The sequence below is a fragment of the Pseudophryne corroboree genome, chromosome 3 (assembly GCF_028390025.1).
Source record: "Pseudophryne corroboree isolate aPseCor3 chromosome 3, aPseCor3.hap2, whole genome shotgun sequence".
NCBI classification, from domain to species: Eukaryota; Metazoa; Chordata; class Amphibia; order Anura; family Myobatrachidae; genus Pseudophryne; species Pseudophryne corroboree.
In genome coordinates, this window is record NC_086446.1 from 152,029,209 (window position 1) to 152,101,297 (window position 72,089).

A 72,089-nucleotide genomic window follows, 5' to 3' on the forward strand; every position below is an offset into this window, starting at 1 on the left:
ATGATAACATGGGATTCGAACCAATGACAGTCTTAACTTGATAGCGCAAGCACAACACCTTACGAACTGTGCTAACCATACTGTGCATACCAGGCACACAATTTATCAGAGATTTAAGTGAATAAGCTACAGTGTCCAAGGTACTAAACATAATATAATCTATTGGGTGTCATAAGCAAGTCATTAGAATACTTTCCTACTAAATTTACAAGACATAAGCATTCAATATTTGAGTAAACAAAGAGAAAATAAAGCTATCTATTGGGTTTCACTAAAAAGTCCATTGGGAGACTTGACTATTGTCGTTAAAAGACATAGGCATTCATATTATAGAGCCACAAACCACACTAGTAAAATAAAAACATAAGCATTCAATATTTGAGTAAACAAAGAGAAAATAAAGCTATCTATTGGGTTTCACTAAAAAGTCCATTGGGAGACTTGACTATTGTTGTTAAAATACATAGGCATTCATATTATAGAGCCACAAACCACACTAGTAAAATAAAAACATGATAACATAGGATTCGAACCAATAACAGTCTTAATTTGATAGCGCAAGCACAACACCTTACGAACTGTGCTAACCAGACTGTGCATACCAGACACCCAATTTATCAGAGATTTAAGTGAATAATCTACAGTGTCCAAGGTACTAAACATAATTTAATCTATGGGGTGTCATAAGCAAGTCAGAATACTTTCCTACTAAATTTACAAGACATAAGCATTCAATATTTGAGTAAACAAAGAGAAAATAAAGCTATCTATTGGGTTTCACTAAAAATTCCATTGGGAGACTTGACTATTGTTGTTAAAAGACATAGGCATTCATATTATAGAGCCACAAACCACACTTGTAAAATAAAAACATGATAACATGGGATTAGAACCAATGACAGTCTTAATTTGATAATGCAAACCCAACACCTTACTAACTGTGCTAACCAGACTGTGCATACCAGGCACACAATTTATCAGAGATTTAAGTGAATAAGCTACAGTGTCCAAGGTACTAAACATAATATAATCTATGGGGTGTCATAAGCACGTCATTAGAATACTTTTCTACAAAATTAACAAGACATAAGCATTCAATATTTGAGTAAACAAAGAGAAAATAAAGCTATCTATTGGGTTTCACTAAAAAGTCCATTGGAAGACTTGACTATTGTTGTTAAAAGACATAGGCATTCATATTATAGAGCCACAAACCACAATAGTAAAATAAAAACATGATAACATGGGTTTCGAACCAATGACAGTCTTAATTTGATAGTGCAAACCCAACACCTTACTAACTGTGCTAACCAGACTGTGCATACCAGACACACAATTTATCAGAGATTTAAGTGAATTAGCTACAGTGTCCAAGGTACTAAACATAATATAATCTATGGGGTGTCATAAGCACGTCATTAGAATACTTTCCTACTAAATTTACAAGACTTAAGCATTCATTATTTGAGAAAACAAAGAGAAAATAAAGCTATCTATTGGGTTTCACTAAAAAGTCCAATGGGAGACTTGACTGTTGTTGTTAAAAGACATAGGCATTCATATTATAGAGCCACAAACCACACTAGTAAAATAAAAACATTAGCATTCAATATTTGAGTAAACAAAGATAAAATAAAGCTATCTATTGGGTTTCACTAAAAAGTCCATTAGGAGACTTGATTATTGTTGTTAAAATACATAGGCATTCATATTATAGAGCCACAAACCACACTAGTAAAATAAAAACATGATAACATGGGATTCGAACCAATGACAGTCTTAATTTGATAGCGCAAGCCCAACACCTTACGAACTGTGCTAACCAGACTGTGCATACCAGACACACAATTTATCAGAGATTTAAGTGAATAAGCTACAGTGTCCAAGGTACTAAACATAATATAATCTGTGGGGTGTCATAAGCACGTCATTAGAATACTTTCCTACTAAATTTACAAGACATAAGCATTCAATATTTGAGTAAACAAAGAGAAAATAAAGCTATCTATTGGGTTTCACTAAAAAGTCCAATGGGAGACTTGACTATTGTTGTTAAAAGACATAGGCATTCATATTATAGAGCCACAAACCACACTAGTAAAATAAAAACATAAGCATTCAATATTTGAGTAAACAAAGAGAAAATAAAGCTATCTATTGGGTTTCACTAAAAAGTCCATTGGGAGACTTGACTATTGTTGATAAAATACATAGGCATTCATATTATAGAGCCACAAACCACACTAGTAAAATAAAAACATGATAACATGGGATTCGAACCAATGACAGTCTTAACTTGATAGCGCAAGCACAACACCTTACGAACTGTGCTAACCATACTGTGCATACCAGGCACACAATTTATCAGAGATTTAAGTGAATAAGCTACAGTGTCCAAGGTACTAAACATAATATAATCTATTGGGTGTCATAAGCAAGTCATTAGAATACTTTCCTACTAAATTTACAAGACATAAGCATTCAATATTTGAGTAAACAAAGAGAAAATAAAGCTATCTATTGGGTTTCACTAAAAAGTCCATTGGGAGACTTGACTATTGTCGTTAAAAGACATAGGCATTCATATTATAGAGCCACAAACCACACTAGTAAAATAAAAACATAAGCATTCAATATTTGAGTAAACAAAGAGAAAATAAAGCTATCTATTGGGTTTCACTAAAAAGTCCATTGGGAGACTTGACTATTGTTGTTAAAATACATAGGCATTCATATTATAGAGCCACAAACCACACTAGTAAAATAAAAACATGATAACATAGGATTCGAACCAATAACAGTCTTAATTTGATAGCGCAAGCACAACACCTTACGAACTGTGCTAACCAGACTGTGCATACCAGACACCCAATTTATCAGAGATTTAAGTGAATAATCTACAGTGTCCAAGGTACTAAACATAATTTAATCTATGGGGTGTCATAAGCAAGTCAGAATACTTTCCTACTAAATTTACAAGACATAAGCATTCAATATTTGAGTAAACAAAGAGAAAATAAAGCTATCTATTGGGTTTCACTAAAAATTCCATTGGGAGACTTGACTATTGTTGTTAAAAGACATAGGCATTCATATTATAGAGCCACAAACCACACTTGTAAAATAAAAACATGATAACATGGGATTAGAACCAATGACAGTCTTAATTTGATAATGCAAACCCAACACCTTACTAACTGTGCTAACCAGACTGTGCATACCAGGCACACAATTTATCAGAGATTTAAGTGAATAAGCTACAGTGTCCAAGGTACTAAACATAATATAATCTATGGGGTGTCATAAGCACGTCATTAGAATACTTTTCTACAAAATTAACAAGACATAAGCATTCAATATTTGAGTAAACAAAGAGAAAATAAAGCTATCTATTGGGTTTCACTAAAAAGTCCATTGGAAGACTTGACTATTGTTGTTAAAAGACATAGGCATTCATATTATAGAGCCACAAACCACAATAGTAAAATAAAAACATGATAACATGGGTTTCGAACCAATGACAGTCTTAATTTGATAGTGCAAACCCAACACCTTACTAACTGTGCTAACCAGACTGTGCATACCAGACACACAATTTATCAGAGATTTAAGTGAATTAGCTACAGTGTCCAAGGTACTAAACATAATATAATCTATGGGGTGTCATAAGCACGTCATTAGAATACTTTCCTACTAAATTTACAAGACTTAAGCATTCATTATTTGAGAAAACAAAGAGAAAATAAAGCTATCTATTGGGTTTCACTAAAAAGTCCATTGGAAGACTTGACTATTGTTGTTAAAAGACATAGGCATTCATATTATAGAGCCACAAACCACAATAGTAAAATAAAAACATGATACTCGAACCAATGACAGTCTTAATTTGATAGTGCAAACCCAACACCTTACTAACTGTGCAAACCAGACTGTGCATACCAGACACACAATTTATCAGAGATTTAAGTGAATAAGCTACAGTGTCCAAGGTACTAAACATAATATAATCTATGGGGTGTCATAAGCAAGTCATTAGAATACTTTCCTTTTAAATTTACAAGACATAAGCATTCAATATTTGAGTAAACAAAGAGAAAATAAAGCTATCTATTGGGTTTCACTAAAAAGTCCATTGGGAGACTTGACTATTGTTGTTAAAAGACATAGGCATTCATATTATAGAGCCACAAACCACAATAGTAAAATAAAAACATGATAACATGGAATTTGAACCAATGACATTCTTAATTTGATAGTGCAAACCCAAAACCTTACTAACTGTGCTAACCAGACTGTGCATACCAGACACCAAATTTATCAGAGATTTAAATGAATAAGCTACAGTGTCCAAGGTACTAAACATAATTTAATCTATGGGGTGTCATAAGCACGTCATTAGAATACTTTCCTACTAAATTTACAAGACATAAGCATTCAATATTTGAGTAAACAAAGAGAAAATAAAGCTATCTATTGGGTTTCACTAAAAAGTCCAATGGGAGACTTGACTGTTGTTGTTAAAAGACATAGGCATTCATATTATAGAGCCACAAACCACACTAGTAAAATAAAAACATTAGCATTCAATATTTGAGTAAACAAAGATAAAATAAAGCTATCTATTGGGTTTCACTAAAAAGTCCATTGGGAGACTTGATTATTGTTGTTAAAATACATAGGCATTCATATTATAGAGCCACAAACCACACTAGTAAAATAAAAACATGATAACATGGGATTCGAACCAATGACAGTCTTAATTTGATAGCGCAAGCCCAACACCTTACGAACTGTGCTAACCAGACTGTGCATACCAGACACACAATTTATCAGAGATTTAAGTGAATAAGCTACAGTGTCCAAGGTACTAAACATAATATAATCTGTGGGGTGTCATAAGCACGTCATTAGAATACTTTCCTACTAAATTTACAAGACATAAGCGTTCAATATTTGAGTAAACAAAGAGAAAATAAAGCTATCTATTGGGTTTCACTAAAAAGTCCAATGGGAGACTTGACTATTGTTGTTAAAAGACATAGGCATTCATATTATAGAGCCACAAACCACACTAGTAAAATAAAAACATAAGCATTCAATATTTGAGTAAACAAAGAGAAAATAAAGCTATCTATTGGGTTTCACTAAAAAGTCCATTGGGAGACTTGACTATTGTTGTTAAAAGACATAGGCATTCATATTATAGAGCCACAAACCACAATAGTAAAATAAAAACATGATAACATGGGATTCGAACCAATGACAGTCTTAATTTGATAGTGCAAACCCAACACCTTACTAACTGTGCTAACCAGACTGTGCATACCAAACACACAATTTATCAGAGATTTAAGTGAATAAGCTACAGTGTCCAAGGTACTTAACATAATATAATCTATGGGGTGTCATAAGCACGTCATTAGAATACTTTTCTACAAAATTTACAAGACATAAGCATTCAATATTTGAGTAAACAAAGAGAAAATAAAGCTATCTATTGGGTTTCACTAAAAAGTCCATTGGGAGACTTGACTATTGTTGTTAAAAGACATAGGCATTCATATTATAGAGCCACAAACCACAATAGTAAAATAAAAACATGATAACATGGGATTCGAACCAATGACAGTATTAATTTGATAGTGCAAACCCAACACCTTACTAACTGTGCTAACCAGACTGTTCATACCAGACACACAATTTATCAGAGATTTAAGTGAATAAGCTGCAGTGTCCAAGATACTAAACATAATATAATCTATGGGGTGTCATAAGCAAGTCATTAGAATACTTTCCTACTAAATTTACAAGACATAAGCATTCAATATTTGAGTAAACAAAGAGAAAATAAAGCTATCTATTGGGTTTCACTAAAAAGTCCAATGGGAGACTTGACTGTTGTTGTTAAAAGACATAGGCATTCATATTATAGAGCCACAAACCACACTAGTAAAATAAAAACATTAGCATTCAATATTTGAGTAAACAAAGATAAAATAAAGCTATCTATTGGGTTTCACTAAAAAGTCCATTAGGAGACTTGATTATTGTTGTTAAAATACATAGGCATTCATATTATAGAGCCACAAACCACACTAGTAAAATAAAAACATGATAACATGGGATTCGAACCAATGACAGTCTTAATTTGATAGCGCAAGCCCAACACCTTACGAACTGTGCTAACCAGACTGTGCATACCAGACACACAATTTATCAGAGATTTAAGTGAATAAGCTACAGTGTCCAAGGTACTAAACATAATATAATCTGTGGGGTGTCATAAGCACGTCATTAGAATACTTTCCTACTAAATTTACAAGACATAAGCATTCAATATTTGAGTAAACAAAGAGAAAATAAAGCTATCTATTGGGTTTCACTAAAAAGTCCAATGGGAGACTTGACTATTGTTGTTAAAAGACATAGGCATTCATATTATAGAGCCACAAACCACACTAGTAAAATAAAAACATAAGCATTCAATATTTGAGTAAACAAAGAGAAAATAAAGCTATCTATTGGGTTTCACTAAAAAGTCCATTGGGAGACTTGACTATTGTTGATAAAATACATAGGCATTCATATTATAGAGCCACAAACCACACTAGTAAAATAAAAACATGATAACATGGGATTCGAACCAATGACAGTCTTAACTTGATAGCGCAAGCACAACACCTTACGAACTGTGCTAACCATACTGTGCATACCAGGCACACAATTTATCAGAGATTTAAGTGAATAAGCTACAGTGTCCAAGGTACTAAACATAATATAATCTATTGGGTGTCATAAGCAAGTCATTAGAATACTTTCCTACTAAATTTACAAGACATAAGCATTCAATATTTGAGTAAACAAAGAGAAAATAAAGCTATCTATTGGGTTTCACTAAAAAGTCCATTGGGAGACTTGACTATTGTCGTTAAAAGACATAGGCATTCATATTATAGAGCCACAAACCACACTAGTAAAATAAAAACATAAGCATTCAATATTTGAGTAAACAAAGAGAAAATAAAGCTATCTATTGGGTTTCACTAAAAAGTCCATTGGGAGACTTGACTATTGTTGTTAAAATACATAGGCATTCATATTATAGAGCCACAAACCACACTAGTAAAATAAAAACATGATAACATAGGATTCGAACCAATAACAGTCTTAATTTGATAGCGCAAGCACAACACCTTACGAACTGTGCTAACCAGACTGTGCATACCAGACACCCAATTTATCAGAGATTTAAGTGAATAATCTACAGTGTCCAAGGTACTAAACATAATTTAATCTATGGGGTGTCATAAGCAAGTCAGAATACTTTCCTACTAAATTTACAAGACATAAGCATTCAATATTTGAGTAAACAAAGAGAAAATAAAGCTATCTATTGGGTTTCACTAAAAATTCCATTGGGAGACTTGACTATTGTTGTTAAAAGACATAGGCATTCATATTATAGAGCCACAAACCACACTTGTAAAATAAAAACATGATAACATGGGATTAGAACCAATGACAGTCTTAATTTGATAATGCAAACCCAACACCTTACTAACTGTGCTAACCAGACTGTGCATACCAGGCACACAATTTATCAGAGATTTAAGTGAATAAGCTACAGTGTCCAAGGTACTAAACATAATATAATCTATGGGGTGTCATAAGCACGTCATTAGAATACTTTTCTACAAAATTAACAAGACATAAGCATTCAATATTTGAGTAAACAAAGAGAAAATAAAGCTATCTATTGGGTTTCACTAAAAAGTCCATTGGAAGACTTGACTATTGTTGTTAAAAGACATAGGCATTCATATTATAGAGCCACAAACCACAATAGTAAAATAAAAACATGATAACATGGGTTTCGAACCAATGACAGTCTTAATTTGATAGTGCAAACCCAACACCTTACTAACTGTGCTAACCAGACTGTGCATACCAGACACACAATTTATCAGAGATTTAAGTGAATTAGCTACAGTGTCCAAGGTACTAAACATAATATAATCTATGGGGTGTCATAAGCACGTCATTAGAATACTTTCCTACTAAATTTACAAGACTTAAGCATTCATTATTTGAGAAAACAAAGAGAAAATAAAGCTATCTATTGGGTTTCACTAAAAAGTCCAATGGGAGACTTGACTGTTGTTGTTAAAAGACATAGGCATTCATATTATAGAGCCACAAACCACACTAGTAAAATAAAAACATTAGCATTCAATATTTGAGTAAACAAAGATAAAATAAAGCTATCTATTGGGTTTCACTAAAAAGTCCATTAGGAGACTTGATTATTGTTGTTAAAATACATAGGCATTCATATTATAGAGCCACAAACCACACTAGTAAAATAAAAACATGATAACATGGGATTCGAACCAATGACAGTCTTAATTTGATAGCGCAAGCCCAACACCTTACGAACTGTGCTAACCAGACTGTGCATACCAGACACACAATTTATCAGAGATTTAAGTGAATAAGCTACAGTGTCCAAGGTACTAAACATAATATAATCTGTGGGGTGTCATAAGCACGTCATTAGAATACTTTCCTACTAAATTTACAAGACATAAGCATTCAATATTTGAGTAAACAAAGAGAAAATAAAGCTATCTATTGGGTTTCACTAAAAAGTCCAATGGGAGACTTGACTATTGTTGTTAAAAGACATAGGCATTCATATTATAGAGCCACAAACCACACTAGTAAAATAAAAACATAAGCATTCAATATTTGAGTAAACAAAGAGAAAATAAAGCTATCTATTGGGTTTCACTAAAAAGTCCATTGGGAGACTTGACTATTGTTGATAAAATACATAGGCATTCATATTATAGAGCCACAAACCACACTAGTAAAATAAAAACATGATAACATGGGATTCGAACCAATGACAGTCTTAACTTGATAGCGCAAGCACAACACCTTACGAACTGTGCTAACCATACTGTGCATACCAGGCACACAATTTATCAGAGATTTAAGTGAATAAGCTACAGTGTCCAAGGTACTAAACATAATATAATCTATTGGGTGTCATAAGCAAGTCATTAGAATACTTTCCTACTAAATTTACAAGACATAAGCATTCAATATTTGAGTAAACAAAGAGAAAATAAAGCTATCTATTGGGTTTCACTAAAAAGTCCATTGGGAGACTTGACTATTGTCGTTAAAAGACATAGGCATTCATATTATAGAGCCACAAACCACACTAGTAAAATAAAAACATAAGCATTCAATATTTGAGTAAACAAAGAGAAAATAAAGCTATCTATTGGGTTTCACTAAAAAGTCCATTGGGAGACTTGACTATTGTTGTTAAAATACATAGGCATTCATATTATAGAGCCACAAACCACACTAGTAAAATAAAAACATGATAACATAGGATTCGAACCAATAACAGTCTTAATTTGATAGCGCAAGCACAACACCTTACGAACTGTGCTAACCAGACTGTGCATACCAGACACCCAATTTATCAGAGATTTAAGTGAATAATCTACAGTGTCCAAGGTACTAAACATAATTTAATCTATGGGGTGTCATAAGCAAGTCAGAATACTTTCCTACTAAATTTACAAGACATAAGCATTCAATATTTGAGTAAACAAAGAGAAAATAAAGCTATCTATTGGGTTTCACTAAAAATTCCATTGGGAGACTTGACTATTGTTGTTAAAAGACATAGGCATTCATATTATAGAGCCACAAACCACACTTGTAAAATAAAAACATGATAACATGGGATTAGAACCAATGACAGTCTTAATTTGATAATGCAAACCCAACACCTTACTAACTGTGCTAACCAGACTGTGCATACCAGGCACACAATTTATCAGAGATTTAAGTGAATAAGCTACAGTGTCCAAGGTACTAAACATAATATAATCTATGGGGTGTCATAAGCACGTCATTAGAATACTTTTCTACAAAATTAACAAGACATAAGCATTCAATATTTGAGTAAACAAAGAGAAAATAAAGCTATCTATTGGGTTTCACTAAAAAGTCCATTGGAAGACTTGACTATTGTTGTTAAAAGACATAGGCATTCATATTATAGAGCCACAAACCACAATAGTAAAATAAAAACATGATAACATGGGTTTCGAACCAATGACAGTCTTAATTTGATAGTGCAAACCCAACACCTTACTAACTGTGCTAACCAGACTGTGCATACCAGACACACAATTTATCAGAGATTTAAGTGAATTAGCTACAGTGTCCAAGGTACTAAACATAATATAATCTATGGGGTGTCATAAGCACGTCATTAGAATACTTTCCTACTAAATTTACAAGACTTAAGCATTCATTATTTGAGAAAACAAAGAGAAAATAAAGCTATCTATTGGGTTTCACTAAAAAGTCCATTGGAAGACTTGACTATTGTTGTTAAAAGACATAGGCATTCATATTATAGAGCCACAAACCACAATAGTAAAATAAAAACATGATACTCGAACCAATGACAGTCTTAATTTGATAGTGCAAACCCAACACCTTACTAACTGTGCAAACCAGACTGTGCATACCAGACACACAATTTATCAGAGATTTAAGTGAATAAGCTACAGTGTCCAAGGTACTAAACATAATATAATCTATGGGGTGTCATAAGCAAGTCATTAGAATACTTTCCTTTTAAATTTACAAGACATAAGCATTCAATATTTGAGTAAACAAAGAGAAAATAAAGCTATCTATTGGGTTTCACTAAAAAGTCCATTGGGAGACTTGACTATTGTTGTTAAAAGACATAGGCATTCATATTATAGAGCCACAAACCACAATAGTAAAATAAAAACATGATAACATGGAATTTGAACCAATGACATTCTTAATTTGATAGTGCAAACCCAAAACCTTACTAACTGTGCTAACCAGACTGTGCATACCAGACACCAAATTTATCAGAGATTTAAATGAATAAGCTACAGTGTCCAAGGTACTAAACATAATTTAATCTATGGGGTGTCATAAGCACGTCATTAGAATACTTTCCTACTAAATTTACAAGACATAAGCATTCAATATTTGAGTAAACAAAGAGAAAATAAAGCTATCTATTGGGTTTCACTAAAAAGTCCAATGGGAGACTTGATTATTGTTGTTAAAAGACATAGGCATTCATATTATAGAGCCACAAACCACACTAGTAAAATAAAAACATAAGCATTCAATATTTGAGTAAACAAAGAGAAAATAAAGCTATCTATTGGGTTTCACTAAAAATTCCATTGGGAGACTTGACTATTGTTGTTAAAATACATAGGCATTCATATTATAGAGCCACAAACCACACTAGTAAAATAAAAACATGATAACATGGGATTCGAACCAATGACAGTCTTAATTTAATAGCGCAAGCCCAACACCTTACGAACTGTGCTAACCAGACTGTGCATAGCAGACACACAATTTATCAGAGATTTAAGTGAATAAGCTACAGTGTCCAAGGTACTAAACATAATATAATCTATGGGGTGTCATAAGCAAGTCATTAGAATACTTTCCTACTAAATTTACAAGACATAAGCATTCAATATTTGAGTAAACAAAGAGAAAATAAAGCTATCTATTGGGTTTCACTAAAAATTCCATTGGGAGACTTGACTATTGTTGTTAAAAGACATAGGCATTCATATTATAGAGCCACAAACCACAATAGTAAAATAAAAACATGATAACATGGGATTCGAACCAATGACAGTCTTAATTTGATAGTGCAAACCCAACACCTTACTAACTGTGCTAACCAGACTGTGCATACCAGACACACAATTTATCAGAGATTTAAGTGAATAAGCTACAGTGTCCAAGGTACTAAACATAATATAATCTATGGGGTGTCATAAGCAAGTCATTAGAATACTTTCCTACTAAATTTACAAGACATAAGCATTCAATATTTGAGTAAACAAAGAGAAAATAAAGCTATCTATTGGGTTTCACTAAAAAGTCCAATGGGAGACTTGACTGTTGTTGTTAAAAGACATAGGCATTCATATTATAGAGCCACAAACCACACTAGTAAAATAAAAACATAAGCATTCAATATTTGAGTAAACAAAGAGAAAATAAAGCTATCTATTGGGTTTCACTAAAAAGTCCATTGGGAGACTTGACTATTGTTGTTAAAATACATAGGCATTCATATTATAGAGCCACAAACCACACTAGTAAAATAAAAACATGATAACATGGGATTCGAACCAATGACAGTATTAATTTGATAGTGCAAACCCAACACCTTACGAACTGTGCTAACCAGACTGTGCATACCAGACACACAATTTATCAGAGATTTAAGTGAATAAGCTACAGTGTCCAAGGTACTAAACATAATTTAATCTATGGGGTGTCATAAGCAAGTCATTAGAATACTTTCCTACTAAATTTACAAGACATAAGCATTCAATATTTGAGTAAACAAAGAGAAAACAAAGCTATCTATTGGGTTTCACTAAAAATTCATTTGGGAGACTTGACTATTGTTGTTAAAAGACATAGGCATTCATATTATAGAGCCACAAACCACACTAGTAAAATAAAAACATAAGCATTCAATATTTGAGTAAACAAAGAGAAAATAAAGCTATCTATTGGGTTTCACTAAAAAGTCCATTGGGAGACTTGACTATTGTTGTTAAAATACATAGGCATTCATATTATAGAGCCACAAACCACACTAGTAAAATAAAAACATGATAACATGGGATTCGAACCAATGACAGTCTTAATTTGATAGCGCAAGCCCAACACCTTACGAACTGTGCTAACCAGACTGTGCATACCAGACACACAATTTATCAGAGATTTAAGTGAATAAGCTACAGTGTCCAAGGTACTAAACATAATATAATCTATGGGGTGTCATAAGCAAGTCATTAGAATACTTTCCTACTAAATTTACAAGACATAAGCATTCAATATTTGAGTAAACAAAGAGAAAATAAAGCTATCTATTGGGTTTCACTAAAAAGTCCATTGGGAGACTTGACTATTGTTGTTAAAAGACATAGGCATTCATATTATAGAGCCACAAACCACAATAGTAAAATAAAAACATGATAACATGGGATTCGAACCAATGACAGTCTTAATTTGATAGTGCAAACCCAACACCTTACTAACTGTGCTAACCAGACTGTGCATACCAGACACACAATTTATCAGAGATTTAAGTGAATAAGCTACAGTGTCCAAGGTACTTAACATAATATAATCTATGGGGTGTCATAAGCACGTCATTAGAATACTTTTCTACAAAATTTACAAGACATAAGCATTCAATATTTGAGTAAACAAAGAGAAAATAAAGCTATCTATTGGGTTTCACTAAAAAGTCCATTGGGAGACTTGACTATTGTTGTTAAAAGACATAGGCATTCATATTATAGAGCCACAAACCACAATAGTAAAATAAAAACATAAGCATTCAATATTTGAGTAAACAAAGAGAAAATAAAGCTATCTATTGGGTTTCACTAAAAAGTCCATTGGGAGACTTGACTATTGTTGTTAAAATACATAGGCATTCATATTATAGAGCCACAAACCACACTAGTAAAATAAAAACATGATAACATGGGATTCGAACCAATGACAGTCTTAATTTGATAGCGCAAGCCCAACACCTTACGAACTGTGCTAACCAGACTGAGCATACCAGACACACAATTTATCAGAGATTTAAGTGAATAAGCTACAGTGTCCAAGGTACTAAACATAATATAATATATGGGGTGTCATAAGCAAGTCAGAATACTTTCCTACTAAATTTACAAGACATAAGCATTCAATATTTGAGTAAACAAAGAGAAAATAAAGCTATCTATTGGGTTTCACTAAAAAGTCCATTGGGAGACTTGACTATTGTTGTTAAAATACATAGGCATTCATATTATAGAGCCACATACCACACTTGTAAAATAAAAACATGATAACATGGGATTAGAACCAATGACAGTCTTAATTTGATAGTGCAAACCCAACACCTTACTAACTGTGCTAACCAGACTGTGCATACCAGACACACAATTTATCAGAGATTTAAGTGAATAAGCTACAGTGTCCAAGGTACTAAACATAATATAATCTATGGGGTGTCATAAGCAAGTCAGAATACTTTCCTACTAAATTTACAAGACATAAGCATTCAATATTTGAGTAAACAAAGAGAAAATAAAGCTATCTATTGGGTTTCACTAAAAATTCCATTGGGAGACTTGACTATTGTTGTTAAAAGACATAGGGGTATATGCAATTGCGGTTGAATTCCCGAAATTGTCGAATTTCGGGTCATTTTCGACCAAAAAAAAAATCGCCTATGCAATTCAGTGCTTTCCGACCAAAAAACGGACTTTCAAAATTCGACTTTTTGAAATTCGAATTTTTGCAAATTCGACTTTTCTGCAATGATACAAGTGCTGCAATTCGACCAAAGCATATTCAATTCAAGTTTGGAAATTCGACAGCAGTGCTTTTAGACAGCAAATTCGTCATTTTCAATCCGCCACACTTTGGAGGGTGAAAACAAATAAAAAAAATTTAAACATGTTTTTTTTTTGTGTTTTTTTTGGGGGAATAGCAGATCTATTTATATTAGAAGGGATTAGGTACTTTTTTTTTTTTTTTTGGAGGCACAAATATTATTTATATATTTTTTAAAATATTATTTATTTATTTTATTTTTTTTAATGCTGGAACGGTGAAATCATAAAAAAAAATGGCGTGGGGTCCCCCCTCCAAAGCATAACCAGCCTCGGGCTCTTCGAGCTGGTCCTGGTTCTAAAAATGCGGGGGAAAAATTGACAGGGGATCCCCCGTATTTTTAAAACCAGCACCGGGCTCTGCGCCTGGTGCTGGTGCCAAAAATACGGGGGACAAAAAGAGTAGGGGTCCCCCGTATTTTTAACACCAGCATCGGGCTCCACTAGCTGGACAGATAATGCCACAGCCGGGGGTCACTTTTATGCCGTGCCCTGCGGCCGTGGCATTAAATATCCAACTAGTCACCCTTGGCCGGGGTACCCTGGGGGAGTGGGGACCCCTTCAATCAAGGGGTCCCCCCCCCAGCCACCCAAGGGCCAGGGGTGAAGCCCGAGGCTGTCCCCCCCATCCAATGGGCTGCGGATGGGGGGGCTGATAGCCTTTTGTGATAATAAAAAGATATTGTTTTTTCCAGTAGTACTACAAGTCCCAGCAAGCCTCCCCCGCAAGCTGGTACTTGGAGAACCACAAGTACCAGCATGCGGGAGAAAATCGGGCCCGCTGGTACCTGTAGTACTACTGGGGAAAAAATACCCAAATAAAAACAGGACACACACACCGTCGACAGTAAAACTTTATTTCATACGTCGACACACACATACTTACCTATGTTCACACGCCGACATCGGTCCTCTTCTCCATGTAGAATCCACGGATACCTGAAAAGAAAAGATCAATATACTCACCCCAGCCATGGTCCAGAGATAAATCCACGTACTTGGCAAAAAAACAAACCGAACACCCGCTCCATGCCGGACTGAAAGGGGTCCCATGCTGACACATGGGACACCTTTCCACGAATGAGACCTGTCAGTGACAGCTGTCACAGAAAGGTCTCTAAGCCAATCAGGAAGCGCAACTTCGTTGCGCTCACCTGATTGGCTGTGCGCTGTCTGTACTGTGACAGCACATCGCAAAGCCGCTCCATCATTACTTTCAATGGTGGGAACTTAGCGGCTAGCGGTAAGGTCACCCGCCGGTCAGCGGCTGACCGGCGGGTGACCCCACCGCTACCCGCAAAGTTCCCACCATTGACAGTAATGGAGCGGCTTTGCGATGTGCTGTCACAGTACAGACAGCGCACAGCCAATCAGGTGAGCGCCACGGAAGTAGCGCTTCCTGATTGGCTGAAGGGACTTCAGTGACAGGAGTCACGTGATGTCCCGGCATTCGGAAGAAAGGGGTCTGATGTGAAAGCATTGGACCCCTTTCTAGTCCGGTATGGATCGGGTATTTGCGTGTTTTTTTTTTTTTACAAGTACGTGGATTTATCTCTCTGGACGTGGATTTATCTCTGGACGCAGGAAGGTGAGTATCATTTTTTCAAAGGTACCCTCGGATCGTCGGAGACCGTGGCAGTCGGCGTGTCAACATAGGTAAGTATGTGTGTGTCGGTAGTGTGTAATAAAGTTTTACTTGTCACGTTGTCTGTGTCCTGTTTTTATTTGGGTATTTTTTTCCCAGTAGTACTACAGGTACCAGCGGGCCCGTTTTTCTCCCGCATGCTGGTACTTGTGGTTCTCCAAGTACCAGCTTGCGGGGGAGGCTTGCTGGGACTTGTAGTACTACTGGAAAAAACAATATCTTTTTATTATCACAAAAGGCTATCAGCCCCCCCATCCGCAGCCCATTGGATGGGGGGGACAGCCTCGGGCTTCACCCCTGGCCCTTGGGTGGCTGGGGGGGGACCCCTTGATTGAAGGGGTCCCCACTCCCCCAGGGTACCCCGGCCAGGGGTGACTAGTTGGATATTTAATGCCACGGCCGCAGGGCACGGCATAAAAGTGACCCCCGGCTGTGGCATTATCTGTCCAGCTAGTGGAGCCCGATGCTGGTGTTAAAAATACGGGGGACCCCTACTCTTTTTGTCCCCCGTATTTTTGGCAGCAGCACCAGGCGCAGAGCCCGGTGCTGGTTTTAAAAATACGGGGGATCCCTGGCCAATTTTCCCCCGGATTTTTAGAACCAGGACCAGCTCGATGAGCCCGAGGCTGGTTATGCTTTGGAAGGGGGACCCCACGCCATTTTCTTTTCCGGGTTTTTCCCGTGTTTTACCGTTTTTTAAAATCACGGCAAAATCCGCCAAATCGGCCGATTTTCGCCCGCGACTCTGGCGAATCCGTTTTTCATTGAATATGGTGAATTCCGGAAGCCACCTTCCGGAATTCACCTGGCGAATTTAGTCGAATTAAAAAATGGCGAAAAATTGCCGCGATTCGCCGTGAATTGCATATACCCCATAGGGGTATATGCAATTGCGGTCGAATTCCCGAAATTGTCGAATTTCGGGTCATTTTCGACCAAAAAAAAAATCGCCTATGCAATTCAGTGCTTTCCGACCAAAAAACGGACTTTCAAAATTCGACTTTTTGAAATTCGACTTTTTGCAAATTCGACTTTTCTGCAATGATACAAGTGCTGCAATTCGACCAAAGCATATTCAATTCAAGTTTGGAAATTCGACAGCAGTGCTTTTAGACAGCAAATTCGTCATTTTCAATCCGCCACACTTTGCAGGGTGAAAACAAATAAAAAAAATTTAAACATGTTTTTTTTGTGTTTTTTTTGGGGGGAATAGCAGATCTATTTATATTAGAAGGGATTAGGTACTTTTTTTTTTTTTTTGGATGCACAAATATTATTTATATATTTTTTAAATTTTTTTTTTTTTTTTTTGCTGGAATGGTGAAATCATAAAAAAAAAATGTCGTGGGGTCCCCCCTCCAAAGCATAACCAGCCTCGGGCTCTTCGAGCTGGTCCTGGTTCTAAAAATGCGGGGGAAAAATTGACAGGGGATCCCCCGTATTTTTAAAACCAGCACCGGGCTCTGCGCCTGGTGCTGGTGCCAAAAATACGGGGGACAAAAAGAGTAGGGGTCCCCCGTATTTTTAACACCAGCATCGGGCTCCACTAGCTGGACAGATAATGCCACAGCCGGGGGTCACTTTTATGCCGTGCCCTGCGGCCGTGGCATTAAATATCCAACTAGTCACCCCTGGCCGGGGTACCCTGGGGGAGTGGGGACCCCTTCAATCAAGGGGTCCCCCCCCCAGCCACCCAAGGGCCAGGGGTGAAGCCCGAGGCTGTCCCCCCCATCCAATGGGCTGCGGATGGGGGGGCTGATAGCCTTTTGTGATAATAAAAAGATATTGTTTTTTCCAGTAGTACTACAAGTCCCAGCAAGCCTCCCCCGCAAGCTGGTACTTGGAGAACCACAAGTACCAGCATGCGGGAGAAAAATGGGCCCGCTGGTACCTGTAGTACTACTGGGAAAAAAATACCCAAATAAAAACAGGACACACACACCGTCGACAGTAAAACTTTATTTCATACGTCGACACACACATACTTACCTATGTTCACACGCCGACATCGGTCCTCTTCTCCATGTAGAATCCACGGATACCTGAAAAGAAAAGATCAATATACTCACCTCAGCCATGGTCCAGAGATAAATCCACGTACTTGGCAAAAAAACAAACCGAACACCCGCTCCATGCCGGACTGAAAGGGGTCCCATGCTGACACATGGGACACCTTTCCACGAATGAGACCTGTCAGTGACAGCTGTCACAGAAAGGTCTCTAAGCCAATCAGGAAGCGCAACTTCGTTGCGCTCACCTGATTGGCTGTGCGCTGTCTGTACTGTGACAGCACATCGCAAAGCCGCTCCATTACTTTCAATGGTGGGAACTTAGCGGCTAGCGGTAAGGTCACCCGCCGGTCAGCGGCTGACCGGCGGGTGACCCCACCGCTACCCACAAAGTTCCCACCATTGAAAGTAATGGAGCGGCTTTGCAATGTGCTGTCACAGTACAGACAGCGCACAGCCAATCAGGTGAGCGCCACGGAAGTAGCGCTTCCTGATTGGCTGAAGGGACTTCAGTGACAGGAGTCACGTGATGTCCCGGCATTCGGGAGAAAGGGGTCTGATGTGAAAGCATTGGACCCCTTTCTAGTCCGGTATGGAGCGGGTATTTGCGTTTTCTTTTTTTTTTACAAGTACGTGGATTTATCTCTCTGGACGTGGATTTATCTCTGGACGCTGGAAGGTGAGTATCATTTTTTCAAAGGTACCCTCGGATCGTCGGAGACCGTGGCAGTCGGCGTGTCAACATAGGTAAGTATGTGTGTGTCGGTAGTGTGTAATAAAGTTTTACTGTCACGGTGTGTGTGTCCTGTTTTATTTGGGGTATTTTTTCCCCAGTAGTACTACAGGTACCAGCGGGCCCGTTTTTCTCCCGCATGCTGGTACTTGTGGTTCTCCAAGTACCAGCTTGCAGGGGAGGCTTGCTGGGACTTGTAGTACTACTGGAAAAAACAATATATTTTTATTATCACAAAAGGCTATCAGCCCCCCCATCCGCAGCCCATTGGATAGGGGGGGGGGCAGCCTCGGGCTTCACCCCTGGCCCTTGGGTGGCTGGGGGGGGGGACCCCTTGATTGAAGGGGTCCCCACTCCCCCAGGGTACGCCGGCCAGGGGTGACTAGTTGGATATTTAATGCCACGGCCGCAGGGCACGGCATAAAAGTGACCCCCGGCTGTGGCATTATCTGTTTAGCTAGTGGAGCCCGATGCTGGTGTTAAAAATATGGGGGACCCCTACTCTTTTTGTCCCCCGTATTTTTGGCACCAGCACCAGGCGCAGAGCCCGGTGCTGGTTTTAAAAATACGGGGGATCCCTGGCCAATTTTTCCCCGGATTTTTAGAACCAGGACCAGCTCGATGAGCCCGAGGCTGGTTGTGCTTTGGAGGGGGGACCCCACGCCATTTTTTTTTTCGGGTTTTTCCCGTTTTTTACCGTTTTTTAAAATCGCGGCAAAATCCGCCAAATCGGCCGATTTTCGCCCGCGACTCTGGCGAATCCGTTTTTCATTGAATATGGTGAATTCCGGAAGCCACCTTCCGGAATTCACCTGGCGAATTTAGTCGAATTAAAAAACAGCGAAAAATTGCCGCGATTCGCCGTGAATTGCATATACCCCATAGGCATTCATATTATAGAGCCACAAACCACACTAGTAAAATAAAAACATAAGCATTCAATATTTGAGTAAACAAAGAGAAAATAAAGCTATCTATTGGGTTTCACTAAAAAGTCCATTGGGAGACTTGACTATTGTTGTTAAAAGACATAGGCATTCATATTATAGAGCCACAAACCACACTTGTAAAATAAAAACATGATAACATGGGATTAGAACCAATGACAGTCTTAATTTGATAGTGCAAACCCAACACCTTACTAACTGTGCTAACCAGACTGTGCATACGAGACACACAATTTATCAGAGATTTAAGTGAATAAGCTACAGTGTCCAAGGTACTAAACATAATATAATCTATGGGGTGTCATAAGCATGTCATTAGAATACTTTTCTACAAAATTTACAAGACATAAGCATTCAATATTTGAGTAAACAAAGAGAAAATAAAGCTATCTATTGGGTTTCACTAAAAAGTCCATTGGGAGACTTGACTATTGTTGTTAAAAGACATAGGCATTCATATTATAGAGCCACAAACCACAATAGTAAAATAAAAACATAAGCATTCAATATTTGAGTAAACAAAGAGAAAATAAAGCTATCTATTGGGTTTCACTAAAAAGTCCATTGGGAGACTTGACTATTGTTGTTAAAATACATAGGCATTCATATTATAGAGCCACAAACCACACTAGTAAAATAAAAACATGATAACATGGGATTCGAACCAATGACAGTCTTAATTTGATAGCGCAAGCCCAACACCTTACGAACTGTGCTAACCAGACTGAGCATACCAGACACACAATTTATCAGAGATTTAAGTGAATAAGCTACAGTGTCCAAGGTACTAAACATAATATAATCTATGGGGTGTTATAAGCAAGTCATTAGAATACTTTCCTACTAAATTTACAAGACATAAGCATTCAATATTTGAGTAAACAAAGAGAAAATAAAGCTATCTATTGGGTTTCACTAAAAATTCCATTGGGAGACTTGACTATTGTTGTTAAAAGACATAGGCATTCATATTATAGAGCCACAAACCACAATAGTAAAATAAAAATATGATAACATGGGATTCGAACCAATGACAGTCTTAATTTGATAGTGCAAACCCAACACCTTACGAACTGTGCTAACCAGACTGTGCATACCAGGCACACAATTTATCAGAGATTTAAGTGAATAAGCTACAGTGTCCAAGGTACTAAACATAATATAATCTATGGGGTGTCATAAGCAAGTCATTAGAATACTTTCCTACTACATTTACAAGACATAAGCATTCAATATTTGAGTAAACAAAGAGAAAATAAAGCTATCTATTGGGTTTCACTAAAAAGTCCATTGGGAGACTTGACTATTGTTGTTAAAAGACATAGGCATTCATATTATAGAGCCACAAACCACACTTGTAAAATAAAAACATGATAACATGGGATTAGAACCAATGACAGTCTTAATTTGATAGTGCAAACCCAACACCTTACTAACTGTGCTAACCAGACTGTGCATACCAGACACACAATTTATCAGAGATTTAAGTGAATAAGCTACAGTGTCCAAGGTACTAAACATAATATAATATATGGGGTGTCATAAGCACGTCATTAGAATACTTTTCTACAAAATTTACAAGACATAAGCATTCAATATTTGAGTAAACAAAGAGAAAATAAAGCTATCTATTGGGTTTCACTAAAAAGTCCATTGGGAGACTTGACTATTGTTGTTAAAAGACATAGGCATTCATATTATAGAGCCACAAACCACAATAGTAAAATAAAAACATAAGCATTCAATATTTGAGTAAACAAAGAAAAATTAAGCTATCTATTGGGTTTCACTAAAAAGTCCATTGGGAGACTTGACTATTGTTGTTAAAATACATAGGCATTCATATTATAGAGCCACAAACCACACTAGTAAAATAAAAACATGATAACATGGGATTCGAACCAATGACAGTCTTAATTTGATAGCGCAAGCCCAACACCTTACGAACTGTGCTAACCAGACTGAGCATACCAGACACACAATTTATCAGAGATTTAAGTGAATAAGCTACAGTGTCCAAGGTACTAAACATAATATAATCTATGGGGTGTTATAAGCAAGTCATTAGAATACTTTCCTACTAAATTTACAAGACATAAGCATTCAATATTTGAGTAAACAAAGAGAAAATAAAGCTATCTATTGGGTTTCACTAAAAATTCCATTGGGAGACTTGACTATTGTTGTTAAAAGACATAGGCATTCATATTATAGAGCCACAAACCACAATAGTAAAATAAAAATATGATAACATGGGATTCGAACCAATGACAGTCTTAATTTGATAGTGCAAACCCAACACCTTACGAACTGTGCTAACCAGACTGTGCATACCAGGCACACAATTTATCAGAGATTTAAGTGAATAAGCTACAGTGTCCAAGGTACTAAACATAATATAATCTATGGGGTGTCATAAGCAAGTCATTAGAATACTTTCCTACTACATTTACAAGACATAAGCATTCAATATTTGAGTAAACAAAGAGAAAATAAAGCTATCTATTGGGTTTCACTAAAAAGTCCATTGGGAGACTTGACTATTGTTGTTAAAAGACATAGGCATTCATATTATAGAGCCACAAACCACACTTGTAAAATAAAAACATGATAACATGGGATTAGAACCAATGACAGTCTTAATTTGATAGTGCAAACCCAACACCTTACTAACTGTGCTAACCAGACTGTGCATACCAGACACACAATTTATCAGAGATTTAAGTGAATAAGCTACAGTGTCCAAGGTACTAAACATAATATAATATATGGGGTGTCATAAGCACGTCATTAGAATACTTTTCTACAAAATTTACAAGACATAAGCATTCAATATTTGAGTAAACAAAGAGAAAATAAAGCTATCTATTGGGTTTCACTAAAAAGTCCATTGGGAGACTTGACTATTGTTGTTAAAAGACATAGGCATTCATATTATAGAGCCACAAACCACAATAGTAAAATAAAAACATAAGCATTCAATATTTGAGTAAACAAAGAAAAATTAAGCTATCTATTGGGTTTCACTAAAAAGTCCATTGGGAGACTTGACTATTGTTGTTAAAATACATAGGCATTCATATTATAGAGCCACAAACCACACTAGTAAAATAAAAACATGATAACATGGGATTCAAACCAATGACAGTCTTAATTTGATAGCGCAAGCCCAACACCTTACGAACTGTGCTAACCAGACTGAGCATACCAGACACACAATTTATCAGAGATTTAAGTGAATAAGCTACAGTGTCCAAGGTACTAAACATAATATAATCTATGGGGTGTCATAAGCAAGTCATTAGAATACTTTCCTACTAAATTTACAAGACATAAGCATTCAATATTTGAGTAAACAAAGAGAAAATAAAGCTATCTATTGGGTTTCACTAAAAATTCCATTGGGAGACTTGACTATTGTTGTTAAAAGACATAGGCATTCATATTATAGAGCCACAAACCACAATAGTAAAATAAAAATATGATAACATGGGATTCGAACCAATGACAGTCTTAATTTGATAGTGCAAACCCAATACCTTACGAACTGTGCTAACCAGACTGTACATACCAGACACACAATTTATCAGAGATTTAAGTGAATAAGCTACAGTGTCCAAGGTACTAAACATAATATAATCTATGCGGTGTCATAAGCAAGTCATTAGAATACTTTCCTACTAAATTTACAAGACATAAGCATTCAATATTTAAGTAAACAAAGAGAAAATAAAGCTATCTATTGGGTTTCACTAAAAAGTCCAATGGGAGACTTGACTATTGTTGTTAAAAGACATAGGCATTCATATTATAGAGCCACAAACCACACTAGTAAAATAAAAACATAAGCATTCAATATTTGAGTAAACAAAGAGAAAATAAAGCTATCTATTGGGTTTCACTAAAAAGTCCATTGGGAGACTTGACTATTGTTGTTAAAAGACATAGGCATTCATATTATAGAGCCACAAACCACACTAGTAAAATAAAAACATAAGCATTCAATATTTGAGTTAACAAAGAGAAAATAAAGCTATCTATTGGGTTTCATTAAAAAGTCCATTGGGAGACTTGACTATTGTTAAAATACATAGGCATTCATATTATAGAGCCACATATAACACTTGTAAAATAAAAACATGATAACATGGGATTAGATCCAATGACAGTCTTAATTTGATAGTGCAAATCCAACACCTTACTAACTGTGCTAACCAGACTGTGCATACCAGACACACAATTTATCAGAGATTTAAGTGAATAAGCTACAGTATCCAAGGTACTAATCATAATATAATCTATGGGGTGTCATAAGCAAGTCAGAATACGTTCCTACTAAATTTACAAGACATAAGCATTCAATATTTGAGTAAACAAAGAGAAAATAAAGCTATCTATTGGGTTTCACTAAAAATTCCATTGGGAGACTTGACTATTGTTGTTAAAAGACATAGGCATTCATATTATAGAGCCACAAACCACACTAGTAAAATAAAAACATAAGCATTCAATATTTGAGTAAACAAAGAGAAAATAAAGCTATCTATTGGGTTTCACTAAAAAGTCCATTGGGAGACTTGACTATTGTTGTTAAAAGATATAGGCATTCATAATATAGAGCCACAAACCACACTTGTAAAATAAAAACATGATAACATGGGATTAGAACCAATGACAGTCTTAATTTGATAGTGCAAACCCAACACCTCACTAACTGTACTAACCAGACTGTGCATACCAGACACACAATTTATCAGAGATTTAAGTGAATAAGCTACAGTGTCCAAGGTACTAAACATAATATAATCTATGGGGTGTCATAAGCACGTCATTAGAATACTTTTCTACAAAATTTATAAGACATAAGCATTCAATATTTGAGTAAACAAAGAGAAAATAAAGCTATCTATTGGGTTTCACTAAAAAGTCCATTGGGAGACTTGACTATTGTTGTTAAAAGACATAGGCATTCATATTATAGAGCCACAAACCACACTTGTAAAATAAAAACATGATAACATGGGATTAGAACCAATGACAGTCTTAATTTGATAGTGCAAATCCAACACCTTACTAACTGTGCTAACCAGACTGTGCATACCAGACACACAATTTATCAGAGATTTAAGTGAATAAGCTACAGTATCCAAGGTACTAAACATAATATAATCTATGGGGTGTCATAAGCAAGTCAGAATACTTTCCTACTAAATTTACAAGACATAAGCATTCAATATTTAAGTAAACAAAGAGAAAATAAAGCTATCTATTGGGTTTCACTAAAAATTCCATTGGGAGACTTGACTATTGTTGTTAAAAGACATAGGCATTCATATTATAGAGCCACAAACCACACTAGTAAAATAAAAACATAAGCATTCAATATTTGAGTAAACAAAGAGAAAATAAAGCTATCTATTGGGTTTCACTAAAAAGTCCATTGGGAGACTTGACTATTGTTGTTAAAAGACATAGGCATTCATATTATAGAGCCACAAACCACACTTGTAAAATAAAAACATGATAACATGGGATTAGAACCAATGACAGTCTTAATTTGATAGTGCAAACCCAACACCTTACTAACTGTGCTAACCAGACTGTGCATACCAGACACATAATTTATCAGAGATTTAAGTGAATAAGCTACAGTGTCCAAGGTACTAAACATAATATAATCTATGGGGTGTCATAAGCACGTCATTAGAATACTTTTCTACAAAATTTACAAGACATAAGCATTCAATATTTGAGTAAACAAAGAGAAAATAAAGCTATCTATTGGGTTTCACTAAAAAGTCCATTGGGAGACTTGACTATTGTTGTTAAAAGACATAGGCATTCATATTATAGAGCCACAAACCACAATAGTAAAATAAAAACATAAGCATTCAATATTTGAGTAAACAAAGAAAAATTAAGCTATCTATTGGGTTTCACTAAAAAGTCCATTGGGAGACTTGACTATTGTTGTTAAAATACATAGGCATTCATATTATAGAGCAACAAACCACACTAGTAAAATAAAAACATGATAACATGGGATTCGAACCAATGACAGTCTTAATTTGATAGCGCAAGCCCAACACCTTACGAACTGTGCTAACCAGACTGAGCATACCAGACACACAATTTATCAGAGATTTAAGTGAATAAGCTACAGTGTCCAAGGTACTAAACATAATATAATCTATGGGGTGTCATAAGCAAGTCATTAGAATACTTTCCTACTAAATTTACAAGACATAAGCATTCAATATTTGAGTAAACAAAGAGAAAATAAAGCTATCTATTGGGTTTCACTAAAAATTCCATTGGGAGACTTGACTATTGTTGTTAAAAGACATAGGCATTCATATTATAGAGCCACAAACCACAATAGTAAAATAAAAATATGATAACATGGGATTCGAACCAATGACAGTCTTAATTTGACAGTGCAAACCCAATACCTTACGAACTGTGCTAACCAGACTGTACATACCAGACACACAATTTATCAGAGATTTAAGTGAATAAGCTACAGTGTCCAAGGTACTAAACATAATATAATCTATGGGGTGTCATAAGCAAGTCATTAGAATACTTTCCTACTAAATTTACAAGACATAAGCATTCAATATTTGAGTAAACAAAGAGAAAATAAAGCTATCTATTGGGTTTCACTAAAAAGTCCAATGGGAGACTTGACTATTGTTGTTAAAAGACATAGGCATTCATATTATAGAGCCACAAACCACACTAGTAAAATAAAAACATAAGCATACAATATTTGAGTAAACAAAGAGAAAATAAAGCTATCTATTGGGTTTCACTAAAAAGTCCATTGGGAGACTTGACTATTGTTGTTAAAAGACATAGGCATTCATATTATAGAGCCACAAACCACACTAGTAAAATAAAAACATAAGCATTCAATATTTGAGTTAACAAAGAGAAAATAAAGCTATCTATTGGGTTTCATTAAAAAGTCCATTGGGAGACTTGACTATTGTTGTTAAAATACATAGGCATTCATATTATAGAGCCACATATAACACTTGTAAAATAAAAACATGATAACATGGGATTAGAACCAATGACAGTCTTAATTTGATAGTGCAAATCCAAAACCTTACTAACTGTGCTAACCAGACTGTGCATACCAAACACACAATTTATCAGAGATTTAAGTGAATAAGCTACAGTATCCAAGGTACTAATCATAATATAATCTATGGGGTGTCATAAGCAAGTCAGAATACGTTCCTACTAAATTTACAAGACATAAGCATTCAATATTTGAGTAAACAAAGAGAAAATAAAGCTATCTATTGGGTTTCACTAAAAATTCCATTGGGAGACTTGACTATTGTTGTTAAAAGACATAGGCATTCATATTATAGAGCCACAAACCACACTAGTAAAATAAAAACATAAGCATTCAATATTTGAGTAAACAAAGAGAAAATAAAGCTATCTATTGGGTTTCACTAAAAAGTCCATTGGGAGACTTGACTATTGTTGTTAAAAGACATAGGCATTCATAATATAGAGCCACAAACCACACTTGTAAAATAAAAACATGATAACATGGGATTAGAACCAATGACAGTCTTAATTTGATAGTGCAAACCCAACACCTCACTAACTGTGCTAACCAGACTGTGCATACCAGACACACAATTTATCAGAGATTTAAGTGAATAAGCTACAGTGTCCAAGGTACTAAACATAATATAATCTATGGGGTGTCATAAGCACGTCATTAGAATACTTTTCTACAAAATTTACAAGACATAAGCATTCAATATTTGAGTAAACAAAGAGAAAATAAAGCTATCTATTGGGTTTCACTAAAAAGTCCATTGGGAGACTTGACTATTGTTGTTAAAAGACATAGGCATTCATATTATAGAGCCACAAACCACACTTGTAAAATAAAAACATGATAACATGGGATTAGAACCAATGACAGTCTTAATTTGATAGTGCAAATCCAACACCTTACTAACTGTGCTAACCAGACTGTACATACCAGACACACAATTTATCAGAGATTTAAGTGAATAAGCTACAGTATCCAAGGTACTAAACATAATATAATCTATGGGGTGTCATAAGCAAGTCAGAATACTTTCCTACTAAATTTACAAGACATAAGCATTCAATATTTGAGTAAACAAAGAGAAAATAAAGCTATCTATTGGGTTTCACTAAAAATTCCATTGGGAGACTTGACTATTGTTGTTAAAAGACATAGGCATTCATATTATAGAGCCACAAACCACACTAGTAAAATAAAAACATAAGCATTCAATATTTGAGTAAACAAAGAGAAAATAAAGCTATCTATTGGGTTTCACTAAAAAGTCCATTGGGAGACTTGACTATTGTTGTTAAAAGACATAGGCATTCATATTATAGAGCCACAAACCACAATAGTAAAATAAAAACATGATAACATGGGATTCGAACCAATGACAGTCTTAATTTGATAGCGCAAACCCAACACCTTACGAACTGTGCTAACCAGACTGTGCATTCCGGACACACAATTTATCAGAGATTTAAGTGAATAAGCTACAGTGTCCAAGGTACTAAACATAATATAATCTATGGGGTGTCATAAGCAAGTCATTAGAATACTTTCCTACTAAATTTACAAGACATAAGCATTCAATATTTGAGTAAACAAAGAGAAAATAAAGCTATCTATTGGGTTTCACTAAAAAGTCCATTGGGAGACTTGACTATTGTTGTTAAAAGACATAGACATTCATATTATAGAGCCACAAATCACACTAGTAAAATAAAAACATAAGCATTCAATATTTGAGTAAACAAAGAGAAAATAAAGCTATCTATTGGGTTTCACTAAAAAGTCCATTGGGAGACTTGACTATTGTTGTTAAAAGACATAGGCATTCATATTATAGAGCCACAAACCACACTTGTAAAATAAAAACATGATAACATGGGATTAGAACCAATGACAGTCTTAATTTGATAGTGCAAACCCAACACCTTACTAACTGTGCTAACCAGACTGTGCATACCAGACACACAATTTATCAGAGATTTAAGTGAATAAGCTACAGTGTCCAAGGTACTAAACATAATATAATCTATGGGGTGTCATAAGCACGTCATTAGAATACTTTTCTACAAAATTTACAAGACATAAGCATTCAATATTTGAGTAAACAAAGAGAAAATAAAGCTATCTATTGGGTTTCACTAAAAAGTCCATTGGGAGACTTGACTATTGTTGTTAAAAGACATAGGCATTCATATTATAGAGCCACAAACCACAATAGTAAAATAAAAACATAAGCATTCAATATTTGAGTAAACAAAGAAAAATTAAGCTATCTATTGGGTTTCACTAAAAAGTCCATTGGGAGACTTGACTATTGTTGTTAAAATACATAGGCATTCATATTATAGAGCCACAAACCACACTAGTAAAATAAAAACATGATAACATGGGATTCGAACCAATGACAGTCTTAATTTGATAGCGCAAGCCCAACACCTTACGAACTGTGCTAACCAGACTGAGCATACCAGACACACAATTTATCAGAGATTTAAGTGAATAAGCTACAGTGTCCAAGGTACTAAACATAATATAATCTATGGGGTGTCATAAGCAAGTCATTAGAATACTTTCCTACTAAATTTACAAGACATAAGCATTCAATATTTGAGTAAACAAAGAGAAAATAAAGCTATCTATTGGGTTTCACTAAAAATTCCATTGGGAGACTTGACTATTGTTGTTAAAAGACATAGGCATTCATATTATAGAGCCACAAACCACACTAGTAAAATAAAAACATGATAACATGGGATTCGAACCAATGACAGTCTTAATTTGATAGTGCAAACCCAACACCTTACGAACTGTGCTAACCAGACTGTGCATACCAGGCACACAATTTATCAGAGATTTAAGTGAATAAGCTACAGTGTCCAAGGTACTAAACATAATATAATCTATAGGGTGTCATAAGCAAGTCATTAGAATACTTTCCTACTAAATTTACAAGACATAAGCATTCAATATTTGAGTAAACAAAGAGAAAATAAAGCTATCTATTGGGTTTCACTAAAAAGTCCATTGGGAGACTTGACTATTGTTGTTAAAAGACATAGGCATTCATATTATAGAGCCACAAACCACACTTGTAAAATAAAAACATGATAACATGGGATTAGAACCAATGACAGTCTTAATTTGATAGTGCAAACCCAACACCTTACTAACTGTGCTAACCAGACTGTGCATACCAGACACACAATTTATCAGAGATTTAAGTGAATAAGCTACAGTGTCCAAGGTACTAAACATAATATAATCTATGGGGTGTCATAAGCACGTCATTAGAATACTTTTCTACAAAATTTACAAGACATAAGCATTCAATATTTGAGTAAACAAAGAGAAAATAAAGCTATCTATTGGGTTTCACTAAAAAGTCCATTGGGAGACTTGACTATTGTTGTTAAAAGACATAGGCATTCATATTATAGAGCCACAAACCACAATAGTAAAATAAAAACATAAGCATTCAATATTTGAGTAAACAAAGAAAAATTAAGCTATCTATTGGGTTTCACTAAAAATTCCATTGGGAGACTTGACTATTGTTGTTAAAAGACATAGGCATTCATATTATAGAGCCACAAACCACAATAGTAAAATAAAAATATGATAACATGGGATTCGAACCAATGACAGTCTTAATTTGATAGTGCAAACCCAATACCTTACGAACTGTGCTAACCAGACTGTACATACCAGACACACAATTTATCAGAGATTTAAGTGAATAAGCTACAGTGTCCAAGGTACTAAACATAATATAATCTATGGGGTGTCATAAGCAAGTCATTAGAATACTTTCCTACTAAATTTACAAGACATAAGCATTCAATATTTGAGTAAACAAAGAGAAAATAAAGCTATCTATTGGGTTTCACTAAAAAGTCCAATGGGAGACTTGACTATTGTTGTTAAAAGACATAGGCATTCATATTATAGAGCCACAAACCACACTAGTAAAATAAAAACATAAGCATTCAATATTTGAGTTAACAAAGAGAAAATAAAGCTATCTATTGGGTTTCATTAAAAAGTCCATTGGGAGACTTGACTATTGTTGTTAAAATACATAGGCATTCATATTATAGAGCCACATATAACACTTGTAAAATAAAAACATGATAACATGGGATTAGAACCAATGACAGTCTTAATTTGATAGTGCAAATCCAAAACCTTACTAACTGTGCTAACCAGACTGTGCATACCAAACACACAATTTATCAGAGATTTAAGTGAATAAGCTACAGTATCCAAGGTACTAATCATAATATAATCTATGGGGTGTCATAAGCAAGTCAGAATACGTTCCTACTAAATCAACAAGACATAAGCATTCAATATTTGAGTAAACAAAGAGAAAATAAAGCTATCTATTGGGTTTCACTAAAAATTCCATTGGGAGACTTGACTATTGTTGTTAAAAGACATAGGCATTCATATTATAGAGCCACAAACCACACTAGTAAAATAAAAACATAAACATTCAATATTTGAGTAAACAAAGAGAAAATAAAGCTATCTATTGGGTTTCACTAAAAAGTCCATTGGGAGACTTGACTATTGTTGTTAAAAGACATAGGCATTCATAATATAGAGCCACAAACCACACTTGTAAAATAAAAACATGGGATTAGAACCAATGACAGTCTTAATTTGATAGTGCAAACCCAACACCTCACTAACTGTGCTAACCAGACTGTGCATACCAGACACACAATTTATCAGAGATTTAAGTGAATAAGCTACAGTGTCCAAGGTACTAAACATAATATAATCTATGGGGTGTCATAAGCACGTCATTAGAATACTTTTCTACAAAATTTACAAGACATAAGCATTCAATATTTGAGTAAACAAAGAGAAAATAAAGCTATCTATTGGGTTTCACTAAAAAGTCCATTGGGAGACTTGACTATTGTTGTTAAAAGACATAGGCATTCATATTATAGAGCCACAAACCACACTTGTAAAATAAAAACATGATAACATGGGATTAGAACCAATGACAGTCTTAATTTGATAGTGCAAATCCAACACCTTACTAACTGTGCTAACCAGACTGTACATACCAGACACACAATTTATCAGAGATTTAAGTGAATAAGCTACAGTATCCAAGGTACTAAACATAATATAATCTATGGGGTGTCATAAGCAAGTCAGAATACTTTCCTACTAAATTTACAAGACATAAGCATTCAATATTTGAGTAAACAAAGAGAAAATAAAGCTATCTATTGGGTTTCACTAAAAATTCCATTGGGAGACTTGACTATTGTTGTTAAAAGACATAGGCTTTCATATTATAGAGCCACAAACCACACTAGTAAAATAAAAACATAAGCATTCAATATTTGAGTAAACAAAGAGAAAATAAAGCTATCTATTGGGTTTCACTAAAAAGTCCATTGGGAGACTTGACTATTGTTGTTAAAAGACATAGGCATTCATATTATAGAGCCACAAACCACAATAGTAAAATAAAAACATGATAACATGGGATTCGAACCAATGACAGTCTTAATTTGATAGCGCAAACCCAACACCTTACGAACTGTGCTAACCAGACTGTGCATTCCGGACACACAATTTATCAGAGATTTAAGTGAATAAGCTACAGTGTCCAAGGTACTAAACATAATATAATCTATGGGGTGTCATAAGCAAGTCATTAGAATACTTTCCTACTAAATTTACAAGACATAAGCATTCAATATTTGAGTAAACAAAGAGAAAATAAAGCTATCTATTGGGTTTCACTAAAAAGTCCATTGGGAGACTTGACTATTGTTGTTAAAAGACATAGACATTCATATTATAGAGCCACAAATCACACTAGTAAAATAAAAACATAAGCATTCAATATTTGAGTAAACAAAGAGAAAATAAAGCTATCTATTGGGTTTCACTAAAAAGTCCATTGGGAGACTTGACTATTGTTGTTAAAAGACATAGGCATTCATATTATAGAGCCACAAACCACACTTGTAAAATAAAAACATGATAACATGGGATTAGAACCAATGACAGTCTTAATTTGATAGTGCAAACCCAACACCTTACTAACTGTGCTAACCAGACTGTGCATACCAGACACACAATTTATCAGAGATTTAAGTGAATAAGCTACAGTGTCCAAGGTACTAAACATAATATAATCTATGGGGTGTCATAAGCACGTCATTAGAATACTTTTCTACAAAATTTACAAGACATAAGCATTCAATATTTGAGTAAACAAAGAGAAAATAAAGCTATCTATTGGGTTTCACTAAAAAGTCCATTGGGAGACTTGACTATTGTTGTTTAAAGACACAGGCATTCATATTATAGAGCCACAAACCACAATAGTAAAATAAAAACATAAGCATTCAATATTTGAGTAAACAAAGAAAAATTAAGCTATCTATTGGGTTTCACTAAAAAGTCCATTGGGAGACTTGACTATTGTTGTTAAAATACATAGGCATTCATATTATAGAGCCACAAACCACACTAGTAAAATAAAAACATGATAACATGGGATTCGAACCAATGACAGTCTTAATTTGATAGCGCAAGCCCAACACCTTACGAACTGTGCTAACCAGACTGAGCATACCAGACACACAATTTATCAGAGATTTAAGTGAATAAGCTACAGTGTCCAAGGTACTAAACATAATATAATCTATGGGGTGTCATAAGCAAGTCATTAGAATACTTTCCTACTAAATTTACAAGACATAAGCATTCAATATTTGAGTAAACAAAGAGAAAATAAAGCTATCTATTGGGTTTCACTAAAAATTCCATTGGGAGACTTGACTATTGTTGTTAAAAGACATAGGCATTCATATTATAGAGCCACAAACCACACTAGTAAAATAAAAACATGATAACATGGGATTCGAACCAATGACAGTCTTAATTTGATAGTGCAAACCCAACACCTTACGAACTGTGCTAACCAGACTGTGCATACCAGGCACACAATTTATCAGAGATTTAAGTGAATAAGCTACAGTGTCCAAGGTACTAAACATAATATAATCTATAGGGTGTCATAAGCAAGTCATTAGAATACTTTCCTACTAAATTTACAAGACATAAGCATTCAATATTTGAGTAAACAAAGAGAAAATAAAGCTATCTATTGGGTTTCACTAAAAAGTCCATTGGGAGACTTGACTATTGTTGTTAAAAGACATAGGCATTCATATTATAGAGCCACAAACCACACTTGTAAAATAAAAACATGATAACATGGGATTAGAACCAATGACAGTCTTAATTTGATAGTGCAAACCCAACACCTTACTAACTGTGCTAACCAGACTGTGCATACCAGACACACAATTTATCAGAGATTTAAGTGAATAAGCTACAGTGTCCAAGGTACTAAACATAATATAATCTATGGGGTGTCATAAGCACGTCATTAGAATACTTTTCTACAAAATTTACAAGACATAAGCATTCAATATTTGAGTAAACAAAGAGAAAATAAAGCTATCTATTGGGTTTCACTAAAAAGTCCATTGGGAGACTTGACTATTGTTGTTAAAAGACATAGGCATTCATATTATAGAGCCACAAACCACAATAGTAAAATAAAAACATAAGCATTCAATATTTGAGTAAACAAAGAAAAATTAAGCTATCTATTGGGTTTCACTAAAAATTCCATTGGGAGACTTGACTATTGTTGTTAAAAGACATAGGCATTCATATTATAGAGCCACAAACCACAATAGTAAAATAAAAATATGATAACATGTGATTCGAACCAATGACAGTCTTAATTTGATAGTGCAAACCCAATACCTTACGAACTGTGCTAACCAGACTGTACATACCAGACACACAATTTATCAGAGATTTAAGTGAATAAGCTACAGTGTCCAAGGTACTAAACATAATATAATCTATGGGGTGTCATAAGCAAGTCATTAGAATACTTTCCTACTAAATTTACAAGACATAAGTATTCAATATTTGAGTAAACAAAGAGAAAATAAAGCTATCTATTGGGTTTCACTAAAAAGTCCAATGGGAGACTTGACTATTGTTGTTAAAAGACATAGGCATTCATATTATAGAGCCACAAACCACACTAGTAAAATAAAAACATAAGCATTCAATATTTGAGTAAACAAAGAGAAAATAAAGCTATCTATTGGGTTTCACTAAAAAGTCCATTGGGAGACTTGACTATTGTTGTTAAAAGACATAGGCATTCATATTATAGAGCCACAAACCACACTAGTAAAATAAAAACATAAGCATTCAATATTTGAGTTAACAAAGAGAAAATAAAGCTATCTATTGGGTTTCATTAAAAAGTCCATTGGGAGACTTGACTATTGTTGTTAAAATACATAGGCATTCATATTATAGAGCCACATATAACACTTGTAAAATAAAAACATGATAACATGGGATTAGAACCAATGACAGTCTTAATTTGATAGTGCAAATCCAACACCTTACTAACTGTGCTAACCAGACTGTGCATACCAAACACACAATTTATCAGAGATTTAAGTGAATAAGCTACAGTATCCAAGGTACTAATCATAATATAATCTATGGGGTGTCATAAGCAAGTCAGAATACGTTCCTACTAAATTTACAAGACATAAGCATTCAATATTTGAGTAAACAAAGAGAAAATAAAGCTATCTATTGGGTTTCACTAAAAATTCCATTGGGAGACTTGACTATTGTTGTTAAAAGACATAGGCATTCATATTATAGAGCCACAAACCACACTAGTAAAATAAAAACATAAGCATTCAATATTTGAGTAAACAAAGAGAAAATAAAGCTATCTATTGGGTTTCACTAAAAAGTCCATTGGGAGACTTGACTATTGTTGTTAAAAGACATAGGCATTCATAATATAGAGCCACAAACCACACTTGTAAAATAAAAACATGATAACATGGGATTAGAACCAATGACAGTCTTAATTTGATAGTGCAAACCCAACACCTCACTAACTGTGCTAACCAGACTGTGCATACCAGACACACAATTTATCAGAGATTTAAGTGAATAAGCTACAGTGTCCAAGGTACTAAACATAATATAATCTATGGGGTGTCATAAGCACGTCATTAGAATACTTTTCTACAAAATTTACAAGACATAAGCATTCAATATTTGAGTAAACAAAGAGAAAATAAAGCTATCTATTGGGTTTCACTAAAAAGTCCATTGGGAGACTTGACTATTGTTGTTAAAAGACATAGACATTCATATTATAGAGCCACAAATCACACTAGTAAAATAAAAACATAAGCATTCAATATTTGAGTAAACAAAGAGAAAATAAAGCTATCTATTGGGTTTCACTAAAAAGTCCATTGGGAGACTTGACTATTGTTGTTAAAAGACATAGGCATTCATATTATAGAGCCACAAACCACACTTGTAAAATAAAAACATGATAACATGGGATTAGAACCAATGACAGTCTTAATTTGATAGTGCAAACCCAACACCTTACTAACTGTGCTAACCAGACTGTGCATACCAGACACACAATTTATCAGAGATTTAAGTGAATAAGCTACAGTGTCCAAGGTACTAAACATAATATAATCTATGGGGTGTCATAAGCACGTCATTAGAATACTTTTCTACAAAATTTACAAGACATAAGCATTCAATATTTGAGTAAACAAAGAGAAAATAAAGCTATCTATTGGGTTTCACTAAAAAGTCCATTGGGAGACTTGACTATTGTTGTTTAAAGACACAGGCATTCATATTATAGAGCCACAAACCACAATAGTAAAATAAAAACATAAGCATTCAATATTTGAGTAAACAAAGAAAAATTAAGCTATCTATTGGGTTTCACTAAAAAGTCCATTGGGAGACTTGACTATTGTTGTTAAAATACATAGGCATTCATATTATAGAGCCACAAACCACACTAGTAAAATAAAAACATGATAACATGGGATTCGAACCAATGACAGTCTTAATTTGATAGCGCAAGCCCAACACCTTACGAACTGTGCTAACCAGACTGAGCATACCAGACACACAATTTATCAGAGATTTAAGTGAATAAGCTACAGTGTCCAAGGTACTAAACATAATATAATCTATGGGGTGTCATAAGCAAGTCATTAGAATACTTTCCTACTAAATTTACAAGACATAAGCATTCAATATTTGAGTAAACAAAGAGAAAATAAAGCTATCTATTGGGTTTCACTAAAAATTCCATTGGGAGACTTGACTATTGTTGTTAAAAGACATAGGCATTCATATTATAGAGCCACAAACCACACTAGTAAAATAAAAACATGATAACATGGGATTCGAACCAATGACAGTCTTAATTTGATAGTGCAAACCCAACACCTTACGAACTGTGCTAACCAGACTGTGCATACCAGGCACACAATTTATCAGAGATTTAAGTGAATAAGCTACAGTGTCCAAGGTACTAAACATAATATAATCTATAGGGTGTCATAAGCAAGTCATTAGAATACTTTCCTACTAAATTTACAAGACATAAGCATTCAATATTTGAGTAAACAAAGAGAAAATAAAGCTATCTATTGGGTTTCACTAAAAAGTCCATTGGGAGACTTGACTATTGTTGTTAAAAGACATAGGCATTCATATTATAGAGCCACAAACCACACTTGTAAAATAAAAACATGATAACATGGGATTAGAACCAATGACAGTCTTAATTTGATAGTGCAAACCCAACACCTTACTAACTGTGCTAACCAGACTGTGCATACCAGACACACAATTTATCAGAGATTTAAGTGAATAAGCTACAGTGTCCAAGGTACTAAACATAATATAATCTATGGGGTGTCATAAGCACGTCATTAGAATACTTTTCTACAAAATTTACAAGACATAAGCATTCAATATTTGAGTAAACAAAGAGAAAATAAAGCTATCTATTGGGTTTCACTAAAAAGTCCATTGGGAGACTTGACTATTGTTGTTAAAAGACATAGGCATTCATATTATAGAGCCACAAACCACAATAGTAAAATAAAAACATAAGCATTCAATATTTGAGTAAACAAAGAAAAATTAAGCTATCTATTGGGTTTCACTAAAAATTCCATTGGGAGACTTGACTATTGTTGTTAAAAGACATAGGCATTCATATTATAGAGCCACAAACCACAATAGTAAAATAAAAATATGATAACATGTGATTCGAACCAATGACAGTCTTAATTTGATAGTGCAAACCCAATACCTTACGAACTGTGCTAACCAGACTGTACATACCAGACACACAATTTATCAGAGATTTAAGTGAATAAGCTACAGTGTCCAAGGTACTAAACATAATATAATCTATGGGGTGTCATAAGCAAGTCATTAGAATACTTTCCTACTAAATTTACAAGACATAAGTATTCAATATTTGAGTAAACAAAGAGAAAATAAAGCTATCTATTGGGTTTCACTAAAAAGTCCAATGGGAGACTTGACTATTGTTGTTAAAAGACATAGGCATTCATATTATAGAGCCACAAACCACACTAGTAAAATAAAAACATAAGCATTCAATATTTGAGTAAACAAAGAGAAAATAAAGCTATCTATTGGGTTTCACTAAAAAGTCCATTGGGAGACTTGACTATTGTTGTTAAAAGACATAGGCATTCATATTATAGAGCCACAAACCACACTAGTAAAATAAAAACATAAGCATTCAATATTTGAGTTAACAAAGAGAAAATAAAGCTATCTATTGGGTTTCATTAAAAAGTCCATTGGGAGACTTGACTATTGTTGTTAAAATACATAGGCATTCATATTATAGAGCCACATATAACACTTGTAAAATAAAAACATGATAACATGGGATTAGAACCAATGACAGTCTTAATTTGATAGTGCAAATCCAACACCTTACTAACTGTGCTAACCAGACTGTGCATACCAAACACACAATTTATCAGAGATTTAAGTGAATAAGCTACAGTATCCAAGGTACTAATCATAATATAATCTATGGGGTGTCATAAGCAAGTCAGAATACGTTCCTACTAAATTTACAAGACATAAGCATTCAATATTTGAGTAAACAAAGAGAAAATAAAGCTATCTATTGGGTTTCACTAAAAATTCCATTGGGAGACTTGACTATTGTTGTTAAAAGACATAGGCATTCATATTATAGAGCCACAAACCACACTAGTAAAATAAAAACATAAGCATTCAATATTTGAGTAAACAAAGAGAAAATAAAGCTATCTATTGGGTTTCACTAAAACGTCCATTGGGAGACTTGACTATTGTTGTTAAAAGACATAGGCATTCATAATATAGAGCCACAAACCACACTTGTAAAATAAAAACATGATAACATGGGATTAGAACCAATGACAGTCTTAATTTGATAGTGCAAACCCAACACCTCACTAACTGTGCTAACCAGACTGTGCATACCAGACACACAATTTATCAGAGATTTAAGTGAATAAGCTACAGTGTCCAAGGTACTAAACATAATATAATCTATGGGGTGTCATAAGCACGTCATTAGAATACTTTTCTACAAAATTTACAAGACATAAGCATTCAATATTTGAGTAAACAAAGAGAAAATAAAGCTATCTATTGGGTTTCACTAAAAAGTCCATTGGGAGACTTGACTATTGTTGTTAAAAGACATAGGCATTCATATTATAGAGCCACAAACCACACTTGTAAAATAAAAACATGATAACATGGGATTAGAACCAATGACAGTCTTAATTTGATAGTGCAAATCCAACACCTTACTAACTGTGCTAACCAGACTGTGCATACCAGACACACAATTTATCAGAGATTTAAGTGAATAAGCTACAGTATCCAAGGTACTAAACATAATATAATCTATGGGGTGTCATAAGCAAGTCAGAATACTTTCCTACTAAATTTACAAGACATAAGCATTCAATTTTTGAGTAAACAAAGAGAAAATAAAGCTATCTATTGGGTTTCACTAAAAATTCCATTGGGAGACTTGACTATTGTTGTTAAAAGACATAGGCATTCATATTATAGAGCCACAAACCACACTAGTAAAATAAAAACATAAGCATTCAATATTTGAGTAAACAAAGAGAAAATAAAGCTATCTATTGGGTTTCACTAAAAAGTCCATTGGGAGACTTGACTATTGTTGTTAAAAGACATAGGCATTCATATTATAGAGCCACAAACCACAATAGTAAAATAAAAACATGATAACATGGGATTCGAACCAATGACAGTCTTAATTTGATAGCGCAAACCCAACACATTACGAACTGTGCTAACCAGACTGTGCATACCAGACACACAATTTATCAGAGATTTAAGTGAATAAGCTACAGTGTCCAAGGTACTAAACATAATATAATCTATGGGGTGTCATAAGCAAGTCATTAGAATACTTTCCTACTAAATTTACAAGACATAAGCATTCAATATTTGAGTAAACAAAGAGAAAATAAAGCTATCTATTGGGTTTCACTAAAAAGTCCAATGGGAGACTTGACTATTGTTGTTAAAAGACATAGACATTCATATTATAGAGCCACAAATCACACTAGTAAAATAAAAACATAAGCATTCAATATTTGAGTAAACAAAGATAAAATAAAGCTATCTATTGGGTTTCACTAAAAAGTCCATTGGGAGACTTGACTATTGTTGTTAAAATACATAGGCATTCATATTATAGAGCCACAAACCACACTAGTAAAATAAAAACATGATAACATGGGATTCGAACCAATGACAGTCTTAATTTGATAGTGCAAACCCAACACCTTACGAACTGTGCTAACCAGTCTGTGCATACCAGACACACAATTTATCAGAGATTTAAGTGAATAAGCTACAGTGTCCAAGGTACTAAACATAATATAATCTATGGGGTGTCATAAGCAAGTCATTAGAATACTTTCCTACTAAATTTAATAGACATAAGCATTCAATAGTTGAGTAAACAAAGAGAAAATAAAGCTATCTATTGGGTTTCACTAAAAAGTCCAATGGGAGACTTGACTATTGTTGTTAAAAGACATAGGCAATCATATTATAGAGCCACAAACCACACTAGTAAAATAAAAACATAAGCATTCAATATTTGAGTAAACAAAGAGAAAATAAAGCTATCTATTGGGTTTCACTAAAAAGTCCATTGGGAGACTTGACTATTGTTGTTAAAAGACATAGGCATTCATATTATAGAGCCACAAACCACACTAGTAAAATAAAAACATGATAACATGGGACTCGAACCAATGACAGTCTTAATTTGATAGTGCAAACCCAACACCTTACTAACTGTGCTAACCAGACTGTGCTTACCAGACACACAATTTATCAGAGATTTAAGTGAATAAGCTACAGTGTCCAAGGTACTAAACATAATATAATCTATGGGGTGTCATAAGCAAGTCATTATAATACTTTCCTACTAAATTTACAAGACATAAGCATTCAATATTTGAGTAAACAAAGAGAAAATAAAGCTATCTATTGGGTTTCACTAAAAAGTCCAATGGGAGACTTGACTATTGTTGTTAAAAGACATAGGCATTCATATTATAGAGCCACAAACCACACTAGTAAAATAAAAACATAAGCATTCAATATTTGAGTAAACAAAGAGAAAATAAAGCTATCTATTGGGTTTCACTAAAAATTCCATTGGGAGACTTGACTATTGTTGTTAAAAGACATAGGCATTCATATTATAGAGCCACAAACCACACTTGTAAAATAAAAACATGATAACATGGGATTAGAACCAATGACAGTCTTAATTTGATAGTGCAAACCCAACACCTTACTAACTGTGCTAACCAGACTGTGCATACCAGACACACAATTTATTAGAGATTTAAGTGAATAAGCTACAGTGTCCAAGGTACTAAACATAATATAATCTATGGGGTGTCATAAGCAAGTCATTAGAATACTTTCCTACTAAATTTACAAGACATAAGCATTCAATATTTGAGTAAACAAAGAGAAAATAAAGCTATCTATTGGGTTTCACTAAAAAGTCCAATGGGAGACTTGACTATTGTTGTTAAAAGACATAGGCATTCATATTATAGAGCCACAAACCACACTAGTAAAATAAAAACATAAGCATTCAATATTTGAGTAAACAAAGAGAAAATAAAGCTATCTATTGGGTTTCACTAAAAAGTCCATTGGGAGACTTGACTATTGTTGTTAAAAGACATAGGCATTCATATTATAGAGCCACAAACCACACTAGTAAAATAAAAACATAAGCATTCAATATTTGAGTAAACAAAGAGAAAATAAAGCTATCTATTGGGTTTCACTAAAAAGTCCATTGGGAGACTTGACTATTGTTGTTAAAATACATAGGCATTCATATTATAGAGCCACATACCACACTTGTAAAATAAAAACATGATAACATGGGATGAGAACCAATGACAGTCTTAATTTGATAGTGCAAACCCAACACCTCACTAACTGTGCTAACCAGACTGTGCATACCAGACACACAATTTATCAGAGATTTAAGTGAATAAGCTACAGTGTCCAAGGTACTAAACATAATATAATCTATGGGGTGTCATAAGCACGTCATTAGAATACTTTTCTACAAAATTTACAAGACATAAGCATTCAATATTTGAGTAAACAAAGAGAAAATAAAGCTATCTATTGGGTTTCACTAAAAAGTCCATTGGGAGACTTGACTATTGTTGTTAAAAGACATAGGCATTCATATTATAGAGCCACAAACCACACTTGTAAAATAAAAACATGATAACATGGGATTAGAACCAATGACAGTCTTAATTTGATAGTGCAAATCCAACACCTTACTAACTGTGCTAACCAGACTGTGCATACCAGACACACAATTTATCAGAGATTTAAGTGAATAAGCTACAGTATCCAAGGTACTAAACATAATATAATCTATGGGGTGTCATAAGCAAGTCAGAATACTTTCCTACTAAATTTACAAGACATAAGCATTCAATATTTGAGTAAACAAAGAGAAAATAAAGCTATCTATTGGGTTTCACTAAAAATTCCATTGGGAGACTTGACTATTGTTGTTAAAAGACATAGGCATTCATATTATAGAGCCACAAACCACACTAGTAAAATAAAAACATAAGCATTCAATATTTGAGTAAACAAAGAGAAAATAAAGCTATCTATTGGGTTTCACTAAAAAGTCCATTGGGAGACTTGACTATTGTTGTTAAAAGACATAGGCATTCATATTATAGAGCCACAAACCACAATAGTAAAATAAAAACATGATAACATGGGATTCGAACCAATGACAGTCTTAATTTGATAGCGCAAACCCAACACTTTACGAACTGTGCTAACCAGACTGTGCATACCAGACACACAATTTATCAGAGATTTAAGTGAATAAGCTACAGTGTCCAAGGTACTAAACATAATATAATCTATGGGGTGTCATAAGCAAGTCATTATAATACTTTCCTACTAAATTTACAAGACATAAGCATTCAATATTTGAGTAAACAAAGAGAAAATAAAGCTATCTATTGGGTTTCACTAAAAAGTCCAATGGGAGACTTGACTATTGTTGTTAAAAGACATAGGCATTCATATTATAGAGCCACAAACCACACTAGTAAAATAAAAACATAAGCATTCAATATTTGAGTAAACAAAGAGAAAATAAAGCTATCTATTGGGTTTCACTAAAAATTCCATTGGGAGACTTGACTATTGTTGTTAAAAGACATAGGCATTCATATTATAGAGCCACAAACCACACTTGTAAAATAAAAACACGATAACATGGGATTAGAACCAATGACAGTCTTAATTTGATAGTGCAAACCCAACACCTTACTAACTGTGCTAACCAGACTGTGCATACCAGACACACAATTTATTAGAGATTTAAGTGAATAAGCTACAGTGTCCAAGGTACTAAACATAATATAATCTATGGGGTGTCATAAGCAAGTCATTAGAATACTTTCCTACTAAATTTACAAGACATAAGCATTCAATATTTGAGTAAACAAAGAGAAAATAAAGCTATCTATTGGGTTTCACTAAAAAGTCCAATGGGAGACTTGACTATTGTTGTTAAAAGACATAGGCATTCATATTATAGAGCCACAAACCACACTAGTAAAATAAAAACATAAGCATTCAATATTTGAGTAAACAAAGAGAAAATAAAGCTATCTATTGGGTTTCACTAAAAAGTCCATTGGGAGACTTGACTATTGTTGTTAAAAGACATAGGCATTCATATTATAGAGCCACAAACCACACTAGTAAAATAAAAACATAAGCATTCAATATTTGAGTAAACAAAGAGAAAATAAAGCTATCTATTGGGTTTCACTAAAAAGTCCATTGGGAGACTTGACTATTGTTGTTAAAATACATAGGCATTCATATTATAGAGCCACATACCACACTTGTAAAATAAAAACATGATAACATGGGATTAGAACCAATGACAGTCTTAACTTGATAGTGCAAACCCAACACCTCACTAACTGTGCTAACCAGACTGTGCATACCAGACACACAATTTATCAGAGATTTAAGTGAATAAGCTACAGTGTCCAAGGTACTAAACATAATATAATCTATGGGGTGTCATAAGCACGTCATTAGAATACTTTTCTACAAAATTTACAAGACATAAGCATTCAATATTTGAGTAAACAAAGAGAAAATAAAGCTATCTATTGGGTTTCACTAAAAAGTCCATTGGGAGACTTGACTATTGTTGTTAAAAGACATAGGCATTCATATTATAGAGCCACAAACCACACTTGTAAAATAAAAACATGATAACATGGGATTAGAACCAATGACAGTCTTAATTTGATAGTGCAAATCCAACACCTTACTAACTGTGCTAACCAGACTGTGCATACCAGACACACAATTTATCAGAGATTTAAGTGAATAAGCTACAGTATCCAAGGTACTAAACATAATATAATCTATGGGGTGTCATAAGCAAGTCAGAATACTTTCCTACTAAATTTACAAGACATAAGCATTCAATATTTGAGTAAACAAAGAGAAAATAAAGCTATCTATTGGGTTTCACTAAAAATTCCATTGGGAGACTTGACTATTGTTGTTAAAAGACATAGGCATTCATATTATAGAGCCACAAACCACACTAGTAAAATAAAAACATAAGCATTCAATATTTGAGTAAACAAAGAGAAAATAAAGCTATCTATTGGTTTTCACTAAAAAGTCCATTGGGAGACTTGACTATTGTTGTTAAAAGACATAGGCATTCATATTATAGAGCCACAAACAACAATAGTAAAATAAAAACATGATAACATGGGATTCGAACCAATGACAGTCTTAATTTGATAGCGCAAACCCAACACCTTACGAACTGTGCTAACCAGACTGTGCATACCAGACACACAATTTATCAGAGATTTAAGTGAATAAGCTACAGTGTCCAAGGTACTAAACATAATATAATCTATGGGGTGTCATAAGCAAGTCATTAGAATACTTTCCTACTAAATTTACAAGACATAAGCATTCAATATTTGAGTAAACAAAGAGAAAATAAAGCTATCTATTGGGTTTCACTAAAAAGTCCAATGGGAGACTTGACTATTGTTGTTAAAAGACATAGACATTCATATTATAGAGCCACAAATCACACTAGTAAAATAAAAACATAAGCATTCAATATTTGAGTAAACAAAGAGAAAATAAAGCTATCTATTGGGTTTCACTAAAAAGTCCATTGGGAGACTTGACTATTGTTGTTAAAATACATAGGCATTCATATTATAGAGCCACAAACCACACTAGTAAAATAAAAACATGATAACATGGGATTCGAACCAATGACAGTCTTAATTTGATAGCGCAAGCCCAACACCTTACGAACTGTGCTAACCAGACTGTGCATACCAAACACACAATTTATCAGAGATTTAAGTGAATAAGCTACAGTATCCAAGGTACTAATCATAATATAATCTATGGGGTGTCATAAGCAAGTCAGAATACGTTCCTACTAAATTTACAAGACATAAGCATTCAATATTTGAGTAAACAAAGAGAAAATAAAGCTATCTATTGGGTTTCACTAAAAATTCCATTGGGAGACTTGACTATTGTTGTTAAAAGACATAGGCATTCATATTATAGAGCCACAAACCACACTAGTAAAATAAAAACATAAGCATTCAATATTTGAGTAAACAAAGAGAAAATAAAGCTATCTATTGGGTTTCACTAAAAAGTCCATTGGGAGACTTGACTATTGTTGTTAAAAGACATAGGCATTCATAATATAGAGCCACAAACCACACTTGTAAAATAAAAACATGATAACATGGGATTAGAACCAATGACAGTCTTAATTTGATAGTGCAAACCCAACACCTCACTAACTGTGCTAACCAGACTGTGCATACCAGACACACAATTTATCAGAGATTTAAGTGAATAAGCTACAGTGTCCAAGGTACTAAACATAATATAATCTATGGGGTGTCATAAGCACGTCATTAGAATACTTTTCTACAAAATTTACAAGACATAAGCATTCAATATTTGAGTAAACAAAGAGAAAATAAAGCTATCTATTGGGTTTCACTAAAAAGTCCATTGGGAGACTTGACTATTGTTGTTAAAAGACATAGGCATTCATATTATAGAGCCACAAACCACACTAGTAAAATAAAAACATGATAACATGGGATTCGAACCAATGACAGTCTTAATTTGATAGTGCAAACCCAACACCTTACGAACTGTGCTAACCAGTCTGTGCATACCAGACACACAATTTATCAGAGATTTAAGTGAATAAGCTACAGTGTCCAAGGTACTAAACATAATATAATCTATGGGGTGTCATAAGCAAGTCATTAGAATACTTTCCTACTAAATTTAATAGACATAAGCATTCAATAGTTGAGTAAACAAAGAGAAAATAAAGCTATCTATTGGGTTTCACTAAAAAGTCCAATGGGAGACTTGACTATTGTTGTTAAAAGACATAGGCAATCATATTATAGAGCCACAAACCACACTAGTAAAATAAAAACATAAGCATTCAATATTTGAGTAAACAAAGAGAAAATAAAGCTATCTATTGGGTTTCACTAAAAAGTCCATTGGGAGACTTGACTATTGTTGTTAAAAGACATAGGCATTCATATTATAGAGCCACAAACCACACTAGTAAAATAAAAACATGATAACATGGGACTCGAACCAATGACAGTCTTAATTTGATAGTGCAAACCCAACACCTTACTAACTGTGCTAACCAGACTGTGCTTACCAGACACACAATTTATCAGAGATTTAAGTGAATAAGCTACAGTGTCCAAGGTACTAAACATAATATAATCTATGGGGTGTCATAAGCAAGTCATTATAATACTTTCCTACTAAATTTACAAGACATAAGCATTCAATATTTGAGTAAACAAAGAGAAAATAAAGCTATCTATTGGGTTTCACTAAAAAGTCCAATGGGAGACTTGACTATTGTTGTTAAAAGACATAGGCATTCATATTATAGAGCCACAAACCACACTAGTAAAATAAAAACATAAGCATTCAATATTTGAGTAAACAAAGAGAAAATAAAGCTATCTATTGGGTTTCACTAAAAATTCCATTGGGAGACTTGACTATTGTTGTTAAAAGACATAGGCATTCATATTATAGAGCCACAAACCACACTTGTAAAATAAAAACATGATAACATGGGATTAGAACCAATGACAGTCTTAATTTGATAGTGCAAACCCAACACCTTACTAACTGTGCTAACCAGACTGTGCATACCAGACACACAATTTATTAGAGATTTAAGTGAATAAGCTACAGTGTCCAAGGTACTAAACATAATATAATCTATGGGGTGTCATAAGCAAGTCATTAGAATACTTTCCTACTAAATTTACAAGACATAAGCATTCAATATTTGAGTAAACAAAGAGAAAATAAAGCTATCTATTGGGTTTCACTAAAAAGTCCAATGGGAGACTTGACTATTGTTGTTAAAAGACATAGGCATTCATATTATAGAGCCACAAACCACACTAGTAAAATAAAAACATAAGCATTCAATATTTGAGTAAACAAAGAGAAAATAAAGCTATCTATTGGGTTTCACTAAAAAGTCCATTGGGAGACTTGACTATTGTTGTTAAAAGACATAGGCATTCATATTATAGAGCCACAAACCACACTAGTAAAATAAAAACATAAGCATTCAATATTTGAGTAAACAAAGAGAAAATAAAGCTATCTATTGGGTTTCACTAAAAAGTCCATTGGGAGACTTGACTATTGTTGTTAAAATACATAGGCATTCATATTATAGAGCCACATACCACACTTGTAAAATAAAAACATGATAACATGGGATGAGAACCAATGACAGTCTTAATTTGATAGTGCAAACCCAACACCTCACTAACTGTGCTAACCAGACTGTGCATACCAGACACACAATTTATCAGAGATTTAAGTGAATAAGCTACAGTGTCCAAGGTACTAAACATAATATAATCTATGGGGTGTCATAAGCACGTCATTAGAATACTTTTCTACAAAATTTACAAGACATAAGCATTCAATATTTGAGTAAACAAAGAGAAAATAAAGCTATCTATTGGGTTTCACTAAAAAGTCCATTGGGAGACTTGACTATTGTTGTTAAAAGACATAGGCATTCATATTATAGAGCCACAAACCACACTTGTAAAATAAAAACATGATAACATGGGATTAGAACCAATGACAGTCTTAATTTGATAGTGCAAATCCAACACCTTACTAACTGTGCTAACCAGACTGTGCATACCAGACACACAATTTATCAGAGATTTAAGTGAATAAGCTACAGTATCCAAGGTACTAAACATAATATAATCTATGGGGTGTCATAAGCAAGTCAGAATACTTTCCTACTAAATTTACAAGACATAAGCATTCAATATTTGAGTAAACAAAGAGAAAATAAAGCTATCTATTGGGTTTCACTAAAAATTCCATTGGGAGACTTGACTATTGTTGTTAAAAGACATAGGCATTCATATTATAGAGCCACAAACCACACTAGTAAAATAAAAACATAAGCATTCAATATTTGAGTAAACAAAGAGAAAATAAAGCTATCTATTGGGTTTCACTAAAAAGTCCATTGGGAGACTTGACTATTGTTGTTAAAAGACATAGGCATTCATATTATAGAGCCACAAACCACAATAGTAAAATAAAAACATGATAACATGGGATTCGAACCAATGACAGTCTTAATTTGATAGCGCAAACCCAACACCTTACGAACTGTGCTAACCAGACTGTGCATACCAGACACACAATTTATCAGAGATTTAAGTGAATAAGCTACAGTGTCCAAGGTACTAAACATAATATAATCTATGGGGTGTCATAAGCAAGTCATTATAATACTTTCCTACTAAATTTACAAGACATAAGCATTCAATATTTGAGTAAACAAAGAGAAAATAAAGCTATCTATTGGGTTTCACTAAAAAGTCCAATGGGAGACTTGACTATTGTTGTTAAAAGACATAGGCATTCATATTATAGAGCCACAAACCACACTAGTAAAATAAAAACATAAGCATTCAATATTTGAGTAAACAAAGAGAAAATAAAGCTATCTATTGGGTTTCACTAAAAATTCCATTGGGAGACTTGACTATTGTTGTTAAAAGACATAGGCATTCATATTATAGAGCCACAAACCACACTTGTAAAATAAAAACATGATAACATGGGATTAGAACCAATGACAGTCTTAATTTGATAGTGCAAACCCAACACCTTACGAACTGTGCTAACCAGACTGTGCATACCAGACACACAATTTATTAGAGATTTAAGTGAATAAGCTACAGTGTCCAAGGTACTAAACATAATATAATCTATGGGGTGTCATAAGCAAGTCATTAGAATACTTTCCTACTAAATTTACAAGACATAAGCATTCAATATTTGAGTAAACAAAGAGAAAATAAAGCTATCTATTGGGTTTCACTAAAAAGTCCAATGGGAGACTTGACTATTGTTGTTAAAAGACATAGGCATTCATATTATAGAGCCACAAACCACACTAGTAAAATAAAAACATAAGCATTCAATATTTGAGTAAACAAAGAGAAAATAAAGCTATCTATTGGGTTTCACTAAAAAGTCCATTGGGAGACTTGACTATTGTTGTTAAAAGACATAGGCATTCATATTATAGAGCCACAAACCACACTAGTAAAATAAAAACATAAGCATTCAATATTTGAGTAAACAAAGAGAAAATAAAGCTATCTATTGGGTTTCACTAAAAAGTCCATTGGGAGACTTGACTATTGTTGTTAAAATACATAGGCATTCATATTATAGAGCCACATACCACACTTGTAAAATAAAAACATGATAACATGGGATTAGAACCAATGACAGTCTTAACTTGATAGTGCAAACCCAACACCTCACTAACTGTGCTAACCAGACTGTGCATACCAGACACACAATTTATCAGAGATTTAAGTGAATAAGCTACAGTGTCCAAGGTACTAAACATAATATAATCTATGGGGTGTCATAAGCACGTCATTAGAATACTTTTCTACAAAATTTACAAGACATAAGCATTCAATATTTGAGTAAACAAAGAGAAAATAAAGCTATCTATTGGGTTTCACTAAAAAGTCCATTGGGAGACTTGACTATTGTTGTTAAAAGACATAGGCATTCATATTATAGAGCCACAAACCACACTAGTAAAATAAAAACATATGCATTCAATATTTGAGTAAACAAAGAGAAAATAAAGCTATCTATTGGGTTTCACTAAAAAGTCCATTGGGAGACTTGACTATTGTTGTTAAAAGACATAGGCATTCATATTATAGAGCCACAAACAACAATAGTAAAATAAAAACATGATAACATGGGATTCGAACCAATGACAGTCTTAATTTGATAGCGCAAACCCAACACCTTACGAACTGTGCTAACCAGACTGTGCATACCAGACACACAATTTATCAGAGATTTAAGTGAATAAGCTACAGTGTCCAAGGTACTAAACATAATATAATCTATGGGGTGTCATAAGCAAGTCATTAGAATACTTTCCTACTAAATTTACAAGACATAAGCATTCAATATTTGAGTAAACAAAGAGAAAATAAAGCTATCTATTGGGTTTCACTAAAAAGTCCAATGGGAGACTTGACTATTGTTGTTAAAAGACATAGACATTCATATTATAGAGCCACAAATCACACTAGTAAAATAAAAACATAAGCATTCAATATTTGAGTAAACAAAGAGAAAATAAAGCTATCTATTGGGTTTCACTAAAAAGTCCATTGGGAGACTTGACTATTGTTGTTAAAATACATAGGCATTCATATTATAGAGCCACAAACCACACTAGTAAAATAAAAACATGATAACATGGGATTCGAACCAATGACAGTCTTAATTTGATAGCGCAAGCCCAACACCTTACGAACTGTGCTAACCAGACTGTGCATACCAAACACACAATTTATCAGAGATTTAAGTGAATAAGCTACAGTATCCAAGGTACTAATCATAATATAATCTATGGGGTGTCATAAGCAAGTCAGAATACGTTCCTACTAAATTTACAAGACATAAGCATTCAATATTTGAGTAAACAAAGAGAAAATAAAGCTATCTATTGGGTTTCACTAAAAATTCCATTGGGAGACTTGACTATTGTTGTTAAAAGACATAGGCATTCATATTATAGAGCCACAAACCACACTAGTAAAATAAAAACATAAGCATTCAATATTTGAGTAAACAAAGAGAAAATAAAGCTATCTATTGGGTTTCACTAAAAAGTCCATTGGGAGACTTGACTATTGTTGTTAAAAGACATAGGCATTCATAATATAGAGCCACAAACCACACTTGTAAAATAAAAACATGATAACATGGGATTAGAACCAATGACAGTCTTAATTTGATAGTGCAAACCCAACACCTCACTAACTGTGCTAACCAGACTGTGCATACCAGACACACAATTTATCAGAGATTTAAGTGAATAAGCTACAGTGTCCAAGGTACTAAACATAATATAATCTATGGGGTGTCATAAGCACGTCATTAGAATACTTTTCTACAAAATTTACAAGACATAAGCATTCAATATTTGAGTAAACAAAGAGAAAATAAAGCTATCTATTGGGTTTCACTAAAAAGTCCATTGGGAGACTTGACTATTGTTGTTAAAAGACATAGGCATTCATATTATAGAGCCACAAACCACACTTGTAAAATAAAAACATGATAACATGGGATTAGAACCAATGACAGTCTTAATTTGATAGTGCAAATCCAACACCTTACTAACTGTGCTAACCAGACTGTGCATACCAGACACACAATTTATCAGAGATTTAAGTGAATAAGCTACAGTGTCCAAGGTACTAAACATAATATAATCTATGGGGTGTCATAAGCACGTCATTAGAATACTTTTCTACAAAATTTACAAGACATAAGCATTCAATATTTGAGTAAACAAAGAGAAAATAAAGCTATCTATTGGGTTTCACTAAAAAGTCCATTGGGAGACTTGACTATTGTTGTTAAAAGACATAGGCATTCATATTATAGAGCCACAAACCACAATAGTAAAATAAAAACATAAGCATTCAATATTTGAGTAAACAAAGAAAAATTAAGCTATCTATTGGGTTTCACTAAAAATTCCATTGGGAGACTTGACTATTGTTGTTAAAAGACATAGGCATTCATATTATAGAGCCACAAACCACAATAGTAAAATAAAAATATGATAACATGGGATTCGAACCAATGACAGTCTTAATTTGATAGTGCAAACCCAATACCTTACGAACTGTGCTAACCAGACTGTACATACCAGACACACAATTTATCAGAGATTTAAGTGAATAAGCTACAGTGTCCAAGGTACTAAACATAATATAATCTATGGGGTGTCATAAGCAAGTCATTAGAATACTTTCCTACTAAATTTACAAGACATAAGCATTCAATATTTGAGTAAACAAAGAGAAAATAAAGCTATCTATTGGGTTTCACTAAAAAGTCCAATGGGAGACTTGACTATTGTTGTTAAAAGACATAGGCATTCATATTATAGAGCCACAAACCACACTAGTAAAATAAAAACATAAGCATTCAATATTTGAGTAAACAAAGAGAAAATAAAGCTATCTATTGGGTTTCACTAAAAAGTCCATTGGGAGACTTGACTATTGTTGTTAAAAGACATAGGCATTCATATTATAGAGCCACAAACCACACTAGTAAAATAAAAACATAAGCATTCAATATTTGAGTTAACAAAGAGAAAATAAAGCTATCTATTGGGTTTCATTAAAAAGTCCATTGGGAGACTTGACTATTGTTGTTAAAATACATAGGCATTCATATTATAGAGCCACATATAACACTTGTAAAATAAAAACATGATAACATGGGATTAGAACCAATGACAGTCTTAATTTGATAGTGCAAACCCAACACCTTACGAACTGTGCTAACCAGTCTGTGCATACCAGACACACAATTTATCAGAGATTTAAGTGAATAAGCTACAGTGTCCAAGGTACTAAACATAATATAATCTATGGGGTGTCATAAGCAAGTCATTAGAATACTTTCCTACTAAATTTAATAGACATAAGCATTCAATATTTGAGTAAACAAAGAGAAAATAAAGCTATCTATTGGGTTTCACTAAAAAGTCCAATGGGAGACTTGACTATTGTTGTTAAAAGACATAGGCATTCATTATATAGAGCCACAAACCACACTAGTAAAATAAAAACATAAGCATTCAATATTTGAGTAAACAAAGAGAAAATAAAGCTATCTATTGGGTTTCACTAAAAAGTCCATTGGGAGACTTGACTATTGTTTTTAAAAGACATAGGCATTCATATTATAGAGCCACAAACCACACTAGTAAAATAAAAACATGATAACATGGGATTCGAACCAATGACAGTCTTAATTTGATAGCGCAAGCCCAACACCTTACGAACTGTGCTAACCAGACTGTGCATACCAGACACACAATTTATCAGAGATTTAAGTGAATAAGCTACAGTGTCCAAGGTACTAAACATAATTTAATCTATGTGGTGTCATAAGCACGTCATTAGAATACTTTCCTACTAAATTTACAAGACATAAGCATTCAATATTTGAGTAAACAAAGAGAAAATAAAGCTATCTATTGGGTTTCACTAAAAAGTCCATTGGGAGACTTGACTATTGTTTTTAAAAGACATAGGCATTCATATTATAGAGCCACAAACCACACTTGTAAAATAAAAACATGATAACATGGGATTAGAACCAATGACAGTCTTAATTTGATAGTGCAAATCCAACACCTTACGAACTGTGCTAACCAGACTATGCATACCAGACACACAATTTATCAGAGATTTAAGTGAATAAGCTACAGTGTCCAAGGTACTAAACATAATATAATCTATGGGGTGTCATAAGCACGTCATTAGAATACTTTTCTACAAAATTTACAAGACATAAGCATTCAATATTTGAGTAAACAAAGAGAAAATAAAGCTATCTATTGGGTTTCACTAAAAAGTCCATTGGGAGACTTGACTATTGTTGTTAAAAGACATAGGCATTCATATTATAGAGCCACAAACCACACTTGTAAAATAAAAACATGATAACATGGGATTAGAACCAATGACAGTCTTAATTTGATAGTGCAAATCCAACACCTTACTAACTGTGCTAACCAGACTGTGCATACCAGACACACAATTTATCAGAGATTTAAGTGAATAAGCTACAGTGTCCAAGGTACTAAACATAATATAATCTATGGGGTGTCATAAGCACGTCATTAGAATACTTTTCTACAAAATTTACAAGACATAAGCATTCAATATTTGAGTAAACAAAGAGAAAATAAAGCTATCTATTGGGTTTCACTAAAAAGTCCATTGGGAGACTTGACTATTGTTGTTAAAAGACATAGGCATTCATATTATAGAGCCACAAACCACAATAGTAAAATAAAAACATAAGCATTCAATATTTGAGTAAACAAAGAAAAATTAAGCTATCTATTGGGTTTCACTAAAAATTCCATTGGGAGACTTGACTATTGTTGTTAAAAGACATAGGCATTCATATTATAGAGCCACAAACCACAATAGTAAAATAAAAATATGATAACATGGGATTCGAACCAATGACAGTCTTAATTTGATAGTGCAAACCCAATAACTTACGAACTGTGCTAACCAGACTGTACATACCAGACACACAATTTATCAGAGATTTAAGTGAATAAGCTACAGTGTCCAAGGTACTAAACATAATATAATCTATGGGGTGTCATAAGCAAGTCATTAGAATACTTTCCTACTAAATTTACAAGACATAAGCATTCAATATTTGAGTAAACAAAGAGAAAATAAAGCTATCTATTGGGTTTCACTAAAAAGTCCAATGGGAGACTTGACTATTGTTGTTAAAAGACATAGGCATTCATATTATAGAGCCACAAACCACACTAGTAAAATAAAAACATAAGCATTCAATATTTGAGTAAACAAAGAGAAAATAAAGCTATCTATTGGGTTTCACTAAAAAGTCCATTGGGAGACTTGACTATTGTTGTTAAAAGACATAGGCATTCATATTATAGAGCCACAAACCACACTAGTAAAATAAAAACATAAGCATTCAATATTTGAGTTAACAAAGAGAAAATAAAGCTATCTATTGGGTTTCATTAAAAAGTCCATTGGGAGACTTGACTATTGTTGTTAAAATACATAGGCATTCATATTATAGAGCCACATATAACACTTGTAAAATAAAAACATGATAACATGGGATTAGAACCAATGACAGTCTTAATTTGATAGTGCAAACCCAACACCTTACGAACTGTGCTAACCAGTCTGTGCATACCAGACACACAATTTATCAGAGATTTAAGTGAATAAGCTACAGTGTCCAAGGTACTAAACATAATATAATCTATGGGGTGTCATAAGCAAGTCATTAGAATACTTTCCTACTAAATTTAATAGACATAAGCATTCAATATTTGAGTAAACAAAGAGAAAATAAAGCTATCTATTGGGTTTCACTAAAAAGTCCAATGGGAGACTTGACTATTGTTGTTAAAAGACATAGGCATTCATTATATAGAGCCACAAACCACACTAGTAAAATAAAAACATAAGCATTCAATATTTGAGTAAACAAAGAGAAAATAAAGCTATCTATTGGGTTTCACTAAAAAGTCCATTGGGAGACTTGACTATTGTTTTTAAAAGACATAGGCATTCATATTATAGAGCCACAAACCACACTAGTAAAATAAAAACATGATAACATGGGATTCGAACCAATGACAGTCTTAATTTGATAGCGCAAGCCCAACACCTTACGAACTGTGCTAACCAGACTGTGCATACCAGACACACAATTTATCAGAGATTTAAGTGAATAAGCTACAGTGTCCAAGGTACTAAACATAATTTAATCTATGTGGTGTCATAAGCACGTCATTAGAATACTTTCCTACTAAATTTACAAGACATAAGCATTCAATATTTGAGTAAACAAAGAGAAAATAAAGCTATCTATTGGGTTTCACTAAAAAGTCCATTGGGAGACTTGACTATTGTTTTTAAAAGACATAGGCATTCATATTATAGAGCCACAAACCACACTTGTAAAATACAAACATGATAACATGGGATTAGAACCAATGACAGTCTTAATTTGATAGTGCAAATCCAACACCTTACGAACTGTGCTAACCAGACTATGCATACCAGACACACAATTTATCAGAGATTTAAGTGAATAAGCTACAGTGTCCAAGGTACTAAACATAATATAATCTATGGGGTGTCATAAGCACGTCATTAGAATACTTTTCTACAAAATTTACAAGACATAAGCATTCAATATTTGAGTAAACAAAGAGAAAATAAAGCTATCTATTGGGTTTCACTAAAAAGTCCATTGGGAGACTTGACTATTGTTGTTAAAAGACATAGGCATTCATATTATAGAGCCACAAACCACACTAGTAAAATAAAAACATAAGCATTCAATATTTGAGTAAACAAAGAGAAAATAAAGCTATCTATTGGGTTTCACTAAAAAGTCCATTGGGAGACTTGACTATTGTTGTTAAAAGACATAGGCATTCATATTATAGAGCCACAAACCACACTAGTAAAATAAAAACATAAGCATTCAATATTTGAGTAAACAAAGAGAAAATAAAGCTATCTATTGGGTTTCACTAAAAAGTCCATTGGGAGACTTGACTATTGTTGTTAAAATACATAGGCATTCATATTATAGAGCCACATACCACACTTGTAAAATAAAAACATGATAACATGGGATTAGAACCAATGACAGTCTTAACTTGATAGTGCAAACCCAACACCTCACTAACTGTGCTAACCAGACTGTGCATACCAGACACACAATTTATCAGAGATTTAAGTGAATAAGCTACAGTGTCCAAGGTACTAAACATAATATAATCTATGGGGTGTCATAAGCACGTCATTAGAATACTTTTCTACAAAATTTACAAGACATAAGCATTCAATATTTGAGTAAACAAAGAGAAAATAAAGCTATCTATTGGGTTTCACTAAAAAGTCCATTGGGAGACTTGACTATTGTTGTTAAAAGACATAGGCATTCATATTATAGAGCCACAAACCACACTTGTAAAATAAAAACATGATAACATGGGATTAGAACCAATGACAGTCTTAATTTGATAGTGCAAATCCAACACCTTACTAACTGTGCTAACCAGACTGTGCATACCAGACACACAATTTATCAGAGATTTAAGTGAATAAGCTACAGTATCCAAGGTACTAAACATAATATAATCTATGGGGTGTCATAAGCAAGTCAGAATACTTTCCTACTAAATTTACAAGACATAAGCATTCAATATTTGAGTAAACAAAGAGAAAATAAAGCTATCTATTGGGTTTCACTAAAAAGTCCAATGGGAGACTTGACTATTGTTGTTAAAAGACATAGACATTCATATTATAGAGCCACAAATCACACTAGTAAAATAAAAACATAAGCATTCAATATTTGAGTAAACAAAGAGAAAATAAAGCTATCTATTGGGTTTCACTAAAAAGTCCATTGGGAGACTTGACTATTGTTGTTAAAATACATAGGCATTCATATTATAGAGCCACAAACCACACTAGTAAAATAAAAACATGATAACATGGGATTCGAACCAATGACAGTCTTAATTTGATAGCGCAAGCCCAACACCTTACGAACTGTGCTAACCAGACTGTGCATACCAAACACACAATTTATCAGAGATGTAAGTGAATAAGCTACAGTATCCAAGGTACTAATCATAATATAATCTATGGGGTGTCATAAGCAAGTCAGAATACGTTCCTACTAAATTTACAAGACATAAGCATTCAATATTTGAGTAAACAAAGAGAAAATAAAGCTATCTATTGGGTTTCACTAAAAATTCCATTGGGAGACTTGACTATTGTTGTTAAAAGACATAGGCATTCATATTATAGAGCCACAAACCACACTAGTAAAATAAAAACATAAGCATTCAATATTTGAGTAAACAAAGAGAAAATAAAGCTATCTATTGGGTTTCACTAAAAAGTCCATTGGGAGACTTGACTATTGTTGTTAAAAGACATAGGCATTCATAATATAGAGCCACAAACCACACTTGTAAAATAAAAACATGATAACATGGGATTAGAACCAATGACAGTCTTAATTTGATAGTGCAAACCCAACACCTCACTAACTGTGCTAACCAGACTGTGCATACCAGACACACAATTTATCAGAGATTTAAGTGAATAAGCTACAGTGTCCAAGGTACTAAACATAATATAATCTATGGGGTGTCATAAGCACGTCATTAGAATACTTTTCTACAAAATTTACAAGACATAAGCATTCAATATTTGAGTAAACAAAGAGAAAATAAAGCTATCTATTGGGTTTCACTAAAAAGTCCATTGGGAGACTTGACTATTGTTGTTAAAAGACATAGGCATTCATATTATAGAGCCACAAACCACACTTGTAAAATAAAAACATGATAACATGGGATTAGAACCAATGACAGTCTTAATTTGATAGTGCAAATCCAACACCTTACTAACTGTGCTAACCAGACTGTGCATACCAGACACACAATTTATCAGAGATTTAAGTGAATAAGCTACAGTGTCCAAGGTACTAAACATAATATAATCTATGGGGTGTCATAAGCACGTCATTAGAATACTTTTCTACAAAATTTACAAGACATAAGCATTCAATATTTGAGTAAACAAAGAGAAAATAAAGCTATCTATTGGGTTTCACTAAAAAGTCCATTGGGAGACTTGACTATTGTTGTTAAAAGACATAGGCATTCATATTATAGAGCCACAAACCACAATAGTAAAATAAAAACATAAGCATTCAATATTTGAGTAAACAAAGAAAAATTAAGCTATCTATTGGGTTTCACTAAAAATTCCATTGGGAGACTTGACTATTGTTGTTAAAAGACATAGGCATTCATATTATAGAGCCACAAACCACAATAGTAAAATAAAAATATGATAACATGGGATTCGAACCAATGACAGTCTTAATTTGATAGTGCAAACCCAATACCTTACGAACTGTGCTAACCAGACTGTACATACCAGACACACAATTTATCAGAGATTTAAGTGAATAAGCTACAGTGTCCAAGGTACTAAACATAATATAATCTATGGGGTGTCATAAGCAAGTCATTAGAATACTTTCCTACTAAATTTACAAGACATAAGCATTCAATATTTGAGTAAACAAAGAGAAAATAAAGCTATCTATTGGGTTTCACTAAAAAGTCCAATGGGAGACTTGACTATTGTTGTTAAAAGACATAGGCATTCATATTATAGAGCCACAAACCACACTAGTAAAATAAAAACATAAGCATTCAATATTTGAGTAAACAAAGAGAAAATAAAGCTATCTATTGGGTTTCACTAAAAAGTCCATTGGGAGACTTGACTATTGTTGTTAAAAGACATAGGCATTCATATTATAGAGCCACAAACCACACTAGTAAAATAAAAACATAAGCATTCAATATTTGAGTTAACAAAGAGAAAATAAAGCTATCTATTGGGTTTCATTAAAAAGTCCATTGGGAGACTTGACTATTGTTGTTAAAATACATAGGCATTCATATTATAGAGCCACATATAACACTTGTAAAATAAAAACATGATAACATGGGATTAGAACCAATGACAGTCTTAATTTGATAGTGCAAACCCAACACCTTACGAACTGTGCTAACCAGTCTGTGCATACCAGACACACAATTTATCAGAGATTTAAGTGAATAAGCTACAGTGTCCAAGGTACTAAACATAATATAATCTATGGGGTGTCATAAGCAAGTCATTAGAATACTTTCCTACTAAATTTAATAGACATAAGCATTCAATATTTGAGTAAACAAAGAGAAAATAAAGCTATCTATTGGGTTTCACTAAAAAGTCCAATGGGAGACTTGACTATTGTTGTTAAAAGACATAGGCATTCATTATATAGAGCCACAAACCACACTAGTAAAATAAAAACATAAGCATTCAATATTTGAGTAAACAAAGAGAAAATAAAGCTATCTATTGGGTTTCACTAAAAAGTCCATTGGGAGACTTGACTATTGTTTTTAAAAGACATAGGCATTCATATTATAGAGCCACAAACCACACTAGTAAAATAAAAACATGATAACATGGGATTCGAACCAATGACAGTCTTAATTTGATAGCGCAAGCCCAACACCTTACGAACTGTGCTAACCAGACTGTGCATACCAGACACACAATTTATCAGAGATTTAAGTGAATAAGCTACAGTGTCCAAGGTACTAAACATAATTTAATCTATGTGGTGTCATAAGCACGTCATTAGAATACTTTCCTACTAAATTTACAAGACATAAGCATTCAATATTTGAGTAAACAAAGAGAAAATAAAGCTATCTATTGGGTTTCACTAAAAAGTCCATTGGGAGACTTGACTATTGTTTTTAAAAGACATAGGCATTCATATTATAGAGCCACAAACCACACTTGTAAAATAAAAACATGATAACATGGGATTAGAACCAATGACAGTCTTAATTTGATAGTGCAAATCCAACACCTTACGAACTGTGCTAACCAGACTATGCATACCAGACACACAATTTATCAGAGATTTAAGTGAATAAGCTACAGTGTCCAAGGTACTAAACATAATATAATCTATGGGGTGTCATAAGCAAGTCATTATAATACTTTCCTACTAAATTTACAAGACATAAGCATTCAATATTTGAGTAAACAAAGAGAAAATAAAGCTATCTATTGGGTTTCACTAAAAAGTCCAATGGGAGACTTGACTATTGTTGTTAAAAGACATAGGCATTCATATTATAGAGCCACAAACCACACTAGTAAAATAAAAACATAAGCATTCAATATTTGAGTAAACAAAGAGAAAATAAAGCTATCTATTGGGTTTCACTAAAAATTCCATTGGGAGACTTGACTATTGTTGTTAAAAGACATAGGCATTCATATTATAGAGCCACAAACCACACTTGTAAAATAAAAACATGATAACATGGGATTAGAACCAATGACAGTCTTAATTTGATAGTGCAAACCCAACACCTTACTAACTGTGCTAACCAGACTGTGCATACCAGACACACAATTTATTAGAGATTTAAGTGAATAAGCTACAGTGTCCAAGGTACTAAACATAATATAATCTATGGGGTGTCATAAGCAAGTCATTAGAATACTTTCCTACTAAATTTACAAGACATAAGCATTCAATATTTGAGTAAACAAAGAGAAAATAAAGCTATCTATTGGGTTTCACTAAAAAGTCCAATGGGAGACTTGACTATTGTTGTTAAAAGACATAGGCATTCATATTATAGAGCCACAAACGACACTAGTAAAATAAAAACATAAGCATTCAATATTTGAGTAAACAAAGAGAAAATAAAGCTATCTATTGGGTTTCACTAAAAAGTCCATTGGGAGACTTGACTATTGTTGTTAAAAGACATAGGCATTCATATTATAGAGCCACAAACCACACTTGTAAAATAAAAACATGATAACATGGGATTAGAACCAATGACAGTCTTAATTTGATAGTGCAAATCCAACACCTTACTAACTGTGCTAACCAGACTGTGCATACCAGACACACAATTTATCAGAGATTTAAGTGAATAAGCTACAGTATCCAAGGTACTAAACATAATATAATCTATGGGGTGTCATAAGCAAGTCAGAATACTTTCCTACTAAATTTACAAGACATAAGCATTCAATATTTGAGTAAACAAAGAGAAAATAAAGCTATCTATTGGGTTTCACTAAAAATTCCATTGGGAGACTTGACTATTGTTGTTAAAAGACATAGGCATTCATATTATAGAGCCACAAACCACACTAGTAAAATAAAAACATAAGCATTCAATATTTGAGTAAACAAAGAGAAAATAAAGCTATCTATTGGGTTTCACTAAAAAGTCCATTGGGAGACTTGACTATTGTTGTTAAAAGACATAGGCATTCATATTATAGAGCCACAAACCACAATAGTAAAATAAAAACATGATAACATGGGATTCGAACCAATGACAGTCTTAATTTGATAGCGCAAACCCAACACCTTACGAACTGTGCTAACCAGACTATGCATACCAGACACACAATTTATCAGAGATTTAAGTGAATAAGCTACAGTGTCCAAGGTACTAAACATAATATAATCTATGGGGTGTCATAAGCAAGTCATTATAATACTTTCCTACTAAATTTACAAGACATAAGCATTCAATATTTGAGTAAACAAAGAGAAAATAAAGCTATCTATTGGGTTTCACTAAAAAGTCCAATGGGAGACTTGACTATTGTTGTTAAAAGACATAGGCATTCATATTATAGAGCCACAAACCACACTAGTAAAATAAAAACATAAGCATTCAATATTTGAGTAAACAAAGAGAAAATAAAGCTATCTATTGGGTTTCACTAAAAATTCCATTGGGAGACTTGACTATTGTTGTTAAAAGACATAGGCATTCATATTATAGAGCCACAAACCACACTTGTAAAATAAAAACATGATAACATGGGATTAGAACCAATGACAGTCTTAATTTGATAGTGCAAACCCAACACCTTACTAACTGTGCTAACCAGACTGTGCATACCAGACACACAATTTATTAGAGATTTAAGTGAATAAGCTACAGTGTCCAAGGTACTAAACATAATATAATCTATGGGGTGTCATAAGCAAGTCATTAGAATACTTTCCTACTAAATTTACAAGACATAAGCATTCAATATTTGAGTAAACAAAGAGAAAATAAAGCTATCTATTGGGTTTCACTAAAAAGTCCAATGGGAGACTTGACTATTGTTGTTAAAAGACATAGGCATTCATATTATAGAGCCACAAACCACACTAGTAAAATAAAAACATAAGCATTCAATATTTGAGTAAACAAAGAGAAAATAAAGCTATCTATTGGGTTTCACTAAAAAGTCCATTGGGAGACTTGACTATTGTTGTTAAAAGACATAGGCATTCATATTATAGAGCCACAAACCACACTAGTAAAATAAAAACATAAGCATTCAATATTTGAGTAAACAAAGAGAAAATAAAGCTATCTATTGGGTTTCACTAAAAAGTCCATTGGGAGACTTGACTATTGTTGTTAAAATACATAGGCATTCATATTATAGAGCCACATACCACACTTGTAAAATAAAAACATGATAACATGGGATTAGAACCAATGACAGTCTTAACTTGATAGTGCAAACCCAACACCTCACTAACTGTGCTAACCAGACTGTGCATACCAGACACACAATTTATCAGAGATTTAAGTGAATAAGCTACAGTGTCCAAGGTACTAAACATAATATAATCTATGGGGTGTCATAAGCACGTCATTAGAATACTTTTCTACAAAATTTACAAGACATAAGCATTCAATATTTGAGTAAACAAAGAGAAAATAAAGCTATCTATTGGGTTTCACTAAAAAGTCCATTGGGAGACTTGACTATTGTTGTTAAAAGACAAAGGCATTCATATTATAGAGCCACAAACCACACTTGTAAAATAAAAACATGAAAACATGGGATTAGAACCAATGACAGTCTTAATTTGATAGTGCAAATCCAACACCTTACTAACTGTGCTAACCAGACTGTGCATACCAGACACACAATTTATCAGAGATTTAAGTGAATAAGCTACAGTATCCAAGGTACTAAACATAATATAATCTATGGGGTGTCATAAGCAAGTCAGAATACTTTCCTACTAAATTTACAAGACATAAGCATTCAATATTTGAGTAAACAAAGAGAAAATAAAGCTATCTATTGGGTTTCACTAAAAATTCCATTGGGAGACTTGACTATTGTTGTTAAAAGACATAGGCATTCATATTATAGAGCCACAAACCACACTAGTAAAATAAAAACATAAGCATTCAATATTTGAGTAAACAAAGAGAAAATAAAGCTATCTATTGGGTTTCACTAAAAAGTCCATTGGGAGACTTGACTATTGTTGTTAAAAGACATAGGCATTCATATTATAGAGCCACAAACAACAATAGTAAAATAAAAACATGATAACATGGGATTCGAACCAATGACAGTCTTAATTTGATAGCGCAAACCCAACACCTTACGAACTGTGCTAACCAGACTGTGCATACCAGACACACAATTTATCAGAGATTTAAGTGAATAAGCTACAGTGTCCAAGGTACTAAACATAATATAATCTATGGGGTGTCATAAGCAAGTCATAATACTTTCCTACTAAATTTACAAGACATAAGCATTCAATATTTGAGTAAACAAAGAGAAAATAAAGCTATCTATTGGGTTTCACTAAAAAGTCCAATGGGAGACTTGACTATTGTTGTTAAAAGACATAGGCATTCATATTATAGAGCCACAAACCACACTAGTAAAATAAAAACATAAGCATTCAATATTTGAGTAAACAAAGAGAAAATAAAGCTATCTATTGGGTTTCACTAAAAATTCCATTGGGAGACTTGACTATTGTTGTTAAAAGACATAGGCATTCATATTATAGAGCCACAAACCACACTTGTAAAATAAAAACATGATAACATGGGATTAGAACCAATGACAGTCTTAATTTGATAGTGCAAACCCAACACCTTACTAACTGTGCTAACCAGACTGTGCATACCAGACACACAATTTATTAGAGATTTAAGTGAATAAGCTACAGTGTCCAAGGTACTAAACATAATATAATCTATGGGGTGTCATAAGCAAGTCATTAGAATACTTTCCTACTAAATTTACAAGACATAAGCATTCAATATTTGAGTAAACAAAGAGAAAATAAAGCTATCTATTGGGTTTCACTAAAAAGTCCAATGGGAGACTTGACTATTGTTGTTAAAAGACATAGGCATTCATATTATAGAGCCACAAACCACACTAGTAAAATAAAAACATAAGCATTCAATATTTGAGTAAACAAAGAGAAAATAAAGCTATCTATTGGGTTTCACTAAAAAGTCCATTGGGAGACTTGACTATTGTTGTTAAAAGACATAGGCATTCATATTATAGAGCCACAAACCACACTAGTAAAATAAAAACATAAGCATTCAATATTTGAGTAAACAAAGAGAAAATAAAGCTATCTATTGGGTTTCACTAAAAAGTCCATTGGGAGACTTGACTATTGTTGTTAAAATACATAGGCATTCATATTATAGAGCCACATACCACACTTGTAAAATAAAAACATGATAACATGGGATTAGAACCAATGACAGTCTTAACTTGATAGTGCAAACCCAACACCTCACTAACTGTGCTAACCAGACTGTGCATACCAGACACACAATTTATCAGAGATTTAAGTGAATAAGCTACAGTGTCCAAGGTACTAAACATAATATAATCTATGGGGTGTCATAAGCACGTCATTAGAATACTTTTCTACAAAATTTACAAGACATAAGCATTCAATATTTGAGTAAACAAAGAGAAAATAAAGCTATCTATTGGGTTTCACTAAAAAGTCCATTGGGAGACTTGACTATTGTTGTTAAAAGACAAAGGCATTCATATTATAGAGCCACAAACCACACTTGTAAAATAAAAACATGAAAACATGGGATTAGAACCAATGACAGTCTTAATTTGATAGTGCAAATCCAACACCTTACTAACTGTGCTAACCAGACTGTGCATACCAGACACACAATTTATCAGAGATTTAAGTGAATAAGCTACAGTATCCAAGGTACTAAACATAATATAATCTATGGGGTGTCATAAGCAAGTCAGAATACTTTCCTACTAAATTTACAAGACATAAGCATTCAATATTTGAGTAAACAAAGAGAAAATAAAGCTATCTATTGGGTTTCACTAAAAATTCCATTGGGAGACTTGACTATTGTTGTTAAAAGACATAGGCATTCATATTATAGAGCCACAAACCACACTAGTAAAATAAAAACATAAGCATTCAATATTTGAGTAAACAAAGAGAAAATAAAGCTATCTATTGGGTTTCACTAAAAAGTCCATTGGGAGACTTGACTATTGTTGTTAAAAGACATAGGCATTCATATTATAGAGCCACAAACAACAATAGTAAAATAAAAACATGATAACATGGGATTCGAACCAATGACAGTCTTAATTTGATAGCGCAAACCCAACACCTTACGAACTGTGCTAACCAGACTGTGCATACCAGACACACAATTTATCAGAGATTTAAGTGAATAAGCTACAGTGTCCAAGGTACTAAACATAATATAATCTATGGGGTGTCATAAGCAAGTCATAATACTTTCCTACTAAATTTACAAGACATAAGCATTCAATATTTGAGTAAACAAAGAGAAAATAAAGCTATCTATTGGGTTTCACTAAAAAGTCCAATGGGAGACTTGACTATTGTTGTTAAAAGACATAGGCATTCATATTATAGAGCCACAAACCACACTAGTAAAATAAAAACATAAGCATTCAATATTTGAGTAAACAAAGAGAAAATAAAGCTATCTATTGGGTTTCACTAAAAAGTCCATTGGGAGACTTGACTATTGGTGTTAAAATACATAGGCATTCATATTATAGAGCCACATACCACACTTGTAAAATAAAAACATGATAACATGGGATGAGAACCAATGACAGTCTTAATTTGATAGTGCAAATCCTACACCTTACTAACTGTGCTAACCAGACTGTGCATACCAGACACACAATTTATCAGAGATTTAAGTGAATAAGCTACAGTGTCCAAGGTACTAAACATAATATAATCTATGGGGTGTCATAAGCAAGTCAGAATACTTTCCTACTAAATTTACAAGACATAAGCATTCAATATTTGAGTAAACAAAGAGAAAATAAAGCTATCTATTGGGTTTCACTAAAAATTCCATTGGGAGACTTGACTATTGTTGTTAAAAGACATAGGCATTAATATTATAGAGCCACAAACCACACTAGTAAAATAAAAACATAAGCATTCAATATTTGAGTAAACAAAGAGAAAATAAAGCTATCTATTGGGTTTCACTAAAAAGTCCATTGGGAGACTTGACTATTGTTGTTAAAAGACATAGGCATTCATATTATAGAGCCACAAACCACACTTGTAAAATAAAAACATGATAACATGGGATTAGAACCAATGACAGTCTTAATTTGATAGTGAAAACCCAACACCTTACTAACTGTGCTAACCAGACTGTGCATACCAGACACACAATTTATCAGAGATTTAAGTGAATAAGCTACAGTGTCCAAGGTACTAAACATAATATAATCTATGGGGTGTCATAAGCAAGTCATTAGAATACTTTCCTACTAAATTTACAAGACATAAGCATTCAATATTTGAGTAAACAAAGAGAAAATAAAGCTATCTTTTGGGTTTCACTAAAAATTCCATTGGGAGACTTGACTATTGTTGTTAAAAGACATAGGCATTCATATTATAGAGCCACAAACCACAATAGTAAAATAAAAATATGATAACATGGGATTCGAACCAATGACAGTATTAATTTGATAGTGCAAACCCAATACCTTACGAACTGTGCTAACCAGACTGTACATACCAGACACACAATTAATCATAGATTTAAGTGAATAAGCTACAGTGTCCAAGGTACTAAACATAATATAATCTATGGGGTGTCATAAGCAAGTCATTAGAATACTTTCCTACTAAATTTACAAGACATAAGCATTCAATATTTGAGTAAACAAAGAGAAAATAAAGCTATCTATTGGGTTTCACTAAAAAGTCCTATGGGAGACTTGACTATTGTTGTTAAAAGACATAGGCATTCATATTATAGAGCCACAAACCACACTAGTAAAATAAAAACATAAGCATTCAATATTTGAGTAAACAAAGAGAAAATAAAGCTATCTATTGGGTTTCACTAAAAAGTCCATTGGGAGACTTGACTATTGTTGTTAAAAGACATAGGCATTCATAATATAGAGCCACAAACCACACTTGTAAAATAAAAACATGATAACATGGGATTAGAACCAATGACAGTCTTAATTTGATAGTGCAAACCCAACACCTTACTAACTGTGCTAACCAGACTGTGCATACCAGACACACAATTTATTAGAGATTTAAGTGAATAAGCTACAGTGTCCAAGGTACTAAACATAATATAATCTATGGGGTGTCATAAGCAAGTCATTAGAATACTTTCCTACTAAATTTACAAGACATAAGCATTCAATATTTGAGTAAACAAAGAGAAAATAAAGCTATCTATTGGGTTTCACTAAAAAGTCCAATGGGAGACTTGACTATTGTTGTTAAAAGACATAGGCATTCATATTATAGAGCCACAAACCACACTAGTAAAATAAAAACATAAGCATTCAATATTTGAGTAAACAAAGAGAAAATAAAGCTATCTATTGGGTTTCACTAAAAAGTCCATTGGGAGACTTGACTATTGTTGTTAAAAGACATAGGCATTCATATTATAGAGCCACAAACCACACTAGTAAAATAAAAACATAAGCATTCAATATTTGAGTAAACAAAGAGAAAATAAAGCTATCTATTGGGTTTCACTAAAAAGTCCATTGGGAGACTTGACTATTGTTGTTAAAATACATAGGCATTCATATTATAGAGCCACATACCACACTTGTAAAATAAAAACATGATAACATGGGATTAGAACCAATGACAGTCTTAACTTGATAGTGCAAACCCAACACCTCACTAACTGTGCTAACCAGACTGTGCATACCAGACACACAATTTATCAGAGATTTAAGTGAATAAGCTACAGTGTCCAAGGTACTAAACATAATATAATCTATGGGGTGTCATAAGCACGTCATTAGAATACTTTTCTACAAAATTTACAAGACATAAGCATTCAATATTTGAGTAAACAAAGAGAAAATAAAGCTATCTATTGGGTTTCACTAAAAAGTCCATTGGGAGACTTGACTATTGTTGTTAAAAGACATAGGCATTCATATTATAGAGCCACAAACCACACTTGTAAAATAAAAACATGAAAACATGGGATTAGAACCAATGACAGTCTTAATTTGATAGTGCAAATCCAACACCTTACTAACTGTGCTAACCAGACTGTGCATACCAGACACACAATTTATCAGAGATTTAAGTGAATAAGCTACAGTATCCAAGGTACTAAACATAATATAATCTATGGGGTGTCATAAGCAAGTCAGAATACTTTCCTACTAAATTTACAAGACATAAGCATTCAATATTTGAGTAAACAAAGAGAAAATAAAGCTATCTATTGGGTTTCACTAAAAATTCCATTGGGAGACTTGACTATTGTTGTTAAAAGACATAGGCATTCATATTATAGAGCCACAAACCACACTAGTAAAATAAAAACATAAGCATTCAATATTTGAGTAAACAAAGAGAAAATAAAGCTATCTATTGGGTTTCACTAAAAAGTCCATTGGGAGACTTGACTATTGTTGTTAAAAGACATAGGCATTCATATTATAGAGCCACAAACAACAATAGTAAAATAAAAACATGATAACATGGGATTCGAACCAATGACAGTCTTAATTTGATAGCGCAAACCCAACACCTTACGAACTGTGCTAACCAGACTGTGCATACCAGACACACAATTTATCAGAGATTTAAGTGAATAAGCTACAGTGTCCAAGGTACTAAACATAATATAATCTATGGGGTGTCATAAGCAAGTCATAATACTTTCCTACTAAATTTACAAGACATAAGCATTCAATATTTGAGTAAACAAACAGAAAATAAAGCTATCTATTGGGTTTCACTAAAAAGTCCAATGGGAGACTTGACTATTGTTGTTAAAAGACATAGGCATTCATATTATAGAGCCACAAACCACACTAGTAAAATAAAAACATAAGCATTCAATATTTGAGTAAACAAAGAGAAAATAAAGCTATCTATTGGGTTTCACTAAAAAGTCCATTGGGAGACTTGACTATTGGTGTTAAAATACATAGGCATTCATATTATAGAGCCACATACCACACTTGTAAAATAAAAACATGATAACATGGGATTAGAACCAATGACAGTCTTAATTTGATAGTGCAAATCCTACACCTTACTAACTGTGCTAACCAGACTGTGCATACCAGACACACAATTTATCAGAGATTTAAGTGAATAAGCTACAGTGTCCAAGGTACTAAACATAATATAATCTATGGGGTGTCATAAGCAAGTCAGAATACTTTCCTACTAAATTTACAAGACATAAGCATTCAATATTTGAGTAAACAAAGAGAAAATAAAGCTATCTATTGGGTTTCACTAAAAATTCCATTGGGAGACTTGACTATTGTTGTTAAAAGACATAGGCATTAATATTATAGAGCCACAAACCACACTAGTAAAATAAAAACATAAGCATTCAATATTTGAGTAAACAAAGAGAAAATAAAGCTATCTATTGGGTTTCACTAAAAAGTCCATTGGGAGACTTGACTATTGTTGTTAAAAGACATAGGCATTCATATTATAGAGCCACAAACCACACTTGTAAAATAAAAACATGATAACATGGGATTAGAACCAATGACAGTCTTAATTTGATAGTGAAAACCCAACACCTTACTAACTGTGCTAACCAGACTGTGCATACCAGACACACAATTTATCAGAGATTTAAGTGAATAAGCTACAGTGTCCAAGGTACTAAACATAATATAATCTATGGGGTGTCATAAGCAAGTTATTAGAATACTTTCCTACTAAATTTACAAGACATAAGCATTCAATATTTGAGTAAACAAAGAGAAAATAAAGCTATCTTTTGGGTTTCACTAAAAATTCCATTGGGAGACTTGACTATTGTTGTTAAAAGACATAGGCATTCATATTATAGAGCCACAAACCACAATAGTAAAATAAAAATATGATAACATGGGATTCGAACCAATGACAGTATTAATTTGATAGTGCAAACCCAATACCTTACGAACTGTGCTAACCAGACTGTACATACCAGACACACAATTTATCATAGATTTAAGTGAATAAGCTACAGTGTCCAAGGTACTAAACATAATATAATCTATGGGGTGTCATAAGCAAGTCATTAGAATACTTTCCTACTAAATTTACAAGACATAAGCATTCAATATTTGAGTAAACAAAGAGAAAATAAAGCTATCTATTGGGTTTCACTAAAAAGTCCTATGGGAGACTTGACTATTGTTGTTAAAAGACATAGGCATTCATATTATAGAGCCACAAACCACACTAGTAAAATAAAAACATAAGCATTCAATATTTGAGTAAACAAAGAGAAAATAAAGCTATCTATTGGGTTTCACTAAAAAGTCCATTGGGAGACTTGACTATTGTTGTTAAAA